A 72089-nucleotide genomic window follows, 5' to 3' on the forward strand; every position below is an offset into this window, starting at 1 on the left:
GAGCCAGTTGTTGTTTTCTTCTGTTTTTGGTTTCAGAAATCCTAGTAAGGAAATATTCTCGGAATTGAACGAAATCAAAGCCCAGGTTCCTATTTTCAGACGAAACTTCCAGAAGTCCGAGGGAGAGACGAAGTGGGGCCACGAGGTGGCGACACCACAGGGCGGCGCGGCCTGGACCTTGGCCGCGCGGCCCTGTTGTGTGGGCCCCTCGTGACGCCCCTTGACCTATCTCCTCCGCCTACTTATAGCCTTCGTCGAGAAACCCCCAGTACCGAGAGCCACGATACGGAAAACCTTACTGAGACGCCGCCGTCGCCAATCCCATCTCGGGGGATTCAGGAGATCACCTCCGGCACCCTACCGGAGAGGGGATTCATCTCCCGGAGGACTCTACACCGCCATGGTCGCCTCCGGATTGATGTGTGAGTAGTTCACCCCTGGACTATGGGTCCATAGCAGTAGCTAGATGGTTGTCTTCTCCTCATGTGCTTCATTGTCTGATCTTGTGAGCTGCCTATCATGATCAAGATCATCTATCTGTAATGCTACATGTGTGTTTGTTGGGATCCGATGAATAGAGAATACTATGTTATGTTGATTATCAATCTATTACCTATGTGTTGTTTATGATCTTGCATGCTCTCCGTTGCTAGTAGAGGCTCTGGCCAAGTCATTGCTTGTAACTCCAAGAGGGAGTATTTATGCTCGATAGTGGGTTCATGCCTCCATTAAATCTGGGACAGTGACAGAAAGTTCTAAAGGTTGTGGATGTGCTGTTGCTACTAGGGATAAAACATTGATGCTATGTTCGAGGATATAGTTATTGATTACATTACGCACCATACTTAATGCAATTGTCTGTTGCTTGCAACTTAATACCGGAAGGGGTTCGGATGATAAACTGAAAGTGGACTTTTTAGGCATAGATGCATGCTGGATAGCGGTCTATGTACTTTGCCGTAATGCCCAATTAAATCTCACAATACTCATCATGTCATGTATGTGCATTGTCATGCCCTCTCTATTTGTCAATTGCCCAACTGTAATTTGTTTACCCAATATGCTATTTCTTATGGGAGAGACACCTCTAGTGAACTGTGGACCCCGGTCCATTCTTTTACATCGAATACAATCTACTGCAATACTGTTTCTACTGTTTTATGCAAACAATCATCATCCACACTATACATCTAATCCTTTGTTACAGCAAGCCGGTGAGATTGACAACCTCATTGTTTCGTTGGGGCAAAGTACTTTGGTTGTGTTGTGCAGGTTCCACGTTGGCGCCGGAATCCCTGGTGTTCCGCCGCACTACATCTCGCCGCCATCAACCTTCAACGTGCTTCTTGGCTCCTACTGGTTCGATAAACCTTGGTTTCTTACTGAGGGAAACTTGCTGCTGTACGCATCACACCTTCCACTTGGGGTTCCGAACGGACGCGTGTTGTACGCGTATCAAGCTAAATTTCGGGCGCTGTTGCCGGGGAGATCAAGACACGCTGCAAGGGGAGTCTTCACATCGCAATCTCTTTACTTTGTTTTTGTCTTGCTTAGTTTTATTTACTACTTTGTTTGCTGCACTAAAACAAAACACAAAAAAAATTAGTTGCTAGTTTTACTTTATTTACTATCTTGTTTGCTATATCAAAAACACAAAAAATTAGTTACTTGCATTTACTTTATCTAGTTTGCTTTATTTACTACTGCTAAAATGAATACTCTTGAAAATACTAAGTTGTGTGACTTCACAACCACAAATAATAATGATTTCTTATGCACACCTATTGCTCCACCTGCTACTACAGCAGAATTCTTTGAAATTAAACCTGCTTTACTGAATCTTGTTATGCGAGAGCAATTTTCAGTGTTAGTTACGATGATCTTGCTGCCTATCTCAATAATTTTGTTGAACTTTGTGAAATGCAAAAGTATAAAGATGTAGATGGTGACATAATAAAATTAAAATTGTTCCCTTTCTCACTAAGAGGAAGAGCTAAAGATTGGTTGCTATCTCTGCCTAAGAATAGTATTGATTCATGGACTAAATGCAAGGATGCTTTTATTGGTAGATATTATCCCCTGATAAAATTATATCTTTGAGGAGTAGCATAATGAATTTTAAACAATTAGATACTGAGCATGTTGCACAAGCATGGGAAAGAATGAAATCTTTGGTTAAAAATTGCCCAACCCATGGACTGACTACTTGGATGATCATCCAAACCTTTTATGCAGGACTGAATTTTTCTTCGCGGAACCTATTGGATTCAGCTACTGGAGGTACCTTTATGTCCATCACTCTTGGTGAAGCAACAAAGCTTCTTGATAATATGATGATTAATTACTCTGAATGGCACACGGAAAGAGCTCCACAAGGTAAGAAGGTAAATTCTGTCGAAGAAACCTCTTCCTTGAGTGATAAGATTGATGCTATTATGTCTATGCTTGTGAATGATAGGACAAATATTGATCCTAATAATGTTCCGTTAGCTTCATTGGTTGCACAAGAAGAACATGTTGATGTAAACTACATTAAAAATAATAATTACAACGACAATGCTTACCGGAACAATTCTAGTAACAACTATAGACCATATCCTTATAATAATGGCAACGGCTATGGTAATTCTTATGGGAATTCTTACAACAATAATAGGAATACACCCTCTGGTCTTGAAGCCATGCTTAAAGAATTTATTAGTACACAAACTGTTTTTAACAAATCTGTTGAAGAAAAGTTTGGGAAAATTGATATACTTGCTTCTAAAGTTGATAGTCTTGCTGCTGATGTTGATCTTTTGAAATTGAAAGTTATGCCTAATAGGGATAATGAAAATAAAATTGTTACTACAGCAAATTCCATCCAAGTTAGAATTAATGAGAATATAAGATTAATGGCTGAACTGCATGCTAGGTGGGAAAGAGAAGAAAATGAAAAACTAGCTAAAGAGAATAATGTAGCTAAAGTTTGGACTATTACTACCACTAGCAATGCTAATGCTACACATGTTGCTGCACCTCCTACTAATAATGGTAAAAGAATTGGTGTTAGCAATGGTTCCACTTCTAATGCAAAGCGCGAAAAACTGCCTGAAACTGCTAAAACTGCTGAAACTGCCTGTGATAAAACTGCTGAAATTTTTTCCAACATTGGGGACAATGGTCCCATTGCTTTAGATCCTAATGGTTTGGATTTTGATGATTTTCATATCTCTGAAGTTATAAAGTTCTTACAAAAACTTGCTAAGAGTCCTAATGCTAGTGCTATAAATTTGGCTTTCACAAAACATATTACAAATGCTCTCATAAAAGCTAGAGAAGAGAAACTAGAACGCGAAACTTCTATTCCTAGGAAGCTAGAGGATGGTTGGGAACCCATCATTAAGATGAAGGTCAATGACTTTGGTTGTAATGCTTTATGTGATCTTGGTGCAAGTATTTCTGTTATGCCTAAGAAAATTTATGATATGCTTGACTTGCCACCATTGAAAAATTGTTATTTGGATGTTAATCTTGTTGATAATGCTATAAAGAAACCTTTGGGAAAAGTTGATAATGTTCGCATTACCGTTAACAATAACCTTGTCCCCGTTGATTTTGTTGTCTTGGATATTGAATGCAATGCATCTTGTCCCATTATATTGGGAAGACCTTTTCTTCGAACTGTTGGTGCTACCATTGATATGAAGGAAGGTAACATTAAATATCAATTTCCTCTCAAGAAAGGTATGGAACACTTCCCTAGAAAGAGAATGAAGTTACCTTTTGATTCTATTATTAGAACAAGTTGTGATGTTGATGCTTCATCTCTCGATAATACTTGATACACACTTTCTGCGCCTAGCTGAAAGGCGTTAAAAAAAGCGCTTATGGGAGACAACCCATATTTTTACTACAGTAATTTTGTTTTATATTTGAGTCTTGGAAGTTGTTTACTACTGTAGAAACCTCTCCTTATCTTAGTTTTATTGCATTGTTGTGCCAAGTAAAGTCTCTAATAAAAGTATGATACTAGATTTGGATTACTGCGCAGAAACAGTTTTCTTTGCTGTCACGAATCTGGGTCTAATTCTCTGTAGGTAACTCAGAAAATTATGCCAATTTACGTGAGTGATCCTCAGATATGTACGCAACTTTCATTAGTTTTAAGTTTTCTCATCTGAGCAAGTCTTGTGCCTGTTAAAAATTCGTCTTTACGAACTGTTCTGTTTTGACAGATTCTGCCTTTTATTTTGCATTGACTGTTTTGTCATGCTTGATGGATTTCTTTGTTCCATTGACTTTCAGTAGCTTTGTGCAATGTCCAGAAGTATAAAGAATGATTGTGTCACCTCTGAATATGTGAATTTTAATTGTGCACTAACCCTCTGATGAGTTGCTTTGAGTTTGGTGTGGAGGAAGTTTTCAAGGATCAAGAGAGGAGGATGATATACACTATGATCAAGGAGAGTGAAAGCTCTAAGCTTGGGGATGCCCCGGTGGTTCACCCCTGCATATATCAAGAAGACTCAAGCGTCTAAGCTTGGGGATGCCCAAGGCATCCCCTTCTTCATCGACAACATTATCAGGTTCCTCCCCTGAAACTATATTTTTATTCCGTCACATCTTATGTACTTTACTTGGAGCGTCTGTTTGTTTTTGTTTTTGTTTTGTTTGAATAAAATGGATCCTAGCATTCATTGTATGGGAGAGAGACACGCTCCGCTGTTGCATATGGACAAATATGTCCTTAGCTTTACTCATAGTATTCATGGCGAAAGTTTCTTCTTCGTTAAATTGTTATATGGTTGGAATTGGAAAATGATATATGTGGTAATTGGTATAACATCTTGAATAATGTGATACTTGACAATTGTTGTGCTCATGTTTAAGCTCTTGCATCATATACTTTGCACCTATTAATGAAGAAATATATAGAGCATGATAAAATCTGATTTGCATGTTTGGTTTCTCTAAGGTCTAGATAATTTCTAGTATTGAGTTTGAACAACAAGGAAGACGGTATAGAGTCTTATAATGTTTACAATATGTCTTTTATGTAGTTTTGCTGTACCGGTTCATCCTTGTGTTTGTTTCAAATAACCTTGCTAGCCTAAACCTTGTATCGAGAGGGAATACTTCTCATGCATCCAAAATCCTTGAGCCAACCACTATGCCATTTGTGTCCACCATACCTACCTACCACATGGTATTTCTCCGCCATTCCAAAGTAAATTTCTTGAGTGCTACCTTTAAAATTTCTATCCTCTACCTTTACAATATATAGCTCATGGGACAAATAGCTTAAAAACTATTGTGGTATTGAATATATACTTATGCACTTTATCTCTTATTAAGTTGCTTGTTGTGCGATAACCATGTTTCTGGGGACGCCATCAACTATTTCTTTGTTGAATATCATGTGAGTTGCTATGCATGTTCGTCTTGTCTGAAGTAAGAGTGATTTATCATGATCAAATGGTTTAAGTATGCATATTGTTAGAGAAGAACATTGGGCCGCTAACTAAAGCCATGATCCATGGTGGAAGTTTCAGTTTGGACAACAAACCTCACTCTCTTATGAGAATATTATCTGTTGTTGAATGCTTATGCATTAAAGAGGAGTCCATTATCTGTTGTCTATGTTGTCCCGGTATGGATGTCTAAGTTGAGAATAACCAAAAGCGAGAAATCCAATGCGAGCTTTCTCCTTAGACCTTTGTACAGGCGGCATAGAGGTACCCCTTTGTGACACTTGGTTGAAACATGTGCTATGCTATGATAATCCATGTAAATCCAAGCTAATTAGGACAAGGTGCGGGCACTATTAGTATACTATGCATGAGGCTTGCAACTTGTAGGATATAATTTACATAACTCATATGCTTTATTACTACCGTTGACAAAATTGTTTCTTGTTTTCAAAATAAAAGCTCTAGCACAAATATAGCAATCGATGCTTTCCTCTTTGAAGGATCTTTCTTCTACTTTTATTGTTGAGTCAGTTCACCTATTTCTCTCTACCTCAAGAAGCAAACACTTGTGTGAACTGTGCATTGATTCCTACATACTTGCATATTGCACTTGTTATATTACTTTACATTGACAATATCCATGAGATATACATGTTACAGGTTGAAAGCAACCGCTGAAACTTCATCTTCCTTTGTGTTGCTTCAATACCTTTACTTTGAATTATTGCTTTATGAGTTAACTCTTATGCAAGACTTATTGATGCTTGTCTTTAAGTACTATTCATGAAAAGTCTTTGCTTTATGATTCAGTTGTTTACTCATGTCATTTACCATTGTTTTGATCGCTGCATTCATTACATGTGCTTACAATAGTATGATCAAGATTATGTTGGTAGCATTGTCACTTAAGAAATTATCTTTGTTATCGTTTACCTACTCGGGACGAGTAGGAACTAAGCTTGGGGATGCTTGATACGTCTCAAACGTATCTATAATTTCTTATGTTCCATGCTACTTTTATGATGATACTCACATGTTTTATACACATTATATGTCATTATTATGCATTTTCCGGCACTAACCTATTAACGAGATGCCGAAGAGCCGATTCTTGTTTCTGCTGTTTTTGGTTTCAGAAATCCTAGTAAGGAAATATTCTCGGAATTGGACGAAATCAAAGCCCAGGTTCCTATTTTCAGACGAAGCTTCCAGAAGTCCGAGGGAGAGACGAAGTGGGGCCACGAGGTGGCGACACCACAGGGCGGTGCGGCCTGGCCCTTGGCCGCGCGGCCCTGTTGTGTGGGCCCCTCGTGACGCCCCTTGACCTATCTCCTCCGCCTACTTATAGCCTTCATCGAGAAACCCCCAGTACCGAGAGCCACGATACGGAAAACCTTACTGAGACGCTGCCGCCGCCAATCCCATCTCGGGGGATTCAGGAGATCACCTCCGGCACCCTGCCGGAGAGGGGATTCATCTCCCGGAGGACTCTACACCGCCATGGCCGCCTCCGGATTGATGTGTGAGTAGTTCACCCCTGGACTATGGGTCCATAGCAGTAGCTAGATGGTTGTCTTCTCCTCATGTGCTTCATTGTCTGATCTTGTGAGCTGCCTATCATGATCAAGATCATCTATCTGTAATGCTACATGTGTGTTTGTTGGGATCCGATGAATAGAGAATACTATGTTATGTTGATTATCAATCTATTACCTATGTGTTGTTTATGATCTTGCATGCTCTCCGTTGCTAGTAGAGGCTCTGGCCAAGTCATTGCTTGTAACTCCAAGAGGGAGTATTTATGCTCGATAGTGGGTTCATGCCTCCATTAAATGCAGGACGGTGACAGAAAGTTCTAAGGTTGTGGATGTGCTGTTGCTACTAGGGATAAAACATTGATGCTATGTTCGAGGATATAGTTATTGATTACATTACGCACCATACTTAATGCAATTGTCTGTTGCTTGCAACTTAATACCGGAAGGGGTTCGGATGATAATCTGAAAGTGGACTTTTTAGGCATAGATGCATGCTGGATAGCGGTCTATGTACTTTGTCGTAATGCCCAATTAAATCTCACAATACTCATCATGTCATGTATGTGCATTGTCATGCCCTCTCTATTTGTCAATTGCCCAACTGTAATTTGTTTACCCAATATGCTATTTCTTATGGGAGAGACACCTCTAGTGAACTGTGGACCCCGGTCCATTCTTTTACATCGAATACAATCTACTGCAATACTGTTTCTACTGTTTTATGCAAACAATCATCATCCACACTATACATCTAATCCTTTGTTACAGCAAGCCGGTGAGATTGACAACCTCACTGTTTCGTTGGGGCAAAGTACTTTGGTTGTGTTGTGCAGGTTCCACGTTGGCGCCGGAATCCCTGGTGTTGCGCCGCACTACATCTCGCCGCCATCAACCTTCAACGTGCTTCTTGGCTCCTACTGGTTCGATAAACCTTGGTTTCTTACTGAGGGAAACTTGCTGCTGTACGCATCACACCTTCCACTTGGGGTTCCCAACGGACGCGTGTTTTACGCGTATCACACTCCATATGCTAGCTTTTGGTACTGAGGATACCGCTATTTTGAAGGCGATAAAACTTCGCTGATGAAGTATACTGGCCTTTGTACTCCATGGAGTTTTCCTTCTTCCTCTCTTTCGACAACAAGTGCTGTGCTTACCACCTGAGGTGTGGACGCAATGTATAGCAGTAAAGGTTCCTTCTCCTTCGGCGCCACCAAGATTGGTGGTATCGAAATTGTGCGCTTGAGATCCTCGAAGGCTCTGTCTGCCTCTTCGTTCCATTGGAACTTTTCTCCCTGCTTGATCAAGGCGTAGAACGGCAATGCCTTTTCCCCTAACCTGGCGACGAATCTGCTCAAAGCTGCGACTCGCCCAATTAGTTGATGTATTTCTTTTAACTTTGTTGGCTTCCTCATTGTTACGATAGCTTGTATTTTTTCTGGATTAGCTTCAATCCCTCTTGCTGAAACTAAGAACTCGAGAAGTTCTCCCGCAGGGACGCCGAAAGAGCACTTTGTCGGGTTCAGCTTGAGGCAGAACTTGTCTAGGTTGTCGAAAGTTTCCTTTAGGTCCTCGATCAGCGTGGACCCCTTCTTTGTTGTTATGACGACATCGTCGATGTATACTTGTACATTTTCCCCAATCTGTGTTGACAGGCATTTCTGCATCATCCGCTGATATGTTGCTCCCGCGTTTTTTAGACCAAAAGGCATTGTTTTATAGCAAAATACGCCATAAGGTGTTATGAACGATGTCTTAACTTCATCCTCTTCTTTTAATCTGATCTGGTTATAACCAGAATATGCGTCCAGGAAGGAAAGACGTTTGCAACCTGCCGTGGAGTCGATAATTTGATCGATCCTTGGGAGGGGAAACTGATCCTTTGGACAATGTTTATTGAGACACGTGAAGTCGACGCACATGCGAAGGACTTTCGTGTTTTTCTTCGGCACCAACACTGGGTTAGCTACCCACGTGGCTTCTGTATGTAATTCCTTGATGAAACCAGCTTCTTTGAGTCTATCAATTTCCGACAGCATAGCTTTGCGGTTTGGTTCCGAAAAACGCCGCAAAGGTTGTTTGATTGGTTTCGCTATTGGATCCAAATTTAGGTGGTGCTCGGCAAGTTCCCTGGGTACTCCTGGCATGTCAGCTGGACACAATGCGAAGATTTTCCAGTGCTCACAGAGGAACTCGACGAGCGCGCTTTCCTATGCGAGGTCCATGTCTGTTGCAATGGACGTCGTCTTCTTCGGATCCGTCGGGTGGATCTGCACTTCCTTGGAATCTTTCGTAGTGTTGAAGGTTGGCTCCCTGAGAGGCCTTCCTACATCCGGTAACACATCATAATCAGTTATGAGCCTTGACGCCATGTATTCTGCCTGCATCCCGAAGGTTTCTGATAGCCTATGGAAATGCTTGTCGCACTTATCGGCTAACGCAAAGCTGTCTTTGACCGTAATTGGTCCCTTAGGCCCAGGTAGCCTCCATAGAAGGTATGTGTAATATGGTACCGCCATAAACCTGGCATATGCTGGTCGTCCCAACAAAGCGTGGTATTGTGACGGGAAATCAACAACTTCGAACTCCAGCCTTTCTATTCTGTAGTTTTCTCGAGTGCCAAACTGAACGTCGAGATTGATCTTCCCCAATGGATAACTTGGCTTCTCTGGTGTGATGCCATGGAAACGTGTGTCCGTAGGCTTGAGGTTTGCCAGGGATATGTTCATCTTCCTTAGTGTATCCACGTACATAAGGTTTAAACTGTTGCCTCCATCTATGAATACTCGAGATACGTCAAATCCCGTGATTACTGCTGGTAAGATAAGTGCTGACTGCCCTGGTCGAGGAACTTGCTGCGGGTGATCTGCAATTGTAAAGCCAATGTCCTGTCCTTACCAATTTAGGTAGTCAATCGTTGGTGGAGGCATCTTCTCTGCCATGAACACCTGTCGCGAAATTACTTTCTGAGCCCTATTGGATGGCCTTGCTTTCTGAATCATCGACACCGCACCATTGGAATTGGGGTCGACATATGGAGGTGGATGTGGAGCTGCCGCTATTCTCAGCTGGTGCTGATTTTCGTCCGTGATTGCGGGAGGAGGTGGTAAGTGGATCTCACTCCTGGGTCCTTGAGGATTTCGACTCGCTGCCTGAGCATTGGCTTGCCCAGCGAACCTCAACATTGCTTGAAAGTTTCGACAATCCTTCTGCAAATGCCCTGACTGCCTTTTCCCGTTATTGTCGACATAAAAGTGCATCTGACACGGGCCGTTCATCATATCCTCGGGAGACACATACGGTCTCTGGAACCTTGGTCCACTATTTTGCCTGTTGTTTCGGGAATCATCTCTATTATCGCCTTGCTGCTCGTTGCTTCGTTGGTAATTATCTCTATTGCTTCCTCCACTGCCTACTCAAAAACCAGCCGATATTTGGCCAGGAGCATCATAACTCGAGAACTGCCGAAAAGAGCGTCGTCTATTTTGAAAATTTCGACTACGGTCCTCCTCTGGTGACCTATGTCGCTTATTGTGAACAACATCTTCTCCATCCGCCCACCTGTTTGCTATCTCCATCAGTGCTGATACTGTCTTTGGGTTGGTTCTTCCCAGGTCCTCGACGAAATCGCCTCGCCGGATTCCTGCCACGAACACATCTATTGCCCTCTCGTCAGATATGTTCTCTGCCGAGTTTTTAATGATGTTCCACCTCTGGATGTACTTCCTCATAGATTCGTCATGCTTATGTCGACACGACCTCAGCTCTTCTAGCGATGCAGGCTTTTTGCAGGTGGATCTAAAGTTCTTGACGAATATGTCCTCGAAATCATCCCAACTGTCGATGGAACCCGGAGGAAGCTTCTTTATCCAAGACCTTGCAGCTCCACTTAGGTGCACTTGAATGCTTTGCATAGCTGTTGCTCTTGTTCCGCCTATCAGCTTCACCGTCTCAAGATAATCGACTAGCCAATCCTCGGGATCTTGCAGGCCATCGAATTTCTTGAAATTATCGGGTAACTTGAATCCTGAAGGCACCCGAGTTTTTAGGACCCTCCTCGTGAAACATGGTAGCCCGCACATATCCTCTTCGGCTATATCTGGAGAATGTCGATGCTTCCTTCTATTTTGTCGTGCCCTGTCTACCCTTGCCTGAATTTCTGTGTCCCTTGCTCCGCTTGTTCTCTCTGGCGCTGCGACAATAGGTCGTGGACTTTTTTGCCTTGCTGATCCTTCAGGAGGTGAATTTACGAACGCTGCTCCCATGGCTCCAACTCCCGCCATGGCCATGTTGTACAATGCCTCTCTTGGATCTCTGGCAGGTGGTTTGGACGCGAGGATCAAAGCTTGCGTCGCCATGTACCCTGCTTCTGGTGTCTTAGGGATAATATTCCCCCTCGTGTCTATCGACATAAAGGACATGTCGAGGTTATGGACCAGATTCTCTCTCTCAGCTTCAGGTATGTTGTTTAATCGAGACCTTGCCCTATTGCGAGCCCCTCTGTGACGGCTTCCCGAGGTACCTGATTGTCTTCTCAGTTCCGCTCTTCGCCTACTCGATGCTGATGCCGCTTCTTGCCTCCTGTCTAACTCGATCTTCTGTTTTTCGAGTTCTCTCCTGGTACGCGCGAGTCTATACTGATATGCTTGTAACTCCTCTGGTGTTGCTGTTACGGTCATCGGCTCTGTGCCATTGATAGCTCTTTCCACTCGATCCCATACGGCCTGCGGAAATCGCACCATCTCTCGCGTCGTCGTACCGATATATTTTGTCCCTAGGCCTCGCGTGAGATCCGCAGGATCAACGAACGGATTTCCCGCCTCGTCGAAGTTCTCTGATGTCTCTTCTTGAGGTCGACTTGGTTCTCCGATCGCATAGATCTGATGATACTTTATTTTTTCTATCTTGTCAAGATTGGTGACACCGTCGCGTAGACTGGCGAAGACCTTTCCCATAGTGATGGATTTGTCGATGAAGTCGAGACTGTTGACACTGTCAGAATCGCTGCTTATATTGGAGTCCGCAGACGACTCGAAGGACATGTCGCTGAAGATCTTGGCAAGTTTTTCGCTTGCCCTGGTGCTGATGAAGCGTGGCGAGGAGATTTCTTCGTCGCCTGACTCGACTGAGGATGTCGAGCTCGAAAAATCGGGATCGACCGCTGATAATCCCGACGAGATCAGAATTTTGAGACGATACGCTCCTTCTTTTTCGACGCGAAAGTGGAACCTTCCGAACGTCATCTCCATGGGCTCCTCCAGATATGCATATGCATCCAAACGGGAGGGCGGGTGAGGAACAAAATCGACTAGACCAGTTTCGATCTGTTTACCTCTGTCCATCGCTTTGCTTGCAGTTGATGAAGTCGACGATTTTTAACGTGCCATCGAGATCAGCTCCTTGACACCTCTAGTTCCCACAGACGGCGCCAATTGACAAGGAATTAACTTATCAATGCCTACAAGTTGTAGACTAGGGTTTTGCTGGAAGTAGAGGGCAAGTAGATCTCGAAGGTTTCAACCGAAAAGTACTTGACGAATATGAAAACTAGGGTTGCGTGAAACAATGATTCGATGCTTTCTTTGTCCCTCGATTCCCCCTTATATAGGAGGTGGAGCCGAGGGATTCGCGATACACAAGTTTACAGAGTCCGGGAGGGTTTCTGACCCATCCCGCAAGATTACAAGTCTATGTTTCCTAATACAACTCTAGCTTTCCTTAATTCTATCTTGGGCTTCCGAACTTCATATTCTTCGAGTCATGGGCCTTCAGTAAACCCCGGGTACCATCTTCGGCAGGCCCATTGGGGATGCCTATGTCAGCGACATCTGTGTCCTTTCAGGCGTAAAAACCTAACCGCCTCTGAGCGGCAGCGACGGCTGAAGACCAGCTCAATATTATCACGCTAATCCGGGAAACAAACCAACGCATCCAGTTTCTGCCGCCACCCTCCTCGCCCCATGGAGTGCACGGGCCGGTGTAGGATTCGTTGTTGTCCTAGTCGCTGTCGCCGCCCTCCTCGCTCCATGGAATGTATGGGCTGGTGTAGGAGTCGTCGTTGTTGTCGATCAACCAGAGGGGGTTTATTTTCCGCTGCCACTAGTAGAAAAAGGAGCTTCCATACCACCCAATTAGTCTCCAAAATGTTTGAACCGCGACTAGTGGGGTCTTTAGTCGTGGTTCTGCAGGCGAACCGCGACCGAAGGTTTGGGCCCATCGGCCTCGGTCGACAACTGGTGTACGGGCGGACCTTTAGTCTCGGTTGGCCTGGCCAACCGCGACTAAAAGGCTCACCCATATAAATACTGCTGCAGCACACTTCACTTAGCAACTTGGTGTTCCACTTCTATTCACAAGGGGTGGTGGGGTTGACTTTGATCCTCTTATGCACACAAGGTGTTCGATGAAATGCCCGAGAGCATGAAACAAACATGATATGAAGTGTCCGAGCCACACTTAAGCTTTCTCATTTATTTTTCCTCCTCGATCACGGTTAGCAACTTGAACCTTTCATGTGTCATTGATAAAATATGCATGTGTGTAGTTCATAGTTTAATTTCTATTATTTCTATCTAGTTAATTAGTTCAACAAATGCATAATGGTTAATTATATACTTTATATAATAATAGTGCAGATGAATCGGCAATGGATGTACGGTGACCGACTCTGTGACGAGTTCATTACGGGTTTGAATGATTTGCTCGCGGTGGTTAATGCGAACAAGCGGGGGGGGGGGGGGGTTGTTATATGTCCATGTGTTGGCTGTAAGAATCAGAAGGGTTACTCTTCCTCAAGAACCATTCACGTGCACCTGCTTCAGCACGGTTTCATGCCAAGCTATAATTATTGGACCAAGCATGAAAAAAGAGGGGTTAGAATGGAAGAAGATGAAGAAGGGGATGATATTGATGACAACTATCCTGATCATTTCGGTGATACTTTCATGGAGGATGCTGAACGTGGGGAAGGTGAAGGGGAAGGTGAAGAAGAGACACGTGATGAGCCCGCTGATGATCTTGGTCGGACCATTGCTGATCCACGGAGACGCTGCGAAACTGAAAAGGAGAGGGAGAATTTAGATCGCATGTTAGAGGATCACAAAAAGTCGCTGTACCCAGGATGCGATAATGGTCTGAAAAAGCTGGGCTGCATACTGGATTTGCTGAAATGGAAGGCACATGAAGGTCTATCTGACTCGGGATTTGAAAAGTTGCTGAAAATGTTGAAGAATATGTTTCCAAAGAATAACGAGTTGCCCGCCAGTACGTACGAAGCAAAGAAGGTTGTCTGCCCTCTAGGTTTAGAGGTTCAGAAGATACATGCATGCATTAACGACTGCATCCTCTACCGCGGTGAATACGAGAATTTGAATGAATGTCCGGTATGCACTGCATTGCGTTATAAGATCAGACGAGATGACCCTGGTGATGATGTTAAGGGCGAGAAACTCGGGAAGAGGGTTCCCGCCAAGGTGATGTGGTATGCTCCTGTAATATCACGGCTGAAACGTTTGTTCAGGAACAAAGAGCATGCCAAGTTGTTACGATGGCACAAAGAGGACCGTAAGTCGGACGGGGAGTTGAGACACCCCGCTGATGGAACGCAATGTAGAAAGATCGACAGAGAGTTCAAAGATTTTGCAGCTGACGCAAGGAACATAAGATTTGGTCTAAGTACAGATAGCATGAATCCTTTTGGCGAGCAGAGCTCCAGCCATAGCACCTGGCCCCTGACTCTATGCATCTACAACCTTCCTCCTTGGTTGTGCATGAAGCGGAAGTTCATTATGATGTCAGTGCTCATCCAAGATCCGAAGCAACCTAGCAACGACATCGATATGTACCTAAGGCTATTAGTTGATAAACTTTTACAGTTGTGGGGCAAACCTGGTGTACGTGTGCGGGATGAGCACAAAGAAGAGGAATTTGACCTACGAGCGTTGTTTTTCGTAACAATCAATGATTGGTCTGCTCTTAGTAACCTTTCGGGACAGACAAATAAGGAATACAATGCATACACGCACTGCTTACATGAGACTGAAAGTATATATTTGAGTAATTGTAAGAAGAATGTGTACCTGGGGCATCGTCGATTTCTTCCCTGATATCATAACTTAAGAAAGAAAGGCAAGCATTTTTCGGACCGCCCTGAAGGCGGGTTTTAATTTCGAGCACCTCCAAAAATATTTTACTGAAGATGGTTATTTTTTAAGGGGTACCTACTAAAAAAAAGGGATTTCTATTTTCGTGCCCTCGGTTCCTTAGTTGTGCTCAGTTTTCCCCAGCTCCTTAGTTTTTCCTCAGTTTTCCCCAAGTCCTTGTTTGAAACCCGCAGAAGCAGCTCCGACGGCAGGAATCCGTTAAGTTGACTGTTCCGTGCTGACGAGTGGGGTCGTGTTGTTTGTGGGGTCGCGTCGTGTGGGGCTGGTAGGAAGGAACCGTGTGGGACAGGACGAGAGCATGCTTGTGTGGCCGTAGCATGTGGGGCCGTAGCGTGTGGAGCCGTGTGGGTCCGGGACGTGGGCACGAGTGGGTTCTGTCTCTTTCGCCCAGACCTTTTTCGTCTCTCTCTCGCTCGATCTCATTCCTATTTGATAGCCCAAATTGGTAGCAAATCTAGAGCAGCTTCTCCTTCTGTTTTTTAATGCCATTCATTTCTTTATGCCTTCGTTTTTACCCAATCAGGTAGGAAATCTAGGGCACAAATCCAGAGAAAATATAGGATAAGCTTGCATAGAGCAGCCAACATAGCATAGATATATTCACGACAGATCCAACAGTAGTACCGATAGAACCCTACAACATAAGCTACATTTTACATGAATTTAAGCTGCTCTACAGATAGAGCAGTCACATACATAGAGTGCAGTAGGCATGTTCAACGCCTCCAGGTTGCGCATGTGACTCGCCTGGAGGTTGCGCAGGTGAATCCCAAGTGCTTTGTGTTTGGTCATGAACGCATGCACGTTCACCGTCGTTCCAACTCTAGCGCCGCATCTGCCAATGGATTCAGCATGGTTCACCAGGCAGTTGAAGTCGGTGGCGCGGAGCTTCCTGTTGCAGAAGGGGCACTTGTAAATGCCTCGAGCAAAGGGGCCATCGTAATGGCCGGACTGCAGCCTCCTGAGGACGTGACGAGTCTTGGTGTGGAAGGACTCGTCGTCGCTGTCGACGTCGCTGCTCTGCACCTGTCACGTAGCACCAAAGATCGTGCAAAAAACACGGAGTCAATTGCAACGATGATGGAACAGAGAGTGAACAAAGATCATGCATGATAATATGGGCTCGAAAAAAGAGGTAGCCTCAGTTACATTGGACACACTTATATCCAGGATTTGAGTCAGCAAACCAAAGATCATGCACAACAAATTTGTACACACCAATTGTTTACTGACCAAACCCTGAATCAATTTGTGCCCAAATATTCATCATCATCGGCAAAAATCTTAAACAAAAGGAAATCACAAGCACTAATAATGCAAGATCTAACACAAAAGGATTGAACTAGGAACAGACGCACCCTAATAACGCTAGATCTAACACAAATGGATTGAACTAGGAACAGACGAACCCTAATAACGCTAGATCTAACACAAAAGGATTGAAATGGGATAAGAACAAGGGAGCAAAGGGTTACCTCCGGCTCGTCGTCGACGATGCTGGTGTCGTAGGGGTTCTCCGGCGCGACGTACGACACTGGTTCGTACGGGTCCCAAGCGACGGGGGCCTGGACGGTGGCGGCGGCCGATGCGCCGGCGGCTACGTTGGAAGCAGCGACAGGGGCCTGGACGGGGGCGGCGGCCGATGCGCCGGCGGCTACGTTGGAAGCAGCGAGAGGGGCCTGGACGGGGGCGGCGGCCGATGCGCCGGCGGCTACGTTGGAAGTAGCGACAGGGGCCTGGACGGGGGCAGCGGCCGATGCGCCGGCAATGGGCATCTCATTCTTGTCCATCGCCGGCGGTTTTCTTCGGGGTTTTTTCTTCGGTTGTGGAGAAGATGATGGGACAGGAGAGGCGGTTGCAGTGAGAACGTGCGTCGAGGGAGAGAAAGAGGGGCTCTATAAAGACGAAGGTGGCGTGTACCGCAACACGCGTCCGCTATGCACGGCTGCAGCGTGCACCGCGACACGAGTCTAACCCTGGGACGTTTGGTGTACTCAGTTATAACCTCGGGCCTTATACAGAAATTTTATCTGTACTCAGTTTTCCCCTCGAGTACTTAGACTGGCAAGTGCAATATACTCACTTTTACCCTCAAGTAGCTGGTCAACAGAGAGTCAACAAATGAGATTAACATATCTAATTGAGGCTTTTCATGCGCAAAAAAATTCAAAAAAATAAAAACATAGTGGCACCTACTCATGGAGTCTTCCTACGCAACCTGCCACCAAGAAAACCTTAACAAACATATACGAATCAAGTTTTACCACAAATTGCCACTTCTCAGAATCACTAGTGTAGCTATGAAGATGCATGGTTTTCCACTCAAACCCCTTTGCAAAACATCTTCCCCAAAAACATAGTTTGTCTAAATGATGCCATAATTGTCACACTCATGTATATTTGAATTGCAAATAATTTGATGTAGCCCAATATGAATTATATTGTACAAAACACGCATTTTTCATTTTGTAATTCTTTTTGTTTGAATATCTTAGTCTATTTACTATTTATGTGCCCTTAGATTGTTAGTACTACTCAGTTTTGCCCTCAAGTTCTGTCACAAATGCTCTCAGAAGCCCAAACTTATCCTGATTGGTTGAGCCGTTGTCACACGGATCGACTCCACGAACCGTTGATCAACTGATCTAACGGGCAGTATACCCCTCCCCGTCTCTTCGTGGCCACCCCTCTCTCTCTCTTCGTGGCCACCCCTCTCTCTCTCTGTCGGTGGATGCATTATTGTCACCCCTCTAACAATTATCAACTATCTTTCGCTTTCCTTTTTCTTTTAGGGGATATAGTTTTGGCATATAGTTTCGGTAATTTGAAACGTCCCAAAAGTGGTATAATTTTGGTATAAACATGAGGCATACATATTTGCGGATTTCGGTGAATGCATTATTGTCACCCCTCTAACAATTATCAACTATCTTTCGCTTTCCTTTTTCTTTTAGGGGATATAGTTTTGGCATATAGTTTCGGTAATTTGAAACGGCCCAAAAGTGGTATAATTTAGGTATAAACATGAGGCATACATATTTGCGGATTTCGGTGAATGCATTATTGTCACCCCTCTAACAATTATCAACTATCTTTCGCTTTCCTTTTTCTTTTAGGGGATATAGTTTTGGCATATAGTTTCGATAATTTGAAACGGCCCAAAAGTGGTATAATTTCGGTATAAACATGAGGCATACATATTTACGGATTTCGGTGAATGCATTATTGTCACCCCTCTAACAATTATCAACTATCTTTCGCTTTCCTTTCCTTTTAGGGGATATAGTTTTGGCATATAGTTTTGGTAATTTGAAACGGCCCAAAAGTGGTATAATTTTGGTATAAACATGAGGCATACATATTTGCGGATTTCGGTGAATAGATTATTGGGAGCCATAGATTATTTGTCACCCCTCTAACAATTATTGGGAGCATTCCAATATAGTTGGTAATTTCGGTGAATGCACACACTAACTATGAAAACAACTACAAGTACATGTAACTGAATAATGAATTTGTAACAAGGTATCCCTTGTAACAACTTCTAGCGCCTGGTGAGCAATGATAAGAATCCGATCGAAATTATACAACAGAAAAAACAACCAACCATCAGATTAGCTTGCTTCTTCAACTCGATTAGCTGCCTTAACTGCTTGTTCATTTTCTTCAGTTCTCCCTTCACTTCCACCAGTCCTGCATTTGGAGCATTAGGCATAATCGGGGCTCCTCTCTCCGCCGCATTCTCTACAGCAAGTCCCCACCTCCCAAATTGCGCTCCCCAATAGCGCCAATTGATTCCTGCAATTGAAGCCTCTGAACGTACACATCGATCCACTCGAAATGCCTGCATTTCTTCAGGATCTGAAAACAACAACGGGAACCCTAAATCCCAAATTCGAGGGAATAGCAAGAAAATTGAGAGAAAACAGAGAAATTGGAGCGAGATCTAACCTTATCCCCTATCTATATGGCAAGCTCTCGCATGCAAGGAACTCACGTCCACGGTTGCCGTTCTCGTCCGTCTTACAGATCGACCGCTTCAGAGGCTCCTGGCGTGGGCAGTCAGGGCATCTTGTCAAAGGCACGGGTCCATACTGCGGCCATGAAGAACGGGAGGTCGAAGAGAAACTAGACATCACCCGCCTGCCGGAGAAGGGCTGCCGCTGGCGGAGAAGAAGAACAATGGGGCGCGGGGAAAGAAAGGGGAAGCAATGGCACGGGCACAGGCGCGGGGCTGGCTCGGGCTCCCATTTTGCAACGGTCACCTGGGTAAGCTGTGTGTCCGGCGCACTAACGTGGACAAGTTGTGGGTCCCATGATGATCTGGATAAGTGAAGACGTGTCCACTGCGGGGCACCAACAGTGGCCCCACTTGCCAGCACCAACCAACGTCAACTAAACGGGAATCCTCCGTCCGAGCTCCTTCTGCGGGTTTCAGACAAGGTCTTGGGGAAAACTGAGGAAAAACTAAGAAGCTGGGGAAAACTGAGCACAACTAAGGAACCAGGGGCACGAAAATAGAAATCCCTAAAAAAAAAACAACCCTGTTTTGCGGTAGAACCGCCTCCAAGCGGTGCATCTAATACCAATCTTTCTTCTAGTGTATGTGCCATCGGACACATAGATTTGGTTGCACTGGGTACTAAGTGGATGCAATTTTGTTCAAAGTAGTCCCTATTTGTAATACGTCGCTATCATGTATGAAGCTATATTGTTCTTGTTTTGTTACACAATCAAGAAAAAATTAATCTTCCACAAAAACGGGTTTCTAACTTGACCTCGATTCACAAAACACGGCACCCGTGTGCGCGATACGTGACGTGGCGTGGCAACAAGAGCAATGGCGGAGGAGGAGGAAACTCCTTCGTTTCTCACTCACTTAGTGGATCTGGAAAACAATCTTATAAGCTACCTCAACTCACTGCCTCAACTCACGCAACTAGCAATGTGTGACTAAATGTTGTCTCGCAAAGCTCATAAGCTGGCACCAAAGTTGGTCCTTAAGGTTACACATATTGTCGTTGTATAAGCTGATTTACTAGGTGCAACCCATCTACATCCAACACAATAGTAACTTCATCGAATATTGATAGTGTTCACTAATATTGATATCAGAATTTGTTATTTTTGCACAGCTCCAAATATAAGGTATTTTCAGTCAAAAAATTTCACGTTGGTAGATCACGATATTATCTACGTGTAGATTTAATTTCAGAATTTTTTGAAGCTTTATAATATTTTCCAAATTTTTTCAAAAAATAAGGTACGTGTAGATCGAGCTACACTTGTGGTTTCCGACTTTCTGTGTCCCAAAATGAGTGACTGAATTTTTTCTAGACACAGGTGAATCTACATATTCGTATCTAGACAAAATTAAGTCAGCTATTTTGTGATAGAAGGAGTAGTATGTATTACTGCACCAGCACCTAATTCGGATATTTTGTTGTTCCTTTAGATGGAACACTGTGTTTCGCTCGTGTGCATCAATCCGTGCAGAGACTCAGTTTGCACAACTCTCGTTACTTGTACTATACTGTACAATCTAAAATATGCTTCTCTTACCCGCAAAAAAAAAAAAAACTCTTAAACCAATGAGGGAGGCAATTTTGGCATTTTGCTGGTCACCGACAGCAAGCGAATTCAAAATCTGGAAAAAGAGCAAAATAACTCGGGCATATTCTTCATCGAAATAACCGTAACTTGTCTGCTAACCTCACAGGTCTTATTTTTTCTGGATTTCCTCAGTTCCTCCTGGGACACAACGACTAGCCTTGCTGTCGATGGTTTCACGATAAGAGAAAAACGATGCCGTCGATGCAAAACCCTGGCACAGAACAATGTAAGGACAGCCCATGTCGATCCCGATGATAGCAACGTCCTCGTACACCGCCACGTATATAATGCACGGCCATGCTCAGGACAATTCCATCGCAAACATGGCAGCTGCACTGCACGCCCTCCGTCCATCATTACTGCTGCTAGTGAGTAGCTCATGGCTCCTCTGCTCTCTCCTGCTCGCTCCGGCAGCCGCCGCCGGGCGGACGTCGTACATTGTCCACATGGACAAGTCCGCCATGCCGACGGCGCACTCCGACCACCATGAATGGTACTCCACCGTGCTGTCGTCTGTAGCAGCGGCAGCCGATTCAACAAACGGCGCACGTGGTGAACAGCCGCGGCTCGTCTACACCTACGATGAGGCGCTACACGGCTTCGCGGCCACGCTCTCGGTCGCCGAGCTCTCCGCGCTCAGCCGCGCGCCCGGCTTCGTCTCCGCCTACCCTGATCACCATACCCAAGTCCGGCGCCACGACACCACGCACTCCACGGAGTTCCTCGGCCTCAGCCCGCTCGGTGGGCTGTTGCCGGCGGCCAAGTTCGGCGAGGGCGTCATCATCGGCATGATCGACACCGGGGTGTGGCCCGAGAGCGCGAGCTTCGACGACGCCGGCATGGACCCTGTGCCGTCCCGATGGCGCGGCGCGTGCGTGCCGGGCGTGGAGTTCCCCGCCTCCCTATGCAACCGGAAGCTCATCGGGGCGCGCTACTTCAACAAGGGTATTATTGCTGCGAACCCCGGCGTAGTCCTCAGCATGAACTCGACGCGCGACGAAGAGGGCCACGGCACACACACGTCGTCCACCGCGGGCGGGAGCCCCGTGGCAGGCGCGTCTTTCTTCGGCTACGGGCTCGGCACGGCGCGCGGGGTGGCCCCTCGCGCTCACGTGGCCATGTACAAGGTCATCTTTGGAAACTTCCGCTACGCGTCCGACGTGCTGGCCGGCATGGACGCGGCCATCGCGGACGGAGTCGACGTCATCTCCATCTCCATGGGCTTCGACGGCGTTCCGCTGTACGAGGACCCCGTGGCCATCGCCGCTTTCGCCGCCATGGAGCGCGGCATCGTCGTGTCGGCCTCGGCAGGGAACGAGGGCCCGCGGCCCGGCCGCCTGCACAACGGCATCCCATGGCTGCTCACCGTCGCCGCTGGCACCGTGGATCGGAAAATGTTCTCCGGCACCGTGTCCTACGGCAACACGACACAAGGAACACAAGGCACCATATCCGGTGCCACGACGTACCCCGCGAACGCATGGGTGGTGGACATGCCGTTGCTGTACGGCGACGCCATCTCAGCGTGCAATTCATCGGCGTCGCTGGCGAACGTAACGACGAGCATAGTCGTGTGCCGTGACACTGGTAACCTGGACGAACAGCTACACGCCGTAGCTGAGGCCAGCGTCGGCGCGGCCATCTTCATCACGGACGATGTGTCTTTTATCGAGGAGGGCACCTTGCCCCTGCCGGCCATCTTCATCAGCCCGGAGGATGCGCCGGCGCTGCTGAGCTACATCAACGCCACCACAAGCCCGAAGGCGACCATGAAGTTCCAGCAGACGATCCTCGGCACGCGGCCAGCGCCGGTGGTCGCGAGGTACTCCTCACGCGGACCGTCGCCGAGCTACCCGGGGGTGCTCAAACCGGACATACTCGCGCCGGGGGACAGCATAATCGCGTCGTGGGCTCCCTTATACCCCATGGGACTGATAGGCCAGACTGAGCTAGGCAGCGATTTCCTCGTCGCGTCCGGGACGTCGATGTCGTGCCCGCACGCCAGCGGCGTGGCGGCGCTGCTGCGTTCTGTGCACCCCGGCTGGAGCCCGGCCATGATCAAGTCGGCGATGATGACCACCGCGATCACCAAAGACAACGCCTTCCGCCCGATCACCGACGCCGGCAGCATCATCAGAGGCAGCGGCAACAGCACCGCCACCGCGGCGAGTCCTCTGGTCATGGGGTCCGGGCACGTCAGCCCCAACTCGGCCATGGACCCGGGCCTAGTGTACGACGCCGGGCCGAAGGACTTCGTGGCGCTGCTCTGCGCCGCGAATTACACCAACGCCCAGATCGCGGCCATCACGAGATCGTCGACGGCGTACAACTGCTCCATCGCGTCGAACGACGTGAACTACCCATCCTTCGTCGCGACCTTCCCCCCCAACACCACCTCCGGGGAGATGCAATTCAGCAGGACGGTGACCAGCGTCACGGCCGGCCCGGCGACGTACCGCGCGTCGTGGGTTTCGCCGAGCAACGTCGTCGTGGCCGTGACACCGCCGTCAATGGAGTTTGGTGGCGTGGGGCAGAAGGCCACGTTCCAGGTGGACATCAAGCTCACCGCCCCTAATGTAGGAGGCGAGCCCGTGTACGGGGCCGTGGTTTGGACCGACGCGAGCGGCAAGTACCGGGTGAGGACTCCGTACGTCGTGCTCTGATGCTCCCGCTGGCCGCTGGTTCCTGGTCTCCTGTCCTTCAGCGTGTACCGTCAAAATAAGCACTACAGTCGACAGAGCTTGTTCTTTTAACATACATTTCTTGTTAAGTCTTCTCATTTTTATTAATGTGCAAGTATCTCTTTTGAAGAAATGTGTTACTCCTATCTGGTTACACCAGGCCTATACCAAGAGATGATATTCCAAGCGAGCCCAGGCAAAATCCACGCATTTGGTACGAACTATTGCCTAATTGGACCTCTCAATTGTTATGTACATGTTACAACTGTACAAAACTGTACATTACAAACACAATGCTCCACCCTCCAAATATCATGAAGTGCGGAGTCCATTACTTGAATTCACATACGCGTCACTACGTTGGCCCTGCGCATCTTTAGATTCTGCGTGCCTGGTAGCTTTTGCGGGGAGTGCCTTGTTGCTGTTCTCGGCGTCACCCTCGTATGGCAAAACTATCACAGGGGCAGCGTGTATGGACTCCCATCGTTCCTTAACGAAACTTATGAACGCCGCGACCGTTTCCCTCCGGAACTCCAGCTCCCTTGTGAAGAGATCAAGGGTAAAGCAGGCCATAATGTATCTGAAAGGAACCACGAGAAGGACGGCGGAGGATGCTAGAAGAACAAGAGCAACATGAGTTGTTACCTGTTGAACAGACCAGAGACACGTATCAACATACCCATGAGCTGGTTACTTGTCTTTTGGCTAGTGTTTTGCTTAAGCGCTATTAGAATTTATTTCAGCGTACCTCAGGTTGGCCTGCTAAGAAGATTGTGCGCATCTTCAGAAGAGAGACATTGAGGTGCTGAAGATAGTTCTCTACTGAGGCCATTGCCTCTTTAAGAGCTACGATCTTCTGGATCGTGTTCGAAGGTGGTTGATCCCTTATTGTCACATTGCCAAAAGATCTACCCAGCCGGCCTTGTTCTTTCAGCCCTTTAAGGGCAAGCATGGAAAGGGCCATCGCCATCAAGGTAAATGGGAAAATATAAAAGAGCATGTTCCTACAAATCATAGTTAAAGCGTTATAAATATGTGTGCTTAGCTGTATAATCTTGGACGCATCGATCTATAGTTGGAGAAAGTAAATAAAGAAGGTGCAAAAGCATTAAAAGATGGTATGACATGAACATGTCCTGCTATCAATTCTTTGGACTAGATCTGAAACCATCGAAATCTAATCACCTAACATATATTTTCACTTCTGGTGGCGTACTTCGAAAGTTATCTCTGTAAAGCAAATGTTCCAAATAGCACAAAAATCTACTCTGAAGATCTTGGAAGGACCGTCTATTACCTTCTAGAACCCCAAAATAGGACGATTATGCAAAGTTGGTACACAATTTTGCGATGGTGTCATCCTACAAGGCTACAATATGGTAGACTGGTTAAATAATTATCAATTCACTTGTGCATAAAAGTGTTGTGGTGTGCATTCCTTTTCATGCCACTCTCTTGCTCAGGATTACAACTTATACCAACTATGCAGAGACCTCCTACACCTCATCTCCCATCGTACACCTCACTTGGCCTCCACCAAGAACACAAAAAGCCCTCAGTAACTCAATATTCAACTCATTAGAGAAAATTAACTTACCTCAAAATAATGGTATATGCTACTAGTAGAAAACAAATGGTTGAACGAGGATTCTCCCAGCGTTTAAGTTTGTCAAAATTTTCAGCCATTATAGCGAATGGAAGTACAAGCTCCTGACACAGAAAATAAGAAATGTTACAAATTTATGATTTATTAGTAATAAACATGTATCAAGAAGCAGATTTGCTGGCTGTGATGCAGAGACCTGCTTTCCTAATGAAAATTAACAGGAAGCCATTTGTTCATTATATTTGAGCAAAATAAAAGTGGACTCTGATTGAAAATAAGCATAGAATCTAAATATGTACGAGGCAACAATCACACATATACATATCTACTACAGCTATCATCGTAAGCAGCTTGACTGAAGAAACAGTTGGTTTTTATAAGCCATGCTACTGAATGACAGTCAAATACCTTGAAGAGGTCAATATTGCTTGGAATACCTTCAACCGTAGCAGCAACAATTGTAGCATGTGTCTTCTCAACTACTTTGCTCTTCTCTTTACATGCAACCATCGCCTTCTCTACAAGATTTTTATCAGCTACAACCAAAGATTTACTCAATATTACACCATGCTTGACTGAAGAGCCTCTCCAAAAACTGACTGAATGGCTTGATGCCCAGCTCGGAGAAGTCATCCACTTGCCCAAGTACACACTACCGTCTATGTCGTGAACATGTGAGCGACCACTAGATGAGCCTTCAGAATGTTTATGCCGTTGAGGCGATCTTTCATTTGCTACTTTGGAGTTCGTAATCAGTGACCCACCCCAGAAATTCACTGCTAGGGTCTGAAGAACAACATCACCATAAGGTGCACCCAATAGGCAGGAGAACTGTACTAACTTAGCTGGATCCTCGTGTAATCTGCGTATGAATTGCAGAGACTGAAGCCTTGCAATACTGTTTGTTGCACTACTAACAGCTCTTTTCTTGCCTTTGTGGGCACCATATACATGACGAATGGTTGGATCATCATCCCTTGGTCCATATTCACGAATGAACTTATAAACGGAAATAATTTCATTGATGAAGGCGAGCCATACATCTCGTCTCATCTCTCCGCCAAAATCAACAAACTCTAATGTCCACTCACTTGACCTGTCAATAGTTAATTAGTTAGCATGAGGTCACTTTAACTTCGTTGTATCACTAAGATCAAATATGCTTCTACGTCTACAGTACAACCATAAAACCACAGATGATAGATGCAAGTGCAAATGTTTAAGATGATTGCTCCCACAGGGAAATGCTAATAAATCATGAATGAGACATGTAAAGAAGTAGTAACAGAACCTCCCGAGTAATGTGGTGCTTTCTCACTGGATTAGCCAATTACATGTACAGACCTAGAGCATAAACATGTCCGCCATATCAATACGCATTGCTATGACTTAGAACACTAGCGGTCATGCAGATCAAATAGCTAATATGGTGTACTGTTTTCATGCTTGCACCCAAAACAATCTGGCAGTAATCAGTGAACCAGGTGTTCTCCTAGGTAGCAATTTGAAGACATGTGTAGAAAGGAAAAAAAAAATCAAGAAAACGCAATGACATTGCGTTTCTTTTCATTGAATAGAAGAAGGGCACAAGCCTCCTAGGAGGTGTAGAAAGGAAATGGATACCCTAAGGAGTATTTGGTCATACTTACACTGAACCAGATGAAACAGAGACAGCAGAGTCGAATAGCCTGGATCCAAATGGTCCAACCTTTGCTTTCTGAACCCTTGAATTATGATCAGTAAGGTCAAGCCTCAACGGTTTCTTCATACCTGCCAGTCCAATGGCCTGCCAATATCAATGCAGAAGTGGAGACGCCGGGCTCAAGGTTAATGATTAACTTGTGAAGTTCCAAAAATTGTATCGGGTATATTTGTTACATAGGACAAGGAAACAAAATTACATGGATGAAAAAACTTTCCTTTCCTTTTATATGAGTTATTATATGGTCTGTTGTAGTGTGCTCTTGTAAAGTTTTCTCCTCTAATATATAAACAGGTAGTTCTCCTGCATGGTTTTGATTTGTTTTAAATAAAATCAAACATTGCTCCAGAACTACTACACAAATATAATTGCCCTACTTGTTTTTCTATTATAACACAAAAAAAACATTCTGAGTGATTAACTGCATGAAGATGCTAAAGTATCCTTGACAGAACCATATGTATTAGGATAGCAGCAATAAACAAATGCTCTCAAATAATAGAGAAATCTCTCCAAACAAGTATCGAACATTTCAAGTAGGCACCCATACCTCAAAATAAAGTGCCTTGTTGGTCAAGGTTAAGTGTCCAGGCCATGCAGTATTCTGCTCCCATTTTAGAACAGGTCTCTTTTTACTAGAGCCTATGCACAGGACTTGCTCGTCAGACAGAAAGTTATCTCCAATTTTATGTGTTTGCCTCCCATGATGAACCCTTGTATGAGTGCACATCATAACACAGATTAATAGGCACATCAAATTGGTGCACAAAATCAAATGATAGTGGTCATGTCTTACAAAATTAAAGCAAGACTTATATATTTCTATAACATCTAGAGTCATCAACATCTACCAATCATGAGTTGAACAAAGATCTAAATTACAGGTCAAATAATAGAGGTATAGAATACGAGGAATCTAACATAAAGTTGAAAAACACAATTCCAGCAACTCGAGGCTTAAGCAAAGATATATAATCAGTTCAAATCTGCTACATATGTAGAGGCAGTCTTACTTCAAAAGTTCACCAAGGTATGTTGTCCACAAATCCAATGTAAGTCCTTTTTCAGTGCCAACAAGGGCCCTAAAGAGATGATGAGCTGTTGAAACATCAGCAACACCTGCCACAGCCGGAGCAATTCGGACAAATGCGTCTTCTCCAACAAATCTTCCCTACCATATTAAAAATACTGAACTCAGAAACCCCCCTTTCTGGAACTGCAGTCGAGAGACTCTTCATAGTATGAATGAATTAAAGTACTCTCAAATGAATACTTTGGGGCCTTGTTCACAAAGAAACAATGTTGAGAATACAGAAAAAAAACTCACCACTATAGAGTAGTTATCTAGTGAAGAGTGTGGATCATTGTCTTCATCATATGGATCTTCCCATGCAAGCATAGTCACAAAGATAAGCCTTTGAAATGCAAGCTCCTGCAGACATTTAAAGTAGAAACATTAGCCAAAAGTGGAACTAGCTAAACAAGACAAGCGCAACAAGCATGGAGTAATGTTTTATGCTGCTGCCAAACAAGTGGAGCATTGGTAACACTTCACTACAACACTGATGCTGAATTAGCAACTAATTTACCCTCAAATTTGGATGAAAATCGGAGTTATCTCTTGACAAGTACCGGAAGCAGCAATATTCAACTAGACTTCGAGCATCACTGTGTACATGTTCATGAGCAAGAGCTTTAAAGATCCTTTGCACCTTCCTCCCAGTCAAACCATTCAACCTAACAAAAAACTTCATTAGAATGAGTGAATAGAAATCGATAACAAAATGCCAGGACATTCAGGAACTCATGTAAACTTCTCATACTTTGGTCTTACACTATCTAAAACAGCTCAATTGAGCTTTCGATCTCCCCTCTTAAGTCTTACCATCTATGTCCACTTCTCATTAGCCAATTGATATCCTAAATGAAACGCAAAATGACTGGACCACTACCCTCAAACATCTGAACCCAATTTTACCCGTAAACTGCATCTTTGGACACAAGTTGCGCTAGCACCAAGTCATGGAGCAGAGATACTCCATACCCCCAGTCCATGTTTACTAGAAAATACCGCAGGTGTCTATCACATTCTACCAGTTGATTCTAGCCCAACATTATACTAGAGCGTCCCTACCGAGTCAGATCATATCGATTTCAATGGATCAGTAACTCTCCAACTGCTAGAAACCATGCACACAGTGACTAAGAAATATTAAATTTATATAACCACACTTCTTCCGGAGAAACTATCCACTGACTACATTTTGAGTAACTGAGTAGTAGTTTCACAAAATCACACTTCTTTTGTATCCAGAAAACTTCACTTCTAAGAATAACAATGGAAGTACTAGCACAGCCCACCCATCCGGACACAACCATGAACGTCCCCAACTCCCTGTTACAAAGTTGCACTTGTCTTGTGTATCTGCCAGGTGGGCCATGCTTGTCAATTCAGTCGGGCAGCACTAGAATAGAACACGGTTGCTTCAAAGCTACGCCGAAGCGAACAGCTCCGTACGGTTGCTCCATAGGTTCTCTCACGTGCCAGGACCCTAGCGTACGGTAAGGAGTCCACGAGAAACACTCAGTGCAGACACGCAAAATAGCATTTCAGATCTGTAAGGAACTATGAGTCTAGTTGGCAATTAATTGGCACGACATGAATTAGCATGTCAATCCAGGAAACATTGTACCAAAAGATATAATAAATTAAACCTCGTTGCCCGATGCACGCGCATGCGGCCATCCAAATTTGGCAATCATTTTAACCCACCACGATGGTTACACAATATTCTCCTGGTTGGCTTCATCGCTGTTCTCTCCGGATTCCAGCGCTAGCGTTTATACCCATACATTCCCTTCTTTGTCGATTTTTCTCATCCAAAACAAGAAAGAAAGTGGCAACACCTAGAACCAATTAAATTTTCACTAATGCCTTACTTTTTTTTGTCCTGACGCGTCTCTCACCTACCTACTCCACTAGTAAACAAGTATAAGACACAATCTTTTCCCATCCATCCAGAAGATATCTCCTTCGCCTCCTCCCTCTCCAAGACACAATCAGGATGACCAACTGTCAAAGGAAACGCGGTAACGGCGACGAACCCAAGGTACGCAATGGTTATGGTGACTGCAATGACACAAACAAGAAGAGGTCCATCGCCAACAAACTCACTTTCATCGATGCTGCAATCCATGATCCACATCTCCTCGTGAATGGTGACAATGATGAGGTCAAGGTGGAGCCTCAACAAGCTCAAGTGGATGGAAGTGAGACTAGTAGGTTATTCAAGTGGACCGTCCACCACAATGCCGGAGCTGGGGACATGGATGTCTCACCTCAACAGCAGCGGCGGATGTGGGTAAAGGACCGGTCAGGCACGTGGTGGAAGCACTGCAGCAGCCCTGACTACCCCGAGGACAAATTTCGCAGCCACTTCCGGATGGGTTGGGACACCTTTGACATGATATGTGATGCGCTGGGCTCTGCCATCGCGAAGGAGGACACCCCACTCCGCCCTGCCATCCCTGTGCGCCAGCGCGTTGCCGTCTGCGTCTGGCGCCTTGCCACCGGAGAGCCCCTCCGCGCAGTCTCTGACCGCTTCGGCCTCGGCCTTTCTACCTGCCAAAAGATTGTCCTCGAGGTCTGCGCCGCCATCCGCAAGAGGCTTATGCCGCACTTTCTTCGGTGGCCTGACCAGGTCGCCGCCTTCAAGGGTAGCTTTAAGGCCATCTCTGATGTCCCAGACGTCATCGGTGCCATGTACACCACCCACGTCCCGATCATCGCACCAAAGTCCTGGATCAGCAGGTACTACAACATTGGTTGGTCGGAGCGCAACAAGAAGCCCTCCTTCTCCACCACCCTCCAGGGGGTCGTTGACCCTAATGGCATTTTCACAGATGTATGCATCGGTTGGCCTGGTGCCATGCATGATGATAAGATTCTCGTCAATTCGCTTCTGCATCAGAAAGTTGGCCCTCGCATGATGTCTGGCTCTTGGGTGGTCGGTGGCTCTAGTTACCCTCTGATGGACTGGCTTCTCGTCCCATACACAGACCAAAACCTGTCAAAGGAACAGTACATGTTCAACGAGAAGCTCACAAAGCTCCAGCGTGTGGCCGTGGACGCTTTTGCACGGCTCAAGGGACGATGGAAATTTCTGCAAAAGCGTGCAGAGATGAAGATCTCGGACCTCCCTGCCGTGATGGGCGCATGTTGTGTGCTGCACAACATATGTGAGATAAAAGGAGAGGAGATGGGTCCAGAGCTGCAGTGCGATGTCATCGACATAGAGACAGTGCCAGAGAACCTTGTGCACTCCGAGAGCGCCAGCAAGGCCAGAGACAAGATGGCGCATGACATCTTCCATGGTGGCCTGGGCTGCACCAGTTTTTGATTCCCATTCTCAATTCATCGTCAGAGTCATTGCTGGTCGGTGGTTCAATCAGTTTACGACCCTGCCTTTCTTGTTTGATTTGGTTGATTTGCATTGGAATCAATCCACTAAGGATCCCCACTTTCTCTTTATCTGCTCATAAAATCAAGAGAGGATTCACAGTACATCACTTGAAGAATTATGCTGGGGAAGCAAACATATCCATTTGTACCGGTTTGGTTAACACCGATTTGGTCGAAGAAACTTCCGCTTCCTATGCTATGCATATTTTGTCCCCCTTTTTTTGGTGAAGAGATGTTTCGTCCCATTGTATACCACAAATTTTTCACGTTTCTTATTTGTTGCAGCAATGGAAGGCCAAACTTGGCTAAATGGTTTCTACTTTGTAGTACTGAATTTATGTACTAAAGCCCTGCTTGGAACACAGGAATTTGCGGGAATTAGAAACAGAAATCCCAAGTTCCAGACGGGGCCTAATATCTTTGCAACATCTAGACTACAGTTCCAGATGGTTCTGTAGTGACCCTATGTAGTATTACTTACAGTTCGGAATGGCCTCTGATATCTAAGCATTGTGTCAGTTGAGTCAAAGTACAACTAATTGTGCGACTCACCCACGTCAGCCAGGAGCGAACTGGTAGTCATTTCTATGTGAAATCTAAGCATTAATGTGTCCATATTGCCTACGCAGTACAGTAGAAGACAGCCTAATCCGTAGGAGCAGGAGAGCATACTATTACTAGGTGACTTGACGCACCTAGCGAACTGCTCGACGGCGACGACGGCGTCCATGGAGAGCCACCCGCGGCCGACCCGGCGCTCGACGGTGATCTCCGGCACGGCGAAGTCGAGCGCCTGCTCCTCCACCTCCTCCTTCCTCCCGTCGGCATCCTCCTTGCGCTTCCCCTTCTCCCGCGCCGCCTGCGTGGCGTCCACCACCGCGCCCCGCGCCCGGGAGAGCCAGGAGCGCACCCGCTCCTGCACCGCATCTGCGAAACAGCAAGCCCGCAGCGATCAGAGAGAGAGCACGAGGACCTAGCGGGAGCTGGACCTGGGGCTCGGGGAGGGGGGCGCGCTCACCGGTGTCGACTTCGGGGAGCTTCCACTGGGAGCGGACGGCGAGGGCCGGCGGGCGGCGGCTGCTGCTGCCCGGGATGCGGCAGCGGGGCAGCGGCAGGAAGCGCGGGGGCTGGAGCTGGAGCATGGCGGCGGCGGGCGGCTAATGGCGTGGCGCGGGGTATGGCGAGCCTTCCGTGGATTCCATTGGCCTGATCTTTTTGTTTATGTTTTGCTTCGCTACTGCAGCACAGCAGCAGTTTGGGGAGAGCGACGAAGACGATGCTTCTAGTTAGCAGGAGAGAGAAGGTCAGTGCGTGGGGCCCAGGGCCTGGATGGGGTGTGTTGCGTCTCGTAGCGCTGGCGTGCCGTTATCCAGACCAAAGCTGCTTTCACGCAGCGAGCGAGTCCACGTGAGGAAGATGGAGACGTCGCCGCGCAGGAGCTTGGCCCAGCTGAGTCCTCGCACTACTGGGCTGGCTTGGGCTTAGATTGTGGGTGGGCATGTTCTCCTATTTAGCTGCTCAGTTGGTCGTCATCGGCCCATGACCCAAACCCGGGTGTACATATACACTAAAATAAAAATCTGATATAGCTAAGTCACACAAATAAAAAACAACAAATCGCACATAAGGGAAACTTGGAGCACTAGTTTTGATCAAATGTGTGCATGGTTCATGACGATGTAGAATAATGAATCTGTCTTCCTTTTTGATCGGTGATAGTTCACATGTGGCTGATTAGAGGCATGCCAAATTTCCATCACTGAAAAACAAGAATGGCGTCGAGTCAGAATAAGATTGAGACGAAAATCAGAACAAACATGAACTGAAAAATCCTAAAAAATACAAAAAAGATCCAGAGGAACAGATCTCACTTCAATATGTGGAACAAACTAGAAAGAACAAAGTGCAAAAGCACACTATACTTCAGGGTATGAAGAATGTACAAATGATTGGGAAAATCCAGAGATAATCCAAAGGAAAAAAACTACAAGAGGTTACCGTACTACCGTGAAATGGCGGGTGTGCGTATTATATTTGCCCCAAAGCGGTGGTTCCTAATCACAGTCGTAGAGGCTGTTGTAATTTAGAACCACTTAAGGGATATCTTCGAGTCGGTTTCCTACTACGGCTGATTCTGGGCCGACAACTTTTAGAGGCGGCGGATATTACGAACCGGCTCTAAGGGTGTTCGAGACGATCGTATATCCTTGACCGTCCGAGGTCTTTAAGCAGAGGCGGGTTTTTTAAACTTGAGAGAAACCGGCTCAATGTGTCTCTAAGTAGCGAGTTTGTACTGGTTTGTTGTTATTTTAATTGAAGTTCCATTTGATCTAACCCATATATAACATCGCCCAAAGCAAGATTTTAGCAAAGGTCATAATTGAAGTTGTTACTCAACTTGATGATCCACTTCAATTTCATCAACTTAACTGAAACATTATCCGTCAAACACATCAGGTTGAGGTTGGAAACTAGATTCAGATTCCATTGATAGAGATAGGGTGAAAACATGGCAAATATAACATCTATGGAGATATCTATACGAATAGGAGTTAGGACAATATATGTCACAAGAAATAATCTCGGATCGATCACTTGGTTTTGGGTCTGTGGCTGTGTCTAGTAGAACATTTTTCATTAACGGTATATCTTCAACATCGAGCTCTGCGAGCTTAAGAACAAAAAATAGAAGAAATAAATGATCAAATGGCAAGGAGATACTACATCTTTATCCCCATGCATTTCTTCTGCTTGTTTCATGCGTCGCAACTTAATAAGTCTCTAGAAAAGATTTTGGCCTGGTGGCAATCAATTTATCAACTCCACAAGGGCATATGAAATTTCCATGAAACATATAAAGTAAATAGAGTGTTTCAGCACGGTGGAATTTGGTTTCCAAGCGTCTAATGATAAAAACCCAAATTTACAAGGTTGTTCCACACGGACCCAAGATACGACAACCCTTGCCACCATAACTTGTTGCTGAGACATGGAAAAACAGTTCTTCGGTTTCTAAAGATATTCTTTAACATGCTTGGATTCAATGAATACCGTGATTTTTTTTTAACCGGAGTATTCTCCAAAACTGCAGTTTTTTTGCCTTATCGAAAATTTCAGTCCTTGCCTCTTTTTTTTTTCTGAAGTGAAGAATTTGCTAAAACTGCTTAAGGGGCGAGTACCTTGCCAGTAAATCATTCTTGGAATACTATTGTTTTAAAAAGGACCTCCCAAATGAAGCCTAAATTGCTTTGCTTTGGTTGAAACTTCGAGGGCGGTTGAAGCTGCTTGAAAAAAGAAAAAAAAACAATAGTAGAAGAGTTTGAGTTTTATATATTGGGCATGTTTTCCTGATTAAAAGTCTTGGCACTGAGGACAAAGTTAGAATAATCTTTTCCTCAATTTTCTCCAGAAATGGATGCAATCCTCCTTGGACAAATTTAGCCTTAAAGAATGTGACATGACCACTGGCCAGTGCATATTTCCATGTGGCTACCTAAAGGAGGAGAAACGGACCCAGTTAAGAGACTCTCCAGTCTCGAATGAATATTTTGGGGTCTTGTTGACAACGAAATAATATTGAGAATGCACAAGAATCAAAACTCACCGGTATAGAGTAGCTATCTAGTGAAGAGTGTGGATCATTGTCTTCATCATATGGATCTTTCATAGTCAGCAAAGACAAGCCTTCGAAATGCAAGCTCCTGGAGACATTTAAGTAAAACATTAGACAGCAGTAGAACTAGCTAAACAAAACAAGTGCAGCAAGCACGGGGTGATGTTTTATGCTGCTGCCAAACAAGTGGAGCATTGGTTTGTTATACTTCAATACAACACTGACGCTGAATTAGAAAATAATTTACCCTGATCCTTGGATGAAAATCGGAGTTATCTCTTAACAAGTACCAGAAGCAGCATTATTCAACTAGACTCCGAGCATCACTGTGGACATGTTCATGAGCAAGCCATTCAACCTAACAAAAAAACTCATGAGAGTGAGTGAATACAAATCAATAGCAAAATGCTAGGACATTCAGTAGCTCCTATAAACTTCTCCACTTTGGTCGCACACTATTTAAAATGGCTCAGTTGAGCTTTTCATCTCCTATCTTACCTCCATTTCTCATTAGCCAATTGGTATCCTAAATGAAACGCGAATGACAGGACCACTATCAAGAAACAACATTTGAACCCAACTCTTTCCATAAATTGCATCTCTATACACAAGTTGCTATAGGATCAAAGGCAAGGAGTAGAGACACTCCATACTCCCAGCCCGCGTTCACTACAAAATATTGCAGGCGTCTATCGCAATCTACCAGTTTTCTAGCCCAACATAATACTGGAGCATCCCGCTAATTCAGATCATATCAATTTTAAGGGATCAATAACTCTCCAAGTTGCTAGAAACCATGCATTCAATAATTAGCAAAAATCAAATGTATCAAACCACACTTCTTCATGACAAACTATCAACTAACTACATTTTGAGTAGTAGTTTCAGAAAATCGAACTTCCTTTGTATTCAGAAAAATCCACTTCTAAGGATACTATGGAACTAACAGGCATAGACCACCCACCCGGACACAATGGTGGATGTCCCCAACTCCCTGTTATGAAGTTGCACTGGTCTCTGTTCATAGTTGTGTGGTTGCCAATTGGCCGGGTCATGCTCATCAGTTCAGCTGTGTAGCACTAGAATAAAAGCATGGTCACGTGTCAGGATCCAAGCCAGGGATGGAGCTGCATGCATGGCAATGGTGTCAGCTCACACCAATGGATTTTGAAAAATCATTCATTAATTTTGTACTAATCATTTTTTATTAGTAAAGGTGACACGAGCTGACCCCATCAGATTATTTTTCTAGCTTCGTCCCTGATCCTATCGTACGGTGAGTTCACGGGAAACACTCACGCAAAATGCAAAATGCAAAATAGCGTTTCAGATCTGCAAGGAACTAGTCTAGTAACTGTAGTTGGCAACTAATTGGGGCAATATGAATTAGCATGTCAATACAGGAAATGTTGTAAACAATTACCAAAAGAAAAAAAAACAAATTAAACCCTGTTGCCAGATACACGTGCATGCGGCCATCACAATTTGGTAATCATTTGCCTCACCACGACGGTGACAAAACAGTCTCCTGGTTGACTTCATTGCTATCCTCTCCGGATTCCAGCGCTAGCGTTTACATCCATACATTACCTTCTTTGTCAAGTTTTCTCATCCAAAACAAGAAGGGAATTGGCAACACCTAGAACCAATTAGATTTTCACACTAATCGGGTTACTTACTTTTTTTTATCCTCTGGCGAACTCACACCAGCCTGCTCCACGGCGGTTACAAAACAGTCTCCTGGTTGGCTTCATTGCTATCCTCTCCGGATTCCAGCGCTAGCGTTTACATCCATACATTACCTTCTTTGCCAAGTTTTCTCATCCAAAACAAGAAGGGAATTGGCAACAGCTAGAACCAATTAGATTTTCGCAACAATCGTGTTACTTACTTTTTTTGTCCTCTGGCGAACTCACATCAACCTGCTCCACTAGCGAATTAGTATAAGACACCATATGTTCCCGTCGATCCAAAGATATCTTCTTACACTCCTCCCTCCAAGACACACTCACAATGCCAAACAACCGAAGGAAACGCGATACCAGCGATGAACCCAAGGTAGGCGATGGTGGTGCTGACTGCAATGACACAAACAAGAAGAGGTCCATCGCCAACAAACTCACTTTCAGCGATGCTGCAATCCAAGATCCACATCTCCTCATGAATGGTGACGATGATGAGGTCCAGGTGGAGCCTCAACAAACCCAAGTGGATGGGAGCGAGACTAGTAAGTCCCAGTGGACCACCCACCACAGTGATAGAGCTGGGGACATTGATGTCTCACCTCAACAGCATCTACTGTTGTGGGTTGAGGACCAGTCAGGCACGTGGTGGAAGCACTGCAGCAGCCCTGGCTACCCTGAGTACAAATTCCGCAGCCATTTCCAGATGGGTTGGGAAACCTTTGACATGATATGTGATGTGCTGGGCTCGGCGATCGCCAAGGAGGACACACCGCGCCGTCCCGCCATACCCGTGCGCCAGCGTGTCGCTGTGTGTGTTTGGCGCCTCGCCACCGGTGAGTCCCTCCGCGCCGTCTCTGACCGGTTTGGCCTCAGCCTTTCTACCTGCCACAAGATTATCCTCGAGGTCTGCGCCGCCATCTGCCAGAGGCTTATGCCCCACTTTATTCACTGGCCTGACCAGGCCACAGACTTCAAGAGCAGCTTTCAGGCCATCTCTGGCCTGCCAAACGTCGTCGGTGCCATCTATACCACCCACCTCCCGATCATTAAACCAAAATCCCATAACTCGAGCTACTACAACCGTGGTTGGTCGGCGCGCAACGAGAAGCCCTCTTTCACCACCACTCTCCAGGGGGTCGTTGACCCTAACGGCATTTTCACCAATGTATGCATCGGTTGGCCAGGTGCCATGCATGATGATGAGGTCCTCATCAGATCAGAACTGCAGCAGCATGTTGGAAACGGCATGATGGTGGTTGGTGGCTCTAGCTACCCGCTGATGGACTGGCTTCTCGTCCCATACACGCACCAAAATCTAACGAAGGAACAACAAGTGTTCACCGAGAAGGTCATGAAGCTCCGGCGCATTGCCGTGGATGCTTTTGCACGGCTCAAGGGACGATGGATGTTTCTGCAAAAGCGTGCAGAGATGAAGACCTCAGACCTCCCTTCCGTGATCGGCGCATGTTGTGTGCTGCACAACATATGTGAGATGAAAGGGGAGGAGATGGGTCCAGGGCTGCAGTGCGATGTCATCGATGTCGAGACAGTGCCAGAGTACCCTGTGCATTCTGCTAGCGCCAGCAAGGCCAGAGACAAGATCGCGCACAACCTCTTCCATAGCGGGCTGGACGGCGCCAACTTTTGATTCCCATCCTCAATTTGTCATTTGGTTGATTTGCATTGGTCAATCAACTAAGGATTCCCTTTGTTACTTTATTTGCTCATAAAATTCAGAGAGGGTTATTTTAGTGGCAGCTCAGATTCTCAAGACATCATCTGAAAATTATACCAGAGAAGCAAACATCACCATTTGTTATTCTTTGTACTGGTTTGGTTAATTTCCATCGATTTGGTTGAAGAAATTTCTGGTTCCTATGCTATGCACGTTTTGTCCCATTGTATACCAGAAAAATTCTCATTTCTTATTTGTCATAGCAATGCGAGGCCAAACTGGGCTAAGTGGTTTGTATATTGTACTATTGGATTTATCCACTCAAGGCCTGCTTGGAACACAAAAACTTCATCACGGGAACTCACCAAGTTCCTGGCAGGACCTAATATATTTTTACAACATCTAGAATGCAACTCCAGACGGTTCAGAATCGCCCTGATATCACCAGAGGGCGTCCTGTCAATTAAGTCGACATTGTGTGGCTTAAATCATCTAAGTTAGTCAGGATACAATCTGGTAGCCAATTTTATATGAAATCTGAGCACTGATTTGTTCATATTGCCTACATATTAGAAGGTAGTTCAATCCGTAGGAGTAGGAGAGCAACAGTACTAGGTCACTTGATGTACCTAGAGAATTGTTCGATGGCGGCAACGGTGTCCATGGAGAACCATCCGCGATTCCGCGGCCGACCCGGCGGTCGACGGTGATCTCCGGCACCACGAAGACGAGCGCCTGCTCCTCCTTCCGGTGCTTCTTCCTCCCGTCAGCCCGCTTCATCCTGTCCCGCGCCGTCTGAGCAACTTCCACAACCGCGCCCCGCGCCCGGGAGAGCTACGAGCGCACCCGCCCCTGCACCCGCATCGACGAAGCAGCAGGGCCCGCAGCGACCAGTGAGAGCTCGACGACCAATCTATCGGCGCCTGACCTCGGAGGAACCGGGCATCTAGGAGGGGGTGCGCTCACTGGTGCCGACGTCGGGGAGTTTCCATTTGGAGAGGAAGGCGAGGGCCGGCGGGCGGGCGCGGCGGCGGGCCGGGGATGCGACAGCGGGGAGCGGCAGGAAGCGAAGGGGCTGGAGCTGGATTGCTGGAAACAGTTAGCAGCAGGTAGTTTTTTTTTTTTTTTTAGGGTGAGCCCTCCGCGCATTCCATTCGGTGGGAGTAGGAGCACGGCCTGTATCTGTATGGCCGCCTTTGGTAGCTGGGCTAATTTTAGGCCTCTGGCCTCTGGGCCGTCTCTAGCTCGTTGCAAATGAGTTTTGGGTCATATTTGACGAAATCGTTAAAAAAAGTCAACCTTCGCGAACGGAAGGCAGCTCGCTCCGCACGCGACAAGTGGCACGCTGTGGTGACAGAAAATCTCTAGGAAGTGGTCTCCCTGCTCTGCACGTATCGCAAGAGGAAGCAAGGTGGGGATGGTGGAGGAGAGAGAAGACTGAGTTGTGTCAGATTTTCCCTTTTTCTTCTAGATTCGTTTTTTCAAAATGAAATGGAGAACCGTAAGTCCAAATTGCAAACCGTTTTCACTTTAGAGATCCTCGCGTTGAGATCTTCAAAACTAGATCCTATGTTCATAGGTTTGGAGATACTTTTTTTCGTACTTCCAATAATATTATGATTGTACCTGTGGTGTGTACCTAATTGTACTCGTGTTTCAACTGATAAGTACTTCTGTTTTTAGTGTATTTGGTGCAATTTTTCCCTTTACTCGCTAACTGTACTCGCCCGTGTGCGGGACTATACATGTACTTACGCGCGACTGTACCTGCTCGTGTGCGCCTGTGTACTTCTGTACATGTACTTGCTTGTGTTCACGACTGTACCTGCTCGTGTGCACAACTGTACCTGCTCGTGTGCACAACTGTACCTGCTCGTCTGCGTGACTGTACTTGTACTCGCATGTGTGTTCAACTGTACTCGTGTGTTGTGCGTGACTGTACCTGCTCGTGTGCACGACTGTACCTGCTCGAGTGCACGACTGTACTCGTGTGTTGTGCGTGACTGTACCTGCGCAGGGCAAGTCACGCCGCAGGCACGCGGCGACGTACGCGCGTGGCCGGGACGAGTACGCGCGCGGCGCAGGATGAGTACGCGCGGACGACGTACGCGCGAGGCGACTTGCGCGCGGCGCGGGACGTAAGCCTGGTTCGGTCGGCTCGCTCTTTTGCTGAACGCACGCGCTGCCACGCGTCAAGCGCGGACGAGTCCTGTCGAGTGGGCACTATCCTTCGCGAAGGAAAACCTTTTTTAGTGACTAGTAAATATGCCCGTGCGTTGCAACGGGAGAGGGACAATCTAAGTCGTGGACACAATTTTAGCACGACACGGTGTGTACTGCAGTCAAGCGTGCCACCACGGTCTCCTCTTCACGCCGCTTCTCCGCAAGAATCAGTAGTGCTAGGCATCGGCATCACCATCTCAGCGTATCGATCATCCACTCCAAAACCATGAAGCCGAGACCTTTGTCCGTGCATAGACACGGGCCCTCAATTTTTTTCCGCCGCCACAGCACATGCGTAAACATAATAGCTACATACCAACTGCATTGTTACAGAAATAATGTCAAATCCATTTATGTGATAATTATAATTCATGAATATTTGATCGATGATTTGCATAAATGAAATACAAATGATGTATTATTACATTTGTGTCAGCAAACATAAATAAATATGAGGGCTTTTCTAGTGTTCATTTCTTATAAGGTCATAGTTGGGTCCTATCGCATCAACTCTTGGTAGTATATGCCCTTGATTCCGGTGGGAATTAGTTCGAGAAATATATGACTACCATTCATGGATTAACCTACAATGTACAAAGACTAATCCAAATTAACAAAACAAAATGCAAGGGCAATGGTGTATGCTTGGAGAGCAAAAAAAAAGTATTTGAAAAAGGCAAACACCAGGTTCGTTCACATTTACATGGATATTTTTCGAAGTATAACCTGGCTACTCTTACAACCTTAACTTCTTGGTCGCAAACCACTTAATGGCAACACAATATAGTGGTTGTAAAGGTGGGGAAAGGCTAAGACATGGTGGCCGGATGTAATGACATGAACTTAAATCCCATTTGCACGTTATTGATCTCAGGTTGAGGGAGGGGAATTCGTCATTCCATAACTAAAGATACTTACGGCATTATAATTTCATTGTAATTGTACATGTTCACCTTCAAGAGAAGGTAACGTTCCAAACAAATGCACCATTGTTAGACAATTATCCAGGTCTCTAAGGCAACAATAAAAGCTGCATCATGTTATGTAGAGATAACACAATTTGAATAACCCCACAAAGAATCATCTTAAACTCACTCGGTACCTTTTAAGGGTAAGCCCAACAACTTTGTTCTTTGGAGGTCAATTCAACGGTCTGTCTACAAAATCCTTCTTTTTCTTCGAAAAAACCTTTTTTAACATTCTTTGTATGAACCTTTATTTCCCTTAAATCAACCATGAAGGAAACATCATTAATAGGTCATAACTCTCCAATAGGCAATTATTCATAGTATCATAAAACAATAACACGTGAATGCACGCGTGGCCTGGTATGCTAATATTGTATTTAATTCATGTGATAATACATAACGCCCTTTGGTGCCATAAGTTAGCATTGGAAGTGATACAAAGCAATGATCAATTCCACCAAGCATGACCAAGCAATTACAAAGTGCAAAATCAATTCCACCAAGCATGCATGATAGGTAACAAATTAAAAATAAATCATATTAGCAGAATTCAAGTGTCTACACTTCGAGTTCTAGTAATCAATAGAATGAGATGGTGCAAAAATACAAGAAAACTATCGGATATACCGAATGGTTGTACTTTTCATCCTTCAAATCGGAGTTCCAGCCTTATTCCTCGTTCATGGTGGCCATCACCTGTGTCGTCAGTAGCATCATCCATATCATAATAATCCTCCATGTCTTCGGCATGATATCGTGATAATTGGACATTGATCCTCTCCTAAGAGTGAAGTGTCCCTAACGGGTAAACGAAACACCACAACCACCTTCAGAAACCATGCTCTCACCGGAGCCAATTGCAATAGAGCAAACAAGCAGTCACATCTAGATGTTGTGCACCAGTTCACAAGTAATAGCACTCAGTAAAAAGAACAATAGTTACTGTAAATTCAAAAGCTCTTGGCAATTTGGTTCTCCATAACATCTGATTTCAACCTTCAAATAACCCTATTTGGTTTTCTATGTAAACAAAACATGCACTCAATTTACCCAAATATTAGAGAAAATTTCAAGCTACATATAAAAATGTATAGATTTCGATGACCAATGATCAATCAACTACAGACTGCAAGTAAGTATTACATTATAATAATATCGATGGCTCTATGATTACCTACAGTAAGTTGGTTCTTATATTAATTTATTTTTCCAAAGGCACCTAGGCCTCTATTGAAAACACAGCTTTCCACGTAGGACCAACAACTCGTTTAGAAATCATATGCTCTGAGAAAGTAACTTATTTAGAACGTGGAATGCAACCATATCCAGAGTCCTCTTCCCGAAGGACCAATATGATTCAGATCAAGTATTATTGTGACCATGGAACCGTGGAATCAGCGAACACATTATACATGGCATATCTTTAAAACTGAACTTACAATTACAACTAAAATGCCGACACCCTAAATTATTCTGACATGCTACAGTGCATTGTACAGTTAAATAGATAAAAAGCGTACCAGATAAGGCAATCATCTACATGATCTCCAAACTCTTGCAAGAACAAGAAATATCGACAGTATTAGTAAATAGCAGAGTATGGAGAGAAATAGAAATAATTTCTTGGAGATGAATAGGAGCTATGAAATTCACAAGATATGAGCTGAAAGAAACCTTGCACTACATGAGGCATCTGTGTAACAAACTTCACATGATCGGATTCCTATATTTTCGAGAGATGAAACAAGAAGAATTTCTAAAATAAGATACTGCTACATGGATCAAACCTTGCAACAAATAACCAATCTATGCCCTTAGATTGCAGATGGATTTGACCCATGAATTCTAGGTAGCAATGCCTACCTGCATTTGGGGGATAATCAAGTGGCAAAAACTATCATGAAATTTATGAGGCTGACGTCAACTATATTTGGGGGCTACCAGCGAAGTCAGCTACAAACAAACCTCGCACATGAGAAAGCATGATTCAGTTATAGACAGTAAACTTCACATCAATAACCAAGAAATTGCTATGTTTAACACACAAAATACTTGACGATGAGCAAACTGCTTCATAAAGACCTAAAAAACATCTCATAGAACAGTAAGTCAGTAACTATGTTGAATGCTTTGAGCCTTTGCCAGTGGAGTAATAAACCATAGCAGAGTCCACACGATGTCTGGATGGAGGAGTGAAACCCGAAAGACTGAATCAATACCTTAAATTTCTCCGTGTTACAAAAGATACATATACCAATAATAAATGTGAAAGGGCAATAGTTCCTAGAAAATAAATTGGTCTGTAGTGGTATAGAGGAAATTTGTATAAGAGGGAGTTCCAATTTCCAACAGTCCCAAATGATTGGGAATGGGGTTATAATCACACAGCCTCAGCGAGAGATTTTGATGTCAACTGCATCAAAAAGATTGGCAGTGAAATTCTAACCATGCATTATAGATAGTTTCAACTTCCAACGACTCCACAAATGAAGTAAATAGCAACACCTTCGATGAATTTTGAATAATAAACACAAATCAACCATTTGGTCAGCTCAATAATTACCCCTGTTTTCTTTCAAACTGACATCACATCAATTTCAAAATATACACCCGTACACAACAAGAAATCTTTCTCACCCAGTGGTCACTCTGGTTCTTTCCATCCATTTTATCCCTATGCAACTCTTGATCATTCCCCGGATTGCAGGATCAGGTTTCTACTCTGCCTAGTTGATGAAGTACGTATCAGAGTGCTGCAAAACTTAATGCGGCCTTGAAAGGAAGTATAGGTAAAATAAATAAAAAATCAGCAACAATGAGAAGTGACCACATGTATATTTGTGTAGATTTCACTACACATTCTCTCTATCTCTCTCGTATGTTGACTTTCCCTTCCTTCAGAGCACCATAAATTTAAGAGCAAAGAAAATGCACACCTTGAAATTGTCGTGGTTGTGGCCCGGCCACCAACGATTGATGTTGTACTGCAGAGAGGCACGATCTCGGTCTCGATGTAGCAACCCTACATAAACCACTCCATCTGCATGGAGATCCGGTGCACCATGTGAGCATGCCAGATGGTGTCTGGGCTCGCCTCGAATAACACAATGTACTTGGCTTCCCCTCTACCACCGGATTCTTGAGCTTACCAATCTACAATAGTGTCAGCACATGAATCGCACTGAGCAACCACACCAATCAAACACAGGATATCTAATATATATGAAATTAAGATGATGACATTATTAAAAAAAATATGGGATACCGGCGAGAAGAGACTATGTCCTTGACATGGATCGTAGTGTCTATCCGATGTTGGTAGTAGAGGTCGATGTGGTCGCCGCCAAGGCGGCACATCCATCCTTGAATGCACTTGGACTGGCCGGACACAGTACCCATGCAGTGGGCGTCCCAGTGGATCCCGAACCTGGTGTCGCGGTGTCAAGTATATCTGAAGTGAGCCTAGTCAGCCTAGGACTTAATGTATGGTGATCATACAATAGGTACCACTAATCCCAATAGACAATTTTACTTCACCAATAAATTCAGAATGGATAATTTTGTTTCACTCAAGATACTAATTATTGTAAATCTAGAAAGATAAATGTACATTTGCTATGAGTACTACGAGATTGTATGTTCAACCGGAAATAAGCATAGCTTTCCAAATAGAATTGTTTTTCTAGCGAATTACACTTGCCGCAACTAAATAAGCAACAACTTCTAGGTTGCAGCATCGGTAGCTCAGGCATGGCAACTTGCAGTATTAACAGTTCAATTAACACTAACATGAAAGAAGCACCTAAAGTTAGACTTTCCTGGTACGTCCTGGGTCTCGTTTTCGTCACCGTCAAGCTTTGGTGGCAGGAGCTATTGCGTGTGGCAAGGCTGAGCTCAGGGATCTCCAATAATAAGGCTGCGAGTCCTCCCGTTCGGTTGGTCAGGCGCGCCATCGAGCGGTTGTCATCGAGCTTCTCTGATGCACTTCCAAGGAGGAAGACAGAGGAGGAGTTCTTCGGTGCAGGCTCTTTCAATAAGCGTCTCCACCTTCTGATTTGTAGAAGCAGTGATGTGAGCTTCCTTCTGGCCGGCCATGGTGGCGAGGAGAAGGAGCAGAGCAGCGTTGCGTTCTTCAAATCCACAAGGTGGTGGGGAACCTTGCTGCAAGTTGGAGTTGATCCCATGGTGGCCGCTGCTTGCCGCCATGATTTCTGGCTGATGAGGCAGCCACTCCAGATGCCCATGAAAGCATCAACCAAACCTCCAAGACGGAGGCCCTGTGATGGATTTCCGGCGGCGTTCAACGCTCTATTCTTCCCATGTGGTTTCGTCCCCGGTGAAGGAGAGAGTGGCCGGCGGTGGAGTCCTAGTTATCCCGGTGGAGGAGAAGAAAGACTTGATTGTTTTTCTTACATATTTTCTAGGATCCTTTCTGCTAAATTGCAGGACTGGTCTGTAATTTTCGTTTCTTTCTGGTCCTGTATTAACTTTGTACCCCCACCGTATATGATATGAATGCAGCTCTAGGCCCTTCTGGGCCTTTCCCTTTTCAAAAAAAAAAAAAGTTAGACTTTCCAATCCTAGTGCAAGCACCTGAGTGAAACAACAGATAATGCACATCTAAACTGACGGTACAAGCGTCAAATCCATATCTAGTAACCCCACCAAGCCGATAAGAAGCAACGCTCATGCATCTGGGAAGTTTTGAGAAACATATCCTGTAGCATTTGCCATACAAGCCTTACATACCATCTCAAACCACAAATTCATCTACACTTTGCATTCGATAGTAGACAGGCAATAGAGGCCAAGTTTACGAACGGGGTGGAAGCTCCACCTCAGTGGCACTTCTGAGCCTCTGCAACAAAAGTAACAACTGCCGACAATGCTACCAAAATCAACATCCTAATCCTAGATACCTACATCACGGTAATTTTTTTTGGAAGCGATCTGCCAAACTTGATGTTGCAGAAGAAAAAAAGAAAATGACCAGACCAAACTGGATCGGACCTAATTTGCATAACATGTTCCTCTAATTAACAGCTCGAACCAGAAACTTACAGGCGTCCTGGTGAGGATCCCCACCTCGACATCACCGTCGATCGCGCTTCCTAGGACGCTGCTGCCGTGGAGGCGGACACCGTGATGGGGAACGGTGGTAGTCGCAGAGGACGTAGAAGGGCGGCCGCCCCGGCTTGATCGGGACATGCTGTTGCTCCAATTGCAGGATCTGCTAGGCTGACAGTAGCTAGCCATCTCCCAACACATGCGATCCCGTAGGAGGACTGCGGCAGCACCGAATCAGGCGGTCACCCGGATCGGCTCTCCGGAGATCGCACCCAACGTGGCCTCCACCGCTACTGGCTAGGTCGGCGGCGCGAGTTGGGACAACGGCGACGTGAGGTATTAGAGAGTAGAAAGGCTTCCGTCGGGCATGTGGGGAGGCGGCGTCACGAGAGTGGCGGCCGGTGGCGCTGGTAGGCTAGCAAGGCGAAGTGGGGGAGAACGGAGAAGAGATGGGGACAGGGGCATCGAGCTGGGATGGCATGTTCGTTGGGCCTGGCCCATGTGAACGACGGAGACGACGAAAGGAACGACCAAACGTATTGGCAGAATACGGAACCAGTTTAGACTTTTTAAGTAGTAGAGATACCCCATATTTGACGTTTCTTTGGTTTCTCGTGAAGGAATTATGTGCACGAGTTGGACAATAAAGTCTTGTTCGTTTGGTGGCCTGCACAGGGTTTATTTTGGTTGTGGTGATGCAAACTCTTGTTGTTTGGTTGAGGCTACCATACTTTTCCGATGGTTCAAATATAGTGAGATTAGCATGTCGTTGCATGTTACGATCAATCATGGAGGAATCATAAGAATAAGAACCCAATGATCACCACGACGATGATGAAATCTTCACCTCCTTCTAAAGAAATTGGCAGATGATACATTAGCTGATGATGCATTGAGACATTGCCAAATGATGCATTAGCTGATGAGCTATTGTTGGAATAGTCATAGACTCAGGAGCCAAGAAGCTCTAATACTCAGCTTGTGCCTCCTCCAATTCGTAGCCATTGTTGGAGAAACCAACGACTTGCTCTTGGAAGATCCTCTATGAACTGTAGATTCTTGGATGCCTCCCTTTGAAGACCACATACCACTAACATGTCACAAAAAGAACAAGTAAGGTTATTGATCACAAGCATTAAACAAGATATAAGAAAGCATCATAATGTCCACACCAGGTCGTAAACTAAGAGTGGCATGCATGATCATTAGCAAAAGTGGATCACAAGTTCATCTTACCATTACAACTATGGTGTCAACCTACCACTATAACAAAAATGAGTGTCATACTAACACCGCAAGGTCACCATCACATGAGGGGTTAGTAATATACCAATACTACCTCATCATAGTTACAAGACACAAGAAGTTTTTAAACCCTCACTACACCAAAATATACATCATCGTCATCCTCATCAAGTCATCATCATTACCATCACAATCACCTCAATGCATGCATCTTCACCCCATGCATAGACCCCAAGGCCACCACTACAGATTGTAGTAGTACTTGGAAAGGTAGGTCCTGCGCCAGAGGACCCTGTGCAGTGGTACCATGTGAACAGGAATATCTCCCATAATGATGTTTGGTGTGTTTGTTAACAACATAAAGATGGTTGACCGTGTGCTTATGTAGTTTTAGATTTTATCTATGATAAGCTTGTCACGGTTGTCGACCCATCAAAAGTGAAAAGAGCATGACGGCTTCCGTAGCTTTGTGGTGAAGTATCTAGAGGTGCTCAAGATCAAGATTAGGGGTTGGCCGGGAAGTATGGTGGAGAGAACCACAATATTGCAACTATGTGCAAGTCTCTAGACCAGAGACTCCGACCTAGCACACTGGAGACTCCAGTCCACCTAGACCAGAGACTCTGGTGAAAGCCCTCAGACCGACTTGCTCGAGTTTTTGGCTCGTGCGCCTTGCTCTCAGTATGAGGGTACGGGAACTTTTCCAGCTAGGCCAAGAACCATGTGTCTCCAAGGACGTGTCCGAGCAGCGGGGTACCGACAGCGGATGCAGATGATGTACGTGTGCAGGGGGGAGGCACTGGCTGGCATCGCAGTCGGCGGCAGGATCGGCAAATTTTATGCGGACCTTAACCATGAAAATTGTTCGGAGGTTCGATGACTATGATAGCTTGTATGACGAGTACATGATGTGCTCGCTAAGAGTCTGCTAATCTAGATGTAAGCTCTCGTTTTGCCTAGAGGGTGTCTCGGGGTATGCGATTGTTCCTGGTCCTTAGTTGGTCGAGTGATTTCGTTATCTTTCCGGTGACAGAGAGGCCCTGTTGACACGATTTTCGTCCATTGTCGAGTTTGTAGGTGTTGTATCGTGGCTTTGGATTTTATGATGTGTATTCTTCTTTGTCCGTTCTTTGTTGACTATCTGTAAGGGTATACTGCCCCTATGTGTGGTTTTGGTAATTAATGACAACCCCTATGGACTAGTGTTTTCATTGAGTGTATATGAAGGAATATTCCATAGGTACTACTTGTAGTCCATATGTTGGATTTAAGTATGGATGCCATGAAGATAAAGATATACCTTCTGTATTGGCATCAAGATCATCGATTTGAAGATATACATGTGATATGATCAAGAAGAAGAAATGAAGATGGAGTCCTTATGTGGAACTCAATATTAGCCATGCTCTAGATTATGTGATAAGCAATGAATGATCAAGATCTTGAGTGCTTGATTCCAAGTGAAGAATTCAAGTTATGGCTCTAAGTCGGTGTCATGATAGTCTCATGAGTTGAGCTATGGTTGACTAAGATTTAGAGCATGCAAACAAATTAAGAATTCTTTATACACCTCAAGATAGTATGATAGAGCATGAGAAGATACAAGGTTGACCAATACAAAGAGTGAAGAATAGATTCAAGTTTGGTCAACACATGAAGCATGAAGAATGTTCCACGTGAAGTCATGTGGTATGGTAAGCCTTGTCAATTATGCTTCATGAACTAACCCATCATATATGTGCCCTTGTGTTGTCTATGTGGGTTAGGTATCTTTCCATGGGCATGCATCAAAAGTGAGATCTCATATAGCCCATGAGAGGATGACATCAAGTGGTGATCGTCATCAATGTTAAGTTGGGCAAGTTCAAGTTGAGCATCTCAAAAGGATCATATGCTTGAAGCTTTTCGTCCATTTGGTGATAATGGACATGTGAAGATGTGCATTGATGTCTACGCACGCTTCTATTCCTGTAGACAGTGTTGGGCCTCCAAGAGCAGAGGTTTGTAGAACAGCAGCAAGTTTCCCTTAAGTGAATCACCCAAGGTTTATCGAACTCAGGGAGGTAGAGGTCAAAGATATCCCTCTCAAGCAACCCTGCAATTAAGATACAAGAAGTCTCTTGTGTCCCCAACACACCTAATACACTTGTCAGATGTATAGGCGCACTAGTTCGGTGAAGAGATAGTAAAATACAAGTGATATGGATGAATATGAGTGGTAATAACGGCGCCAGAAAATAGCTTGCTGGCGTGCAGTTGATGGTGGTAATATTGCAGGAAGTAAAGATGCAGTAAAACAGTAAATAAGCGATGTTTGCAGTATTTGGAAACAAGGCCTAGGGATCATGATAACCCACAAGTATAGGGGATCGCAACAGTCTTCGAGGGAAGTAAAACCCAAATTTATTGATTCGACACAAGGGGAGGTAAAGAATACTTATAAGCCTTAACAACTGAGTTGTCAATTCAGCTGCACCTGGAAAAGCACTAGTAACAGGGGTGATGTGAAAGTAGCAGTGATATGAGAGCAATAGTAACAAGAATAACACAAAAAGATAATAGTAACACAGTGGCAATGGCACCAGAAAATAGTTGATACTACTTCTAGTGACATGTAGAACAAGTATATGATGATGAGAGATGGACCGGGGTTCTCAGCTATCTACACTAGTGGTAACTCTCCAATAACAAGTGATAAGTGTTGGGTGAACAAATTACAGTTGGGCAATTGATAGGATTGAAATAGCATTAAGATAGAACATCAAGATTATTAATCATGTAGGCATGTTTTCCATATATAGTCGTACGTGCTCGCAATGAGAAACTTGCACAACATCTTTTGTCCTACCAGCCGGTGGTGGCAAGGGCCTCAAGGGAATCTACTGGCTATTAAGGTACTCCTTTTAATAGAGCACCGGAGCAAAGCATTAACACTTGGTGAAAACATGTGATCCTCATACCTACGCCTTCCCCTCCAGTTGTCCCAATTTCTGTCACTTTGGGGCCTTTGGTTCCGGACATAGACATGTGCATACAACTTGTAGATACAATCTAAGCAATAATTATAGAGCTTAAATCTAAGATCATGCCACTCGGGCCCTAGTGACAAGCATTAATCACAACAAGATTGCAGCAACAATAACTTCACAAACTTTATAGATAGACTAATCATAATGTATCATCCATCGGATCCCAACAAACACAACACCGATTACATCAGATGAATCTCAATCATGTAAGGCAGCTCATGAGATCATTGTATTGAAGTACATGGGGGAGAGAATACCAACTAGCTACAGCTAGAAACCGTAGTCCATGGGGGAACTACTCACGGAGCATGATGGAGGTGATGGCGTTGATGTAGATGGCTTCCGGGGGCACTTCCCCGTCCCGGCAGGGTGCCGGAACAGAGACTTCTGTCCCCCGAAACGGAGTTTCGCGATGGTGGCGGCGCCCCTGGAGTCTTTCTGGAGTTTCGTCAATTGGTATCGCGTTTTTAGGTCGAAAGGGCTTATATAGGCGAAGAGGTGGCGCAGGAGGGGCAATAGGGCGCCCCCACACTAGGCCGGCGCGGCCAGGGTGGAGCCCACGCGGCCCTGGCGTGTGGTGGCCCCCTGGCCCGCCTCCGACTCTCCTTCGGTGTTCTGGGGTCTTCCGGAAAAAATAAGATACTGGGTCTTCGTTTTGTTGAATTCCGAGAATATTGCCCAAACAGCCTTTCTGGAACCAAAAACAGCAGAAAACAGGAACTGGCACTTCGGCATCTTGTTAATAGGTTAGTTCTGGAAAACGCATAAAACATTATAAAGTGCGAGCAAAACATGTAAGTATTGTCATAAAACAAGCATGGAACATCAGAAATTATGGATACGTTGGAGACGTATCAGCATCCCCAAGCTTAGTTCCTACTCGTCCTCGGGTAGGTAAACGATAAAAAGAATAATTTCTGTAGTGACATGCTACTTACATAACCTTGATCATACTATTGTAAAGCATATGAGATGAATGAAGTGACTCAAGGCAATGATCTATAGTTGCTAACAAATAGATAACATATAGCAAAACTTTTCATGAATAGTACTTTCAAGACAAGCATCAAAAGTCTTGCATAAGAGTTAACCCATAAAGCAATAAATTCAAAGTAAAGGCATTGGAGCAACACAGAGGAAGATTTTAGTTTCAGCAATTGCTTTCAACTTTCAACATGCATATCTCATGGATAATTGTCAACATAAAGTAATATGATGAATGCAAATAAGCAAATATATAAGAATCAATGCACAGTTGACACAAGTGTTTGCTTCTAAGATGGAAGGAAGTAGGTAAACTGACTCAACATAAAGTAAAAGAAAGGCCCTTCGCAGAGGGAAGCATGGATTAAATCATGTGCTAGAGGTTTTCAAGTTTTGAAATCATATAGAGAGCATAAAAGTAAAGTTTTGAGAGGTGTTTGTTGTTGTCAACGAATGGTAGTGGGCACTCTAACCCCCTTGCCAAGCAGACTTTCAAAGAGCGGCTCCCATGAAGGACGTTATTGTTATCACCAGAATTTGACCGAGTCAGAGGTGGGCCGCGATCAAGATGGACTTGAAGAATAGACATGGAAGAAATACGTGAATCGGCCTGTTATGCAAAGTTGGCTAGTTTGCCCATGTATCTGTAATATAGTAGGATACGTGTCGGTTAGTTAGAGTTTATCTCGTGCACGGTGGGGATATTCCCACGTTAGAAAGTCTACGGACTATAAATATGTATCTAGGGTTTATGAAATAAACAACAATCACGTTCACCACAAATCAATCTAGGCGCATCGCCAACTCCCTTGTCTCGAGGGTTTCTTCCGGGTAAGCATCATGCTGCCTAGATCGCATCTTGCGATCTAGGCAGTACAAGTTTATTCGTTGTTCATGCGTTGCTCGTACTGAAGCCTTTTTGATGGCGAGCAACGTAGTTATCTTAGATGTGTTAGGGTTAGCATTGTTCTTCGTATCATATGTTGTCGTAGTGCAACCCTTATACATCTAGCCGCCCTTACACCTATCTTAGGTGTAGGGGCGGCACCCCGCTTGATCATTATTTAGTAGATCCGATCCGTTATGGTTGCTCCTTGTTATTCAAGGATTAGTTTAATATCTGCATAGTTAGGCCTTACAAAGGGTTGGAGGATCCAGCGACGCGTAGGGTGTAGTTTGCTAGCCCTAGACAGGATGTTCCGGGGATCAACCTCGTGTTGGTTTTTAGGCCTTGTCTAGGATGGAAACTACGATCACCGTGCGTGACCGCGAGGCCCAATCACGAGTAGGATGATCCGATTATGCGGTGAAAACCCCAAATCGTCGTAGATCGTTTTAGCTTTATCTTGATCAAGCAGGACCACCATATATTCGTACACCTCGTGCGAATCATGGGTGGATCGGCTCCTTGAGCCGATTCACAGGACAACCTGAGAGCCGATCGAGGCTCGTATTTAATGTTTACGTGTATGCCATGCAGGAAACTAAGCGAGGCATCTCCATCACCTTCCTGACCAGGTATAGGTCAGGTGACACGCCCTTGCACCAGCATCGGACGTGCGTGCCGGAGTCTTTGCGGGCCGTCGCTCGGAGGGACCAGGGCCAGCCGCAGCCCTAAGTTGCTCCCGGCTCTCCTGTGTTGCCCGTCGCTGCTCGCCGGTGGGTTTCTGACCGCAACACATTCTGGCACGCCCGGTGGGACAATCTTCTACATCAACCACATCACCATCTACATCTGAGATGGCGGACGGCACCCCAGTCACGTACGAGGATCTGACCGAGGAGCTCAAGAAGAAGTATGACGAGGTCAAAGCGATCCTCGAAGCCGACCTCATCGGCTCCTTTCACAGAACCCGCTCACATGGCATCAGGTGGAAAGGGTTCTCGCCTGAAGGTGCGCTCGATGGAATAGACCTATCTACCCCATCAGAAGAACGCACCAGGTCCCTGCGTCAGGAGATTAACTACATGGTGGCTCACTCACTGCACCGCCACTCTGAGAACCTGGTGAACACTTTGGAGTGTGTTGCTCTTCGGGTGATCCAGGAAATCATGAGGCACCAGTACTCTCCGTCAGGACCAGCTCTCGGGACATACCAAGGAGAGATGCCACTCCAGTTCCGTCCACCGCTGCCATTCGCGTTGGCAGCACCAGAAGTGCCGAATTCACTGGCATTCGTCGTCTACAAGATCGGTGGTGACCCTAGCGACTACCAGTTTTTGTACGAGGCGCCTAAGGAGATCCCTCACGGATACACGTGCACATACGTGCCAGACTGCAGCAACTGGGCACTCACAAACCAGACTGCAACAGCAGGGACTTCTGGAAAAGCAGGAGGAACTTCAGTGACAGATCTTGAGAAGCAAACGTGGCTAGCTAAGTACGCCACTCCAACAAACCTCCAGAGCGCAGCTCCTGCAGTTGGCTCAGAGCTGGAAAAGCAAGCATGGCTGGCTAAGTATGCCACTCCGGCGAATCTTCAGAATTCGACTCCTGCAGCCAGCACCGCGGATCAAATCAGTACCATACTGAGAGACCAGTTCGGCATGGTGCCAAAAAGGAGGACAATCGGTTATTCCAAGCCGTACCCCAACGAGTACGAGTTGATCCCGCTACCACCCAAATATCGGCTCCCTGATTTCTCCAAGTTCAATGGATCAGATGGTTCCAGCTCCATCGAGCATGTGAGCCGATATTTGGCACAGCTGGGCACGATCTCAGCAGCAGATGAGCTACGTGTGAGGTTCTTCGCACAGTCCCTCACAGGATCGGCTTTCGGGTGGTACACTTCGTTGCCACCAGACTCGATCCGGACTTGGAAGCAGTTGGAAGAACAGTTCCACATGCAGTATCACTCAGATGCTTCCGAGTCTGGCCTTGCCGATCTAGCACAAATACGTCAGAAGCGTGGAGAAACTGTGGCAGAATACGTCCAGCGCTTCAGAAATCTTAGGAACCGATGTTATTCGGCTCGTGTGACTGAAAAGGAAGCAGTCGAGTTGGCAGTGGTGGGCCTTGCATCACAAATCAAGGATATGGCCTCCCAAGCAGACTACCCTTCACTGGCGCACATGGTTCAGAAACTGTCTTTATATGAACAGCGCCACCCGGACCTGTACCAGGACAAATTCAAGCGTGCGGTAGTCCTGGTTGAGGCAGATGAAGACGAAGGCCCTGCGGGAGATCAAGAAGTTGCAGTGGCTGAATGGACTCGAGGGGCGACCCCCGTGTCTTGCAAATGGGTGAAGCCACCAGGTCCGCCCAGAGGGTTTGATTTTGACGTGACTAAAACTGAGCAAATCTTCGACCTCCTACTCAAGGAGAAGCAGTTGAAGTTACCCGAAGGTCTCAAAATCCCCACGGTACAGGAGTTGAACGGAAAGCCATACTGCAAATGGCATAACTCGTTCTCCCATGCCACCAACGACTGCAGGGTGTGGCGTCAGCAGATCCAAATGGCGATAGAACAAGGACGTCTGATTTTTAACCAGTACGCCATGAAGGTCGACACCCATCCCTTCCCCGCCGTTAACATGGTGGAGTGCACTTACCCTGAAGGTTGCCAGCCAGGATTCTCGTTCAACGTCAACATGGTAGGACCTGGACACCACTCTGGCAAGGATGGAGACGAGGGCAGCTGCTCTCGTAGCAAGGACACAGAGGAGGACGCTCCACGCGATCGGCTCCGTCACGATGGCAAGCGCTACATCACAGAGGGAGAAGTAAAGAATGTAAGATATCAGCGACCTCTCTCTGATCACCTCCTCAACAAGTATGTGAGTCAATATAGCCAACGCCGCCGATCCAGCGACGATGATGATAGAGATCGTCTGGCTAGGGACGCCAGGAGACATCGTCGGCATGATCGCGATGAGGAGGAGTACGAGCGCCGTGCCAAGGAAGAATCGAGGAAGCAAGACGACGAGGATAGGCACTGGGACTGCCCCTTCTTCAGACACTGCTGGGATTCAGGAATGAGCCGATTGCCTACAATCGGCAACTGCCCAGAATGTAGACAGAAGAGGAAGGATGCAGCTAACGTGTCCGTGTTCAAACGTCTAGGGCCTCTCCCACCTCGAAGCAAACACGCTGAGTCCCCTCGGGTGGAAGATCTCGAGGATTTGGAAGACGATGAAGAAGAAGAAGAAGACAGGTACCACCGGCCAAGGTGGTGCCCTGATGGACTCAGCCATTCCCAAAAGCGTAGGGTTCAGCGACTGCGTGGCTTGGAGGAAGCCGAAAGGTTATACCTGCACACGCTAAGGAAAGCGCGGCCTGATCTGGCCGCGAAGGTCCAGCGAACCCTGGATGAAGAGGGTCGACCACAAAAAATGGAGTGGCGCCCCAAGCAAAGGAAAGCCGATGATGAAACATCGGCTGGCACAAACATGGTGTTCATCCTTCCTACGGAGTTCAGTGCTCCAGGATTAGACGAGGCACCTGTGGCACAACTTGACTGCGGCCCACGGCCGGTTATCTTTGAGAAGCCACGAGAAAGAAGCTACATACATCTGAAGGCCCTGTACTTGCGAGGTTATATCGATGGGAGGCTTGTCAACAAGATGCTGGTGGACACCGGAGCGGCAGTCAACATTGTGCCATACTCTATGCTACGTCGGTTGGGATGCTCTAGCTCGGATCTGATCAAGACCAACGTAACATTGAGCGATTTCAACGGCCAAGCGTCTGACGCACAAGGTGTTCTGAACGTGGATCTGACCGTAGGAAGGAAAACCATCCCTACGACGTTCTTCATCGTCGATAGCAAGAGCACCTATGCTGTTCTGCTAGGAAGAGATTGGATCCACGCCAATTGTTGCATTCCCTCCACGATGCACCAATGCGTAATACAGTGGGATGGAGATGAGGTAGAGGTCGTCCATGCAGATGACTCAGCCGAGATTTCAACGGCTGGCATGAACGCTTGGGAAACAGCAGGCCAAGAGCCACTCTCAGGTATCAATTTGGACGACTGCGAGCGCATCGACGTGACGAAGGGCAGGGTTAGGCTGGTCTTATCCACCGGCCTGACCGTGTAGCAAGAACAAACTGATGAGCAAACATGGCGAGGCCGATCCTTGGGATCGGCCCCAAAGATCTATGACGGAACATTACAAAACCTTCATTGAGCGATTCAATATGGAGGCCGATTCCAGCAATCGGCCAAAATTATCCTCACCACATGTTCTGCTTGTGTTCAACATCGATCTGCTGGGCAGCGGTTTTACGTCGGCTGATGAGTTAGGAAGAATCAACATTGGTCCTACTGGAGCCGACGTGCAAATACAGTGCCTTGGCTAACTACAGAGCCGATATCTGCAGTTACCTGACAGATTCGGCTCGGGGGGGCACCTAATCAGATGAACATGTGCAGATTCAACATGTGTGCAGTGAAATGTTGGGGGGGCCGATAGAAAAATCGGCCAGTAAAAAAAAATCAGCATCACGATATATAGCCGATGCGCGGACATCGACTTTAGAACTAAGAAACAAAGCCGATGCACAGCCATCGACTCTAGTACAATTACACAGGATCTACCTGCTGCGTGTTCAAGACACGGATTTTCATCAAGTCCTCTACTTCCTCGAGGGGGCAAACAATGAGAGCTTCCTCAGCTGCAGTGAGCCGATTGCAGCAGTACTGTCAGAAGTCAGCTCTGGCGTGCAAGACGGCCTTTTGTTCGTTAAGCCGTTGGTGTTTCGTCTACAATATCGGCTTTCAACGGAGGAAGAGGCAATCGATGGGGGCAAGTTCGGCTGGTTCGACATGGTGGATGCCTCAGAGTTACCTGAGTTCAAAGCCCTTGGTCTGATCTGTGCATCCTCACCAATATTCTCGCCATGACTGAGGCTCGGGGGGCAGCTAGCCTGGTAGATGCTCTGTTTTTTAGAAGCCGATTGGAGTGTCATCGGCTGGTCCTTCGTCGCAACCTTCTGTTGACTGCCAAAACCCACCGGCGGGCAGCGGCTTGTCAACACTGTAGAGCCGGGAAGAGCCTAGAGCTGCGGCTGGCTGAGACCCCTCCGAGCGACGGCCCGCAATGCTCTTCTGGTCACACGCGGCGATGCGAAGTGCAAGGGCGTGCCACCTGACCTATACCTGGTCAGGAAGGTGATGGGGATGCCTCGCTTAGTTTCCTGCATGGCATACACGTAAACATTAAATACGAGCCTCGATCGGCTCTCAGGTTATCCTGTGAATCGGCTCAAAGAGCCGATCCACCCATGATTCGTACGGGGTGCACGAATATATGGTGATCCTGCTTGATCAAGATAAAGCTAATGAGATCTACGACGATTTAGGGTTTTCACCGCATAATCGGATCATTCTACTCCAGGTTGGGCCTCGCGGCCACGCACGGTGATCGTAAGCCGATCCTAAACAAGGCCTAAAAACCAACATGAAGTTGATCCTCGGAACATCCTGTTTAGGACTTGCAAACGCCACCCTACATGCCGCTGGATCCTCCCCCCCTTTGTAAGGCCTAACTATTGCAGATATTAAACTAATCCTTGCAGAACAAGGAGCAATCGTAACGGATCAGATCTACTAAATAATGATCAAGCGGGGTGCCGCCCCCACACCTGAGACAGATGTGAGGGCGGCTAGACATGCAAGGGTTGCACTACGTAAACATGTTATACGAAGAGCTATGCTAACCCTAACACATCTATGATAACTACGTTGCTCGCCATCAAAGACGCTTCAGTACGAGCAACGCATGAACAACGTGGAGCTTGTGCTGCCTAGATCGCAAGATGCGATCTAGGCAGCATGTCGCTTACCTGGTAGAAACCCTCGAGACGAAGGAGTTGGCGATGCGCCGAGATTGGTTTGTTTTGGGTTGAACGTGAGTTGTTGTTTATTCCATAAACCCTAGATACATATTTATAGTCCAAATGGACTTTCTAATTCAGGCGTGCACCTAACCGTGCACGGGTAAAACTCTAACTCCTAACTTTAAGATACGATCTAATATATTACAGATAAATGGGCCATCTAGCCCAACTTTGCGTATAAGGCCGATCTTCGTATTCTCTCCATATATAACCTTCAAGCTTATCTTGATCGTGGCCCACTTCCAACTTGGTCAAATTTTGGTGATAACACATGCCCCCCTGGTTTTGGAAATGATATTTCCAAAATCATTACGTTTTTCTTTCGTCGGGTCATGTCGTGGCAGAGCAGAACCATTGCAGCATTTTTCGTCATGATGCCCTGTCTTCTCGACTGCTCCGCGCGATTTGACCGTTGTCTTTGGGCACTGCCTCCTCGAAAACTGCTGTGGCATTGAATTTTTTCACCATAGCCCCCTTTTATTTAACCGCTCTGAGCAGTTCGCCACTTCACCATCCTGCTCTGTTCTGGCCATCGGCACCAAAAAACCCCCAAACTCCCACAGCCATGTCTTCCTCTTCTTCCTCTTCCTCGCCGGTCTTCCACGACTCCTCCTCCGAGCTTTCCTACGGGTCCTCCTCCTCCCGCGAGACGCCGCCGGACATCCGCGCCCCAGAAGCATGGGACCTGGAAGACCACGCCTCCTCTGTCTGGTCCGAAGACGACCAGTCCCGACCAGCGGGGACGAAGATCTTCGGTTCCTCGCCGTCGGGGAACTGGAGTCGGAGAGCGAGGACGATCGGTTCCCCGGGACGGCTGCCCCACCTCGAAGAAGAGGAAGAGGAAGACGACGACGACGACGACGACTCCTCGAGGGCTACCCGCGTCAAGCGCCTCCGCATGTGGTGGGACGAAGACAGCAGCGACGATGAAGACGAAGATGAAGCTCCCGTAGAGGGCTATGGGAGCAGCGACGAGGAACCCATCGGCAGCAGTGCCGATGAGAGTTCCGAGGATGACGACGAAGGAAGCGATGGCCCGTAGATTAGGATCTACTAGTGTAGGCCCAGCAGTAGTAGATTGGTCAATAGACCCTTCTTTTGTTCTTCCTTCCTGAGAAATCGGCTCTTTCTTTGTAAGAAATCCCCTTATCAATGAAGAAAATCCCTTAATTAATTTCGCTCCCTTGCCGATTGTCGAATGGAGTTGTCAGACAGTGGAGCCGATAGCGTAACATCGGCTCATATTGCTGTTCGAGGCCAAGCTGTTGTATAAACAGGCCTAAGTCGCGCCCAAACCATTAGACCGAATCCCTCGGCAATCATTAGGAGATCTCACGTCGTGGTTAGGAAGCTGTTGTATAAACTTATTTCGCTAAAGTCGATGTCAACGTATCGGCTCTGTTTTCGAAGTCGATGCCCGTGCATCGGGCTGTATTTGCATACTGTTAATCTCCATACGTTTTCTCAAGTCGATGCCTGTGCATCGGCTGTGATTTTATATATATATTTTTTACTGGCCGATTCTGAAATCGGCCCCCACATCTTACTGTCCATCATCCCACATGCTTGGGAAATATTTCTTGAGGTGTTGACCATTAACAGCCACTGGGAACTTTTCGCCGCTCAACTCCTCCAGCATGTATGCATTACCCTTCAAGGCCTGGACAACTTTGTACGGACCGTGCCAATTAGGAGACCATTTGCCATATGCCTTATCCCTGGTTCCCAATGGCAACACAGCTTCCCACACAAGATCACCAACTTGGAACTCCTTTGGCCTAACCTTTTTGTTGTAAGCACGAGCCACCCTGGCTTTGTTCTCCTTAATCTTCTCCAACGACCAAAGCCTGAGTTCCGTTGCGTCCTCAATAGTGTCGCTCATCAAAGCTGCATATTCTTCAGCTGTCAGATCATTCTGAAACGTGACACGTCTTGATCCAGCCGTAATTTCCCAAGGCAATACGGCTTCCTGCCCATAGACAAGCTGGTACGGCGAAGTCTTTATAGCTCCATGGCACGACATGCGATAGGCCCATAATGCTTCTGATAACTTCTCATGCCAATCCCGAGGGTTCTCGTCAATTTTTCTCTTGATCAGCTTGATCAGACTTTGATTGGACGCCTCGGCCTGTCCGTTAGCTTGAGCATAGTACGGGGATGATCGGATCAGTTTAATCCCTAAGTCATCACAGAACTTCCTGAATTCTTTAGAAGTAAAGACCGAACCTCCATCGGTCGTGATAGTTTGGGGAATCCCAAACCTATGAATGACGTGTTCTTTCACAAACTTGATCACATCCTCTGATTTCACCTTTTTCATAGGGACGGCTTCCACCCACTTGGTGAAGTAATCTGTGATAATCAAAATCCATTCATGTTTTTTACTTGACGCCGGATGGATTTTGCCGATCATATCCATGCCCCACCCCCGAAACGGCCAAGGCTTGATGATGGGGTTCATCGCTGATGCTGGCACCATCTGAATCTTTCCAAACATCTGACACGCTTGGCACCCCTTGTAATAATTGAAGCAATCTTCAAGCATAGTTGGCCAATAAAACCCTGATCGCCTGATCAACCACTTCATCTTATGAGCCGACTGATGCGTTCCACAGGCGCCTTCATGCACCTCATGTAAGAGCCGATTAGACTCAGTCGGTCCTAGGCATTTGAGCAGCAACCCTTCCAATGTCCTGTAGAACATGTCGTCTCCTATAAGGACATACTTCATGGCTTTGTATCTTACCCGTTTAGGTGCCCCCCGAGCCGAATCTTTTAAATAATCGAAGATCTCGGCTCTCCAATCATTCTGTTCCAGGAATTGTATCTGAACTTCCGATCCGTCGGCTATATCTATGTAGCCTGACGCCATTTGTGCGAGATTGTTGGCATCGGTATTTTGGGATCTCGGGATCCAATTAAAGTTGATGTACCGAAACTGTGTCATCAACTCACGGCATTCCACCCAATATGGGAAAAGCGATTCACTTTCGCAATTATATTCATCCGTGAGCTGGTTAATCACCAACTTTGAGTCTCCAAAGAGCTCTACAGCTTCCGCTCCAGCTTCCAATAACAATTCCATTCCCTTACGTATTGCCTCATATTCTGCTACGTTGTTGGTGCAAGGGGTAGATAATCTGATGGAGAAGGAGTATTCTGCCCCCCGAGGCGACACGAGCAGAATGCCGATGCCACAACCACCGTCACAAACCGATCCATCGAAGAACATAGCCCATGCACGTATGGATAGTGCTGCTATATTGGTACTGATCCGTTCAGCGATGAGATCGGCCAACGCTTGGCCCTTGACTGCCTTCGCAGGCTGGTACCGGAGATCAAATTCTGACAGCGCAAGCATCCATTTACCGAGTCGGCCTTTCAAAACGGGGGCCGACAACATGTGCTTGACGACGTCTGATTTACAGATGACGATGATCTCTGCCGTCAGAAGGATGTGATGAAGCTTGGTGCAGGTAAAGAACAGGCAGAGGCAAAGTTTCTCAACCTCAGGATATCTTGTCTCCGCGTCCAGCATCCTTCTGCTGAGCTAGAAAACGACTCTCTCAACGCCATCGTAAAGTTGCACCACCACCGAAGCAATGGACGTGTCAGCTACTGACAGGTAGATGTAGAATGGCCTGTCTTGCTAGGGCGGAACTAGTACAGGCGGCGTCGTCAGATATCGCTTAATTTCATCAAACGCTTTGTTGTTACGCCCCTGATGAAACTCGTCGTCGATTTAGTCTTCACCAGCGCCATGAACGGCTCGATTCGTCTCCGACAGATTAGAGATGAACCGCCGGACGAAATTGATCTTGCCGATGAGGCGTTGGAGCTCCTTTTTCGTGGTTGGCGGCTGCATGGTACGCACCGCCTCCCGACTTTTCAGGCCGATCTCAATTCCCCTTTCATGGACAGAAAACCTCGGAATTGACCAGCCGTCACGCCAAAGGCACACTTCTTCGGATTCATTCTCAGCCCGAATTTCCGAGTTCGGTCTAGGACGCGCCGTAGATCGTCCAAATGCCCCTCCATGGAGACCGATTTGACCACCACGTCGTCGATATAGATCTCCACCAACTTGCCGATCAGATCATGAAATATATAATTCATGGCTCGTTGGTATGTTGCACCAGCATTCTTCAATCCAAAGGTCATGACCACATACTCGAACAAGCCCACCGCCCCCGGTACTACTGAATGCGGTCTTGTGTATATCTTCTGGAGCCATGAAAATCTGGTTATAATCGGCGTTGCCATCCATGAAGCTCAACACCTTGTGGCCAGCAGCGGCGTTTATCAATGTTTACGCCACGGGCATTGGATATTCGTCCTTTGGGGTGGCTCTGTTAAGATCTCGGAAATCGATGGCCACGCGCCATCGGCCGTCCTTCTTCTCCACCGAACGACATCGGAGATCCACTCGGCATACCCGCATGGCCCGATGAATCCAGCGGCCAACATTTTCTCGATCTCCTTCTTGACTTCTTCCGTGATTTCGGCCCTCATCCGACGTGCTCGTTGTTGGAACGGCCGAAATCCTTTCTTAAGGGGAGCCGATGCTCAATGATGCTCTGTCCAACCCAGGCATCTCCGTGTAATCCCATGCAAAACAACTGGGTATTCCTTCAACAGGGCTATCATCTGTCCCCTGAGCTGTGGATCTAACTTCTTGCTGATAAAAGTAGGTCGAGGCTTATCCCCAGGACCGATGTCGACTTCTTCTAGCTCATCAGCTGATGTAAATCCGTACCCTAGCTTTCCGTCACATGTTAGGTCGACGCCACATACAGGGAGAGCAGGTGATACGGATACTACGGGCCGATCACTAGCATCGGCTTCTACCTTGATCATCACCAAGATGTTTTGGCGGTGTCGGGGCCGATCGCATGGAGCAGCCTCTTCCTTATCTTTGCTACGAGAGCAGTTGCCCTCGTCTTTATCTCCATCAAGGGGGTGTCCCAGTTCTATCATGCTGATGTTGAACGAGTGCCCTGGTTGGCACCTCCCAGGGTAAGTACCGTTAGTCCTGTCAACGGCACGCGACGGTGAATTAGGCACTCCTGGTGCCGCCGATGTGCACGACAACGGCAGACGGGGCTGGAGTGGCACCTTTCCTCGATAGGTCCCGAGGGCTGGCTCTAATAGAGAGTGCTGATTCTTCATGACCTCCTTGATCATCCGAACGGCAACATGCTCCAAAGTATTCACCAGGCTCTCGGAATGGAGATGCAACGAGTGAGCCACCATGCCACCAATCTCCTGGCGCACGGCCCTGGTACATTCCTCTGACGGGACAGATAGATCCACTTCATCGAGTGCGCCTTCCGGTGAGAACCCCTTCCGCCTGACGCCATGCGAACGGGTTCTGTGATATGAGCCGATGAGGTCGGCTTCGAGGGTGGCCTTGGTCTCGTTATATTTCTTCTTGAGCTCGTCAGGCAGCTCCTCGTAGGTGACTGGCGTGCCGTCCGCCATCTCAGATGTAGATGGCGATGTGGTTGATGTAGACGATTGTCCCATCGGGCGTGCCAGAATGTGTTGACTGCCAAAACCCACCGGCGGGCAGCGGCTTGTCAACACTGTAGAGCCGGGAAGAGCCTAGAGCTGCGGCTGGCTGAGAACCCTCCGAGCGACGGCCCGCAATGCTCTTCTGGTCACACGCGGCGATGCGAAGTGCAAGGGCGTGCCACCTGACCTATACCTGGTCAGGAAGGTGATGGGGATGCCTCGCTTAGTTTCCTGCATGGCATACACGTAAACATTAAATACGAGCCTCGATCGGCTCTCAGGTTATCCTGTGAATCGGCTCAAAGAGCCGATCCACCCATGATTCGTACGGGGTGCACGAATATATGGTGATCCTGCTTGATCAAGATAAAGCTAATGAGATCTACGACGATTTAGGGTTTTCACCGCATAATCGGATCATCCTACTCCAGGTTGGGCCTCGCGGCCACGCACGGTGATCGTAAGCCGATCCTAAACAAGGCCTAAAAACCAACATGAAGTTGATCCTCGGAACATCCTGTTTAGGACTTGCAAACGGCACCCTACGTGCCGCTGGATCCTCCCCCCCTTTGTAAGGCCTAACTATTGCAGATATTAAACTAATCCTTGCAGAACAAGGAGCAATCGTAACGGATCAGATCTACTAAATAATGATCAAGCGGGGTGCCGCCCCCACACCTGAGACAGATGTGAGGGCGGCTAGACATGCAAGGGTTGCACTACGTAAACATGTTATACGAAGAGCTATGCTAACCCTAACACATCTATGATAACTACGTTGCTCGCCATCAAAGACGCTTCAGTACGAGCAACGCATGAACAACGTGGAGCTTGTGCTGCCTAGATCGCAAGATGCGATCTAGGCAGCATGTCGCTTACCTGGTAGAAACCCTCGAGACGAAGGAGTTGGCGATGCGCCGAGATTGGTTTGTTTTGGGTTGAACGTGAGTTGTTGTTTATTCCATAAACCCTAGATACATATTTATAGTCCAGCGGACTTTCTAATTCAGGCGTGCACCTAACCGTGCATGGGTAAAACTCTAACTCCTAACTTTAAGATACGATCTAATATATTACAGATAAATGGGCCATCTAGCCCAACTTTGCGTATAAGGCCGATCTTCGTATTCTCTCCATATATAACCTTCAAGCTTATCTTGATCGTGGCCCACTTCCAACTTGGTCAAATTTTGGTGATAACACCTTCTTCACAGAATGATGAGTGCTCGCAGAAGAGGATCGCTGGAGCTGGTGCGAGAAATTTAAGGGCTCTCTTGAAAAACTCTACAGTATCCACCAGATCTCAAGGACATCAGCTGAAGAATTGAAGGATGGTTTATGGAGGACCGATGTGTTGCTATCGGCTCATTAAGCATTGGCTAAGGGGACAAATCGGCAAAATCAGTATGAGGGGAAATCGGCTAAATTAAGCTCAAGGGAAATCGGCAAAATCAAATTGGGAGAAGTTCTTCATTGATAAGCAAGATTTCTTACATAAAGGGCTGATTGCTCTCAAAAGGAAGTACTAGGGGATACATTGCCCCATCTACTACTACTGATCCTATGCTAAAGGTCCTATCTACGGGCCGTCGCTGCCCTCGTCGTCGCCATCGTCACCGCTGTCGGCGCTATTCCCGGCGGGCTCGTCGTCGCTGCTCCAGCGGCCGCCGACCTGGCCTTCGTTGTCCTCGTCCTCCTCGTCAGCGTCGTCGTCGTCGTTGTCGAAGTCGCTGAGGTTCCCCGGCCAGGGGCAGAAGCGCTTGGCCGGCGGCTCGTCGGAGGAGGTGTCATCCTCCTCCTCCTCCTCCTCCTTCTCCTCCTCCTCCTCCTCGGGAGAGGTGAAGTCGTCGCAGGAGAAGCGATCGTCATCGCTCTCCTCCTCCGTTTCCCCGTCGGCGAGGAAGCGGAGGTCACTTTCCCCGTCGGTCAAGGACTTGTCGTCCTCAGACCAGACGGAGAAATCATGGCTGGATTCCTCCCCGGCCTCGATGGCACGGCGGGTGTTGGCCGCATGGACCTCCTCCGGGTTCTGCTCCGGCGTCGGCTCGCGGGAAGAGGAGGACTGGGTGGAAAGATCCGATGAGGTAGAGGAGGAAGAAGACATGGTGGCGCAGGAGGGCTTTTGGAGTGCTAATGCGAAGGGGATGCGGAAGTAAACTGTTTGGAGCGGTTAAATAAAAGGGGATATAGTGGAAATTCAATGCCACAGCAGTTTCCGAGGAAGTGGTGCCTAAAAAAAAAACTGCCAGGTCACGCGGAGAAGTTGAGAAGACAAGGCATCATGATGAAGGATACTGCGACGGTTCTGCTCTGCCACGACATGACCCGACGAAGAAAAAGCAGAGTGATTTTGGAATTATCAATTCCAAAACCAGGGGGGCATGTGTTATCACCAGAATTTGACTGAGTCAGAGGTGGGCCGCGATCAAGATGGACTTGAAGAATAGACATGGAAGAAATACGTGAATCGGCCTGTTATGCAAAGTTTGGGCTAGTTTGCCCGTGTATCTGTAATATAGTAGGATACGTGTCGATTAGTTAGAGTTTATCTCGTGCACGGTGGGGATATTCCCACGTTAGAAAGTCTACGGACTATAAATATGTATCTAGGGTTTATGAAATAAACAACAATCACGTTCACCACAAATCAATCTAGGCGCATGATGTCTACGCCCCCTCCTTTTCCAGTAGACAGTGTTGGGCCTCCAAGAGCAGAGGTTTGTAGAACAGCAGCAAGTTTTCCCTTAAGTGGATCACCCAAGGTTTATCGAACTCAGGGAGGAAGAGGTCAAAGATATCCCTCTCATGCAACCCTGCAACCACAAAGCAAGAAGTCTCTTGTGTCCCCAACACACCTAATAGGTGCACTAGTTCGGCGAAGAGATAGTGAAATACAGGTGGTATGAATATATATGAGCAGTAGCAACGGTGCCAGAAAATAACTTGCTGGCATGTAGTTGATGGTGGTAGTATTGCAGCAGTAGTAACGCAGTAAAACAATAAACAAGCAGCGATAGCAGTATTTAGGAACAAGGCCTAGGGATTACACTTTCACTAGTGGACACTCTCAACATTGATCGCATAATAAATAACTCTTTCTCATATGTGCTACATACACTCTTTTGTTGGATGATGAACACATTGCGTAGGATTACACGAACCCTCAATGCCGGAGTTAACAAGCTCCACAATTCAATGTTCATATTTAAATAACCTTAGAGCATAATAGATCATTGCAAAATAAACCAAGAACTAACATAGTGCACACACTGTCCACATTACACTATGAAGGAGGAATAGATCACATCAATACTATCATAATGATAATTAACTCCACAATCTACAAGAGATCATGATCATAGCCTACGACAAGAACCACATGGTGCACACACTAGTCACCTTTACACCATGCAGGAGGAATAGACTACTTTAATAACATCACATGAGTAGCACACAACTAGTAGCGATACAAAGCTCATCATATGGATCTCAATCATGTAAAGCAGCTCATGAGATCATTGTATTGAAGTACATAGGAGAGAGATTAACCACATAGCTACCGGTACAGCCCCGAGCCTCGATGGAGAACTACTCCCTCCTCATGGGAGCAAAGAGCGGTGATGAAGATGGCAAGTGGAGATGGCAGCGGTGTCGATGGAGAAGCCTTCCGGGGCACTTCCCCGTCCCGGCGGCGTGCCGGAACAGAGACTCCTGTCCCCAGATCTTGGCTTCGCGATGGCGGCGGCTCGGAAGGTTTCGTGGGTTTCGTCGAACGTGATAGGGTTTTCGCGACGGAGGCTTTAAATAGGCGGAAGGGCAGCCTCGGAGGGGGCCCTGGGCCACCACACCATAGGGCGGCGCGGCCCCCTCTCGGCCGCGCCAGGGTGTAGTGTGGGGCCCCCGTGGCTTCCTCTCGGCGGCTCTCGGGTGTTCTGGATGCTTCCGGTGAAAATAGGAACTCGGGGCGTTGATTTCGTCCAATTCCGAGAATATTTCGTTACTAGGATTTCGAAACCAAAAACAGCAGTAAACAAAGAATCGGCCTTTCGGCATCTCGCCAATAGGTTAGTTCCGGAAAACGCATAAATATGACATAAAATGTGCATATAACATGTAGATATCATCAATAATGTGGCATGGAACATAAGAAATTATCGATACGTCGGAGACGTATCAGCATCCCCAAGCTTAGTTCTGCTCGTCCCGAGCTGGTAAAACGATAACAAAGATAATTTCTGGAGTGACATGCCATCATAACCTTGATCATACTATTTGTAAACATTTGTAATGAATGCAGCGATCAAAACAATGGTAATGACATGAGTAAACAACTGAATCATAAAGCAAAGACTTTTCATGAATAGTACTTAAAGACAAGCATCAATAAGTCTTGCATAAGAGTTAACTCATAAAGCAATAATTCAAAGTAGAGGCATTGAAGCAACACAAAGGAAGATGAAGTTTCAGCGGTTGCTTTCAACTTATAACATGTATATCTCATGGATAATTGTCAATGCAAAGCAATATAACAAATGCAATATGCAAATATGTAAGAATCAATGCAAAGTTCACACAAGTGTTTGCTTCTTGAGGTGGAGAGAAATAGGTGAACTGACTCAACAATAAAAGTAAAAGAATGGTCCTTCGAAGAGGAAAGCATCGATTGCTATATTTGTGCTAGAGCTTTGATTTTGAAAACAAGAAACAATTTTGTCAACGGTAGTAATAAAGCATATGTATCATGTAAATTATATCTTACAAGTTGCAAGCCTCATGCATAGTATACTAATAGTGCCCGCACCTTGTCCTAATTAGCTTGGACTACCGGATCATCGCAATGCACATGTTTTAACCAAGTGTCACAAAGGGGTACCTCTATGCCGCCTGTACAAAGGTCTAAGGAGAAAGCTCGCATTGGATTTCTCGCTATTGATTATTCTCAACTTAGACATCCATACCGGGACAACATAGACAACAGATAATGGACTCCTCTTTTATGCATAAGCATGTAGCAACAATTAATTTTCTCATATGAGATTGAGGATATATGTCCAAAACTGAAACTTCCACCTTGGATCATGGCTTTAGTTAGCGGCCCAATGTTCTTCTCTAACAATATGCATGCTCTAACCATAAGGTGGTAGATCGCTCTTACTTCAGACAAGACGAACATGCATAGCAACTCACATGAAATTCAACAAAGGGTAGTTGATGGCGTCCCCAGTGAACATGGTTATCGCACAACGAGCAACTTAATAAGAGATAAAGTGCATAAGTACATATTCAATACCACAATAGTTTTTAAGCTATTTGTCCCATGAGCTATATATTGTAAAGGTGGAGAATGGAAATTTAAAGGTAGCACTCAAGCAATTTACTTTGGAATGGCGGAGAAATACCATGTAGTAGGTAGGTATGGTGGACACAATTGGCATAGTGGTTGGCTTAAGTATTTGGATGCATGAGAAGTGTTCCCTCTCGATACAAGGTTTAGGCTAGCAAGGTTATTTGAAACAAACACAAGGATGAACTAGTACATCAAAACTCACATAAAAGACATATTGAAAACATTATAAGACTCTACACCGTCTTCCTTGTTGTTCAAACTCAATACTAGAAATTATCTAGACTTTAGAGAGACCAAATATGCAAACCAAATTTTAACAAGCTCTATGTATTTCTTCACTAATAGGTGCAAAGTATATGATGCAAGAGCTTAAACATGAGCACAACAATTGCCAAGTATCACATTACCCAAGACATTATAGCAATTACTACATGTATCATTTTCCAATTCCAACCATATAACAATTTAATGAAGGAGAAACTTCGCCATGAATACTAAAAGCTAAGAACACATGTGTTCATACGAACCAGCGGAGCGTGTCTCTCTCCCACACAAGCATTTATTCAAACAAAAACAAAAATAGAAACAAACAAACAGACGCTCCAAGTAAAGTACATAAGATGTGACCGAATAAAAATATAGTTTCAAGAGAAGGAACCTGATAATTTGTTGATGAAGAAGAGGATGCCTTGGGCATCCCCAAGCTTAGATGCTTGAGTCTTCTTGAAATATGCAGGGGTGAACCACCGGGGCATCCCCAAGCTTAGACTTTTCACTCCTCTTCATCGTAGTATATCATCCTCCTCTCTTGACCCTTGAAAACTTCCTCCACACCAAACTCGAAACAAACTCATTAGAGGGTTAGTGCATAATCAAAAATTCACATGTTCAGAGGTGACACAATCATTCTTAACACTTCTGGACATTGCCCAAAGCTACTGGACATTCATGGATCAAAGAAATTCATCCAACATAGCAAAAGAGGCAATGCGAAATAAAAGGCAGAATCTATCAAAACAGAACAGTTCGTATTGACGAATTTTATCGAGGCACCAGACTTGCTCAAATGAAAATGCTCAAATTTAATGAAAGTTGCGTACATATCTGAGGATCACTCACGTAAATTGGCATAATTTTCTGAGTTACCTACAGAGAATGTTGCCCAGATTCGTGACAGCAAAGAAATCTGTTTCTGCGCAGTAATCCAAATCTAGTATGAACCTTACTATCAACGACTTTACTTGGCACAACAAAACACAAAACTAAGATGAGGAGAGGTTGCTACAGTAGTAAACAACTTCCAAGACACAAATATAAAATAAAGTACTGTAGCAAAATAACACATGGGTTATCTCCCAAGAAGTTCTTTCTTTATAGCCATTAAGATGGGCTCAGCAGTTTTAATGATCCACTCGCAGGAAATAGTATTCGAAGCAAAAGAGTGCTTCAAGAGGCAAATTCAAAACAAATTTAAGTCTAACATGCTTCCTATGAAGAGGAATCTTGTACACAAATGAATTCATGAAGAACAAAGTGACAAGCATAAGAGGATAAAACACGAGTAACTTCAAGATTCTCGACATAAAGAGGGGAAACTTAATATTGTTAAGATGCATATAACCATATTTCCCTCTCTCATAATAACTTTCAGTAGCATCATTGATGAAATCCACAATATACCCATCACTTAAAACATTCTTATCATGGTTCATATGCATAGAAGTATCATTAAATTTGGCATAAGAAAAGTTATTCTCATTAATAGTAATTGGAGCAAGATTATTATCAAGAATTTGAACATGATAAACAAGTTGCATATTAAGGGAATTGTTTTTGGTAATCCAATCATGACTATGACAAGTTTCATAAGGATAGTTATAACCTATATCATAGCATTCTTTATAATAATTATCAAAGATCGGAGGCACAGTGTCATCATAAGAAATATAATAGTTATCTTTCACAGTCGGTTTATCTGTGTCCATACCATCATTGTTATTAGAAGGAGATGTATCAAGAACATAATGACCAGTAGCAAAAGGATTTTCAAACACCTCTTCCCCAAGCTTAGAGCTTTCTATATCATTATGGGAGGAAGCATGGATAGCACTGACACTATGGCAATTATTGTCATCATCATTTTCAGAATTAGTTTCCCAGAGATTTGCAATATCAAAAGTAGTGTGCTCATTCAAATCATGATTGCTAATGTATGTAAAGTTCATAGGAAGATCATCGTATTCAGATTCATTATCACAATAATTATTAGGAGCAACATACTTACGGTTACCTAGCGTTATCTCATTCACGCGGGGATACACCGTTACCTCTTTCTTTTTATTCTCCTTCTTCTTCTTCTTCTTCTTCTTCTTCTTCGTTCCCTTCTTCTTCTTCTTCTTCTCGTTCCCTTCTTCAGGAGGGAGAGGCTTGAAGGGTGGCTTGTCCGCATAACCTGATTTACTTTCGGAAACAATAGAAGAAACTTGGGAGGATCCCTCCTTTTCATTAATTAGTTGAAAACACACAGCGGTCCTATCATATTTTGGCAAGGTGTCATCTTCTAAAATATTTTGTATGTAAGTATTTGTATGGCTATTATCAATGCAATAAGAAAAACACCCATGCAAGACATCATCAACATCAAGATCACTCATATGTAACAAAGAGATTTTTCTCGACAG

At 45.8% G+C, this 72089-nt stretch overlaps 4 protein-coding genes across 5 annotated transcripts; 3 read left to right on the forward strand and 1 right to left on the reverse strand.

The window, feature by feature from the left end:
• The first annotated feature begins 21110 nt into the window (after window positions 1–21110).
• On the forward strand, window positions 21111–23532 carry LOC127344242 (subtilisin-like protease SBT3). The gene has a single exon (XM_051370469.2). It carries the CDS (start codon window positions 21213–21215, stop codon window positions 23427–23429), a length of 2217 nt encoding a protein of 738 aa, XP_051226429.2. The 5' UTR covers window positions 21111–21212; the 3' UTR covers window positions 23430–23532.
• A 125-nt stretch (window positions 23533–23657) lies between these two features.
• Window positions 23658–32479, reverse strand: LOC127344241 (uncharacterized). Of its 2 annotated transcripts, none has more exons than XM_051370467.2 (11): window positions 32236–32477; window positions 31913–32144; window positions 28345–28492; window positions 28083–28187; window positions 27769–27926; window positions 27306–27468; window positions 26703–26839; window positions 25462–26149; window positions 25045–25157; window positions 24196–24451; window positions 23658–24092 (listed from the first exon to the last, which is right to left on the reverse strand). In XM_051370467.2, exons 1-11 carry the CDS (start codon window positions 32357–32359, stop codon window positions 23760–23762), a joined length of 2457 nt encoding a protein of 818 aa, XP_051226427.1. In that variant the 5' UTR covers window positions 32360–32477; the 3' UTR covers window positions 23658–23759. The 2 variants fall into 2 exon arrangements, with proteins under 2 accessions (XP_051226427.1, XP_051226428.1); XM_051370468.2 differs by having other exon boundaries at window positions 23802–24061; window positions 32236–32479.
• Window positions 29821–31207, forward strand: LOC127337969 (protein ALP1-like). Its single transcript, XM_051364275.1, has one exon. The coding sequence runs from the start codon at window positions 29821–29823 to the stop codon at window positions 31153–31155; it is 1335 nt and encodes a 444-aa protein (XP_051220235.1). The 3' UTR covers window positions 31156–31207.
• A 4364-nt stretch (window positions 32480–36843) lies between the features above and the next one.
• LOC127339973 (protein ALP1-like) lies at window positions 36844–38163 on the forward strand. Its single transcript, XM_051365760.1, has one exon. The coding sequence runs from the start codon at window positions 36844–36846 to the stop codon at window positions 38161–38163; it is 1320 nt and encodes a 439-aa protein (XP_051221720.1).
• The last annotated feature ends 33926 nt before the right edge of the window (window positions 38164–72089 follow it).

The sequence above is a fragment of the Lolium perenne genome, chromosome 3, assembly GCF_019359855.2.
Source record: "Lolium perenne isolate Kyuss_39 chromosome 3, Kyuss_2.0, whole genome shotgun sequence".
NCBI lineage: Eukaryota > Viridiplantae > Streptophyta > Magnoliopsida > Poales > Poaceae > Lolium > Lolium perenne.

Coding starts and splice junctions, on each gene's coding strand:
- LOC127344241 (XM_051370467.2), bottom strand. CDS start 32,359: ATGCTCCAGCTCCAGCCCCCGCGCTTCCTGCCGCTGCCCCGCTGCCGC. Junction 27,469..27,768: donor TACCTTGGTGAACTTTTGAA/GTAAGACTGCCT, acceptor CACTCATACAAG/GGTTCATCATGGGAGGCAAA. Junction 24,093..24,195: donor TCTTAGCAGGCCAACCTGAG/GTACGCTGAAAT, acceptor TCTGTTCAACAG/GTAACAACTCATGTTGCTCT.
- LOC127337969 (XM_051364275.1), top strand. CDS start 29,821: ATGACCAACTGTCAAAGGAAACGCGGTAACGGCGACGAACCCAAGGTA.
- LOC127339973 (XM_051365760.1), top strand. CDS start 36,844: ATGCCAAACAACCGAAGGAAACGCGATACCAGCGATGAACCCAAGGTA.
- LOC127344242 (XM_051370469.2), top strand. CDS start 21,213: ATGGACAAGTCCGCCATGCCGACGGCGCACTCCGACCACCATGAATGG.